General features: G+C 50.2%; 2 protein-coding genes across 2 annotated transcripts; one reads left to right on the forward strand and one right to left on the reverse strand.

Moving 5' to 3' along the window:
* The first annotated feature begins 6,022 nt into the window (after positions 1-6,022).
* On the forward strand, positions 6,023-16,829 carry BNIP3 (BCL2 interacting protein 3). The gene is made up of 6 exons (XM_065894401.1): positions 6,023-6,068; positions 13,246-13,396; positions 13,735-13,819; positions 14,986-15,095; positions 15,174-15,326; positions 16,768-16,829. Exons 1-6 carry the CDS (start codon positions 6,023-6,025, stop codon positions 16,811-16,813), a joined length of 591 nt encoding a protein of 196 aa, XP_065750473.1. The 3' UTR covers positions 16,814-16,829.
* An 8,446-nt stretch (positions 16,830-25,275) lies between these two features.
* On the reverse strand, positions 25,276-35,424 carry PPP2R2D (protein phosphatase 2 regulatory subunit Bdelta). Its single transcript, XM_065894938.1, has 5 exons — positions 35,265-35,424; positions 33,471-33,635; positions 30,792-30,961; positions 30,627-30,718; positions 25,276-25,555 (listed from the first exon to the last, which is right to left on the reverse strand). Exons 1-5 carry the CDS (start codon positions 35,422-35,424, stop codon positions 25,276-25,278), a joined length of 867 nt encoding a protein of 288 aa, XP_065751010.1.
* Positions 35,425-70,946: the final 35,522 nt, after the last annotated feature.

Genomic DNA, 70,946 nt, shown 5'->3' on the forward strand with positions numbered 1-70,946 from the left:
TCCTCTATCCAGAGCAGGGTGGGTGGCATCACCCCAACTCCTCCTCCCCGGGCAAGGACTGAACAGACACTTGGGGCCCAGGGGCCTGGGGAACGGAGCAGTGCCCCCAGGGCCCCTTGGAGTAAGTGGTCACGAGCTGAAAATGAAACCAGTTTGCATGGCATGTCCCCTCTTCTGCTTTGCTGCTTGGATGCAGGCGTGGTGCCCTGTGTGTGTGGGGAGGGGGGCGGGGGGAAGCAGGTGGGTGCTGTGCTGGGAGAGGGGACGGGGCCCTGAAGCCATTTGCAGGGATGACCAGGCGACCAGAGGATGGAGACGAAGGCAATGCGGGGCCGTGAGGGTGGAGGTGAGCCGGTCTGGGGTGGGGACGCTGAAACACAGACTGGAGAACCCGCCAGGACCGGCAGTGGTCACAGCTTGAGACAGAAATGGTCTTTCACTGTCTCAGCTGGAACTCCCTTCCCATGTGAGCTGGAGCATCTTCTCACACGCTCACTGGCCTTTTGGGTTTGTCGTTTGTGAGGTGCCCATTCTTGTCCACTTACCGGTGGGTCGTCTGTAGCTTGCTGGGATGTATTGGGCCATTTACAACTTCCCCACACGAATCCTTCAACTGGTCTGTGGATTGCAGGTGGCTCCTTCCCGTCGAGTCCCTTTATGTCCCCAAATTCCCTTTACTTTAGTAAACTGTACCCTCCTCTTATTTTTTTTTTTTAAAAAGAGCAGTAATCCTCCCATCCTCCTACCTGACTGGGTTGTTGTGAGGTCAGATGGCACCTTAAATGTCAAGGCTCAGAGCCTTGTGGGGTGCACAGTAAGGTGACAGGGGTTGTCATATCAATTTTTTCTTTTAAGGACATGCTGTATCTTTAAAATCATAAATAATGCCTTTTCAAATTTTCCTGCAAAATTAAACAATTTTCTTCGTATCTTGAACAATTCTTATCAAGTTTATTCTTAGATATTTTGTTTGTTGCTCTTATGAATGTTTTCCACTTTCAAACTGCTAATCTGGAAGGAAGTAGTTGATTTTTCTGTGCCAACCTTACTACACACATTTTATTGATTCTTATTTGTTCAAAGACTCTCTCCATTGGTTGTCTTCAACTTTCTAGGTAAACAACTTTATTATTCTTTGTTAATGCATTAATTTCATTAACAAATACTACCTGAACACCTGCCAAAAGTCAGGCCTGGTTCTAGGTGCTCATCGTACATTGGTGAACCCAAGAAACCAATGGAAGTTCCTGCCCTCATGGAACTTACACGGGGTGGGGATGACGGGGGGTCAACAGTGACCGTTTTGCATATTCCTTTTTGACATCTTAAAATGTTCATTTCTCAGGGCTTCCCTGGCAGTCCAGTGGTTGAGACTCCGTCCTTCCAATGCAAGGGGCGTGGGTTCGATTCCTGGTTGGGGAACTAAGATCCCACATGCCAGATTTTCATTTCTCCTTCCTGCCTTCCTGCATTGCCTCAGACCTCCAGACCAGAATGGTCACAGGTGCCCTGGCTCGTTACTGACTTCATGGAAATGCAGTAGCATTTCACTGTTAGTACGAGGCTTGCTGTAGGTTGCAGGTGAGTCCCTTCATCAGGAAGACTTCTTAGTTGAAGTAAAGGAAACCAGCTCCAGCTGATGTCAGTGGAAAAGGGATTTTTCTGAAGGAATATTGGAGGGTGCATAGAATTGCTGGAGAGGCCCAAGGACTAGCCATGAAAAATGGCGGGAACAAAGGGCAGCTACACAGCCAGCACAGCAGAAGTCAGACTGCACACCTGGTCCAGTTAGGAAACCGCTGGACAAAACAGAAACGCTTGTTCCGTTGCCAGGCGGCACCAGGCACTGGAGGCTGCCGCTACTACAGCTACTCCAGGCAGTGAAGACAGGAAGTGAAGGAAGTGAAGGGAAGAGGAAGTGAAGAGCTGCTCTTCCCCTACCCAGCTGGGAGGGAGGCTAAGGATGTGAGACCCAGTATTTTAAGTTCCTATAAATGAAAAGTTGGGAATTCAGGCACTGAGCAGGGCTTCAGGAGTTGAGCAGCCAACAAAAATTATTAAATGTCTTCTACACATTAATTAATTAACTGAGGGCTTCCACCCCCTTCCCAGCTCACCAATTTTGTTTTTGGTGTCTGTGTGTTGTCATGAATGCATACTGAATAATTATTTGCTTCTAAAATGATGATTATTCTTTTTTTTGCGGTACGCGGGCCTCTCACTGCTGTGGCCTCTCCCGTTGCGGAGCACAGGCTCCAGACACGCAGGCTCAGTGGCCATGGCTCACGGGCCCAGCCGCTCCGCGGCATGTGGGATCTTCCCGGACCGGGGCACGAACCCGTGTCCCCTGCATCGGCAGGCAGACTCTCAACCACTGCGCCACCAGGGAAGCCCTATTCTTGATCTTTGATCTGTCAGGTATTTCATAAGACGATCAAGATATTTTTTTTTCTTTAACCTTTTATTAAATATACTCTTACGCCGTCCTTACAGTCCCAGGAGAGACCCTCCTTGTTGTAATGTATTAGTCTTCTTTAGATCTCACTTTGCTATCATTCTACTCAGTATGTTTGCAGGTGTATTTCCTTTTTTTAAAAAATTATTTAATTAATTTGTTTCTGGCTGCGTTGGGTCTTCATTGCTGCCTATGGGCTTTCTCTAGTTGCGGCGAGCGGGGGCCACTCTTCGTTGTGGTGCATGGGCTTCTCATTGCAGTGACTTCTCTTGCTGTGGAGCACGGGCTCTAGGTGCGCGGGCTCAGTAGTTGTAGCTCGCGGGGCTCAGTAGTTGTGGCTCACGGGCTCTAGAGAGCAGGCTCAGTAGTTGTGGTGCACGGGCTTAGTTGCTCCGCGGCCTGTGGGATCTTCCTGGACCAGGGCTCGAACCTGTGACCCCTGCGTTGGTGGGCGGATTCTTAACCACTGCACCACCAGGGAAGTCCCAATACTGCTGTATTATTACTAAAGTGCGTGTTTTATTCTTATCTTCTTCGTGTTTACCTGAAATCCCTTTTCAGCCCCAGGAGGCGACCGTGGGCACCACATTTCATTCAGACTCGAGTCCCCCTTGGCTCCTCTTGGCTGGGACGGTTTCTCGGTGTTTCTGTAGTTTTGATGACTTGACGATTGGAGGAGCGGGGAGTTTGTAGAATGTCCCTCTGCTGGGCATCGTCTGAGGTTTGTCTGGTGGCTGAACTGGGGTGGTGTGTTTCTAGAAGGAAGACACGTCACGTCCTCTCAGGGGCGCGTACTCTCAACACGACGCGTTTCTGCCGATGTTGACCTTGACCACCTGGCCGAGGCCGTGTCTGTCAGGTGACTTCACTGTCCAGTGGCTCCTCCCCTGTCCACACTGTGCTCTTCGGGAGGAAGTCGCTCTGCACAGCCGACACTTAGGGGGAGTCGTGCTTCCCTCCTTGGGGCATGACATCTACGTCACTTACTCGGGATTTTTCTGTGTGGCAGGTTTGTCTCTTTTCCCTCGTTTACTTACTTATTCAATCATTTATCTACGTTAACATGGGCGTGGGAATGTCATTCTTTGGGTGATAACCCACTGCCATGTCATTGCTCACAGAGCTCCAGCTGGCCCCCGTGTCTTTTCAACACCCCCTCCTCACTATGGCTTCAGTGAATATTTTTAAATCAAAATAATATACACTCAGACAAAAAAAATCAAAATAATACAGGTCACAAAATGAAAAGTGGAGATCTCTTATCTCACGCCCGAGAAGCAGCCAGTTTTAACCACTTCTGCTTCCAGTTCTTCAGGTAATGACCAACATAGCTTTGAAAAATAGATGTGAATAACTCCTTGTTCAAGTTAGGACAGCATCTACCGACTTCCTCATGAAAAATAAGAGATTAGCTCATTTCCCTATCGATTTATCCCTAGTTTTGATATTGGAACTAAACATGTTTTCTATTTAGGTCTTTTTAAAAATAATATACCTAAGTATCTATTTCTGGTTCTATAAACTTTAGACAGCACCTCCTGGTGTCTGCTCCCCTAGGTGGCAGAACAGAGCCCCAACATTGCCCTTCCCCTCGGCCCCCTAGCCTCCCAACCTTGTCAGGGTGCGTGAGTGGGGAGACCTGCCCTGTCCACCTTCTGCTCCCCCTCTCCACCAGTGCCAGCACGAAAAGGGCTTCATCAGCAGGGTGGTCTCAAGCTGGGGCGCACCTGGGTACACAGGAAGACTTTTCAAGGAGGGAGAGGCAGGATAGTTTGAAATAAATTGTCCTAAACTTTTCCTAAAATTGACCTGCCTGTGAACAGTTTCTCCCCACCGCCTTCCACCATCACCTCCTCCTACTCGCATCCCTTCGATGCTGTGGAGCTTTGCTCTGGGCTGTGCAAACCATTATGTTTACAGCGATGCTGTCAAAAGTCTAGGCCTCAGGCCTCTCTCACATGGGGCTCTCCGAGTGCTGGAACTTGCTGGGAGTTGTAGAGGGCTCCACACGGGGAGGGAAAACCAGGTGGAGTGAGAAACATTTCCGTCTAAACACTTTCAGGTAATTGCCTACAGACACTTCAGAGGACTTGGAAAATCTGTAAGTTTCAGTGAGCTTAGCAGGTTGCAGGATGTGACAGTACCCAAAAATCCAGTATATTTCTATATGTTCAGTGAGCAACCAAATGAAATATACCCATATTAATCGCAATAACATAAAAATGTGAACACTTAGGGATACATCTGACAAAAGATGTGCAAGCCCTGTACACCGAAAACTATAAGACCTTGCTGAGAAAAATCAAAGAAGACCTAAATAACAGAGAAACACACGGTGTTCATGGGCTGGAAGGCTACATATGGGCAGCTTCCCGGGTGAGGGTGACCGAGGCGCTGGGAGAGGCACCAAGGCAGAGGTGCATTGTCCGGCGGGCTTTGCAGTTTGTCCTCTGCGGGGACGCTGCTTGCTGTTGTCCCCGGCTGTACCCACTAGCGCAGGGCTGGGACAGGGCGCCGTTTGGTAAATGCACGTTGACCAAGTGAGAATGAGGGTCCAGCTGAAAGGAAGGCCGGCGCTTCCACAACCAGAGGGAAAGCTGAGAAGACCAACGCCCCTCCCAAGAGCATCCTCATCCAGAAAGGAAACCAAGACCCCAAATGAGCACAGCGGCGGCTCCTACTCAGAGCTGCTGAGCGGCGAGCCCCACGTGCGCGTGTTTACAGAGACCCAGGGCGGGCGGGGGAGGGGGGCCCGCAGGAGGAGGGGCTCAGGTGGGCCCACGGAAGCGGGGGCCGTGGGGGGGGGCGGCCCACTAGAAGTGGTGCTTGGTTGGGGGACCGAACGTCGGTCATATTTGGCTTCCTCTGGCTGGTCCTGAGTGGGACACAGGGGCAGGAATCGGGGAAGCTGTCAGTCAGCGACCAAGTCCCGGCCGCTTGGGCTGATTGTTCCAGGGGCTGATGTGTGGTTTGCTGGACCAGCTGCTAGGGACACTGTCTGACTTCCTGCCGGTCCAATTTACAGCACGTGATCGCTGCACTGCAGGTGAGGGGCGGCCTAGCCGCCGGCCGCAGGGTGCAGGCCACAGCCCCGGGTCCCACTCTACACGCAGCCCCACTGTCAGCCCCGCGTCCCTTCCCCGGCCCTGTGTCTCAGGGGACGCAGTCAGGCCTCAGGCAGCGTCGCAGAAACGAGTCACCCCGCCGGGCCCCGCCTCCCGCCCGCCTGTCTCCAGGCGGTGCCGGCACGTCCCGCGCGCACCTGCTAGACGCCCGCGCCCCGCCCCCGTCCGGCTGCGCACGCGCGGACCCCTCCTCGCGTCCCGACCCGTGCACGCGTCGCACGCGCGGCACGCGCCCTCGCGCACGCGCAGGCCCCGCCCCACGGCCAGTGGGCGGTGCTGCCGCTTGTCCGCGGAGCTCCGGCCGCGAGCGTCAGTCATTCGGAGCTGCGGGCCGACCGCGCTCTAACTCCCGCGGCGTTCCCGCTCCCTCTCCCTCTCCCTCCTGGAGCGCCCGCCGACCCCAACCCCGACCCGCCGGCTGCAGCGCCTTCGCCCTGCCGCCATGTCGCAGAGCGAGACCCCCGGGCTGCAGGAGGAGAGCCTGCACGGTGAACGGGGGCCGGGGGCCGGCCTGGGTGTGGGGGACCTGCCGGGGAAAGGCGCCCGGCCTGCAGAGGAGGGGCCTGCGGAGGGACTCCCGTCTCCGGGTCGAGGCGACCGAGGCGCCGACGTCGCCCCAAGCCCGCGCGGTGCCTGGTCTTCCGAGGTGCAGCCCGGTGCTGGTTTCGGTGCCGGTGCGGCTACCGGCGAGCAGGCGCCCAGACTTGCGGTTGGACTCGTGGACTCGGGTTGTGAGCCGTCCGCGGCTCGGTCCGGAGTGGCTGGGGAGGACGGGGTCCCGGGATTCGGGGCGAGCCGCCGTGAGAGGAAGAACCCTGAAACGCTGGGCCGGGGGCGCGGCTGGCCTTTTCTTAGTTACGTTCGCTCGTCCGGGGGTCGTTCAGAGCCCGGCTCGGGGTTGACTTGCGCGGGGGAGCACGAGGCCCCGTGGCCGCGGTGCATACACCCCGCCCCCTCCCGGGAAGCCGGGGCCGGTGGCGGCCTTGACCCACCCGGCTCTGGCCCCGCGGGGCCGCCCCCGGGCCGCCGCCTCCGGCCCCGGTGAGGAGCCCGAGGCCCACGGGTTGGAGGAGGGGCCGGGCGCCGACCTTTATTCTCTGAAGCAACAGTTCAGGCGGCGGCGGGAGCTCGTAAATAAGTTTTGGAGAGGGCCGTTGAAGCCTTAGTGAATTTTAAAGTTTCGTTAAGATTTAAAAATCTTTATACTGTCTGGATTTGAGCTACTAGTTTCTCGTATTCCTCAAAACAAGATTTCACTAGGCAAGACTTGGTCTACTGCGTTGTATAATTTAAAACTACAACGGCAGCTTAAAAATCCTGCAATCGCTCCTTAAATTTCGACAGTGACTTTTCTTTGAAACAGATTAAGGGATTGAATCTTTGTCTTACAAAAGATCCAAGGAGTGTTTCCTAAACTGCCTTTTAAAGTCAGCTCTGTTATCAAACTACTTAGTTGCTAACACGGTCTGTTTTATTAGTGGGTCAGATTTGTCGGGAAGAGTTCGGAGTGTCCTGAGCGGCTCCATCTTCGGTCCTCGATTGGCAGACCAAACTGCTGAGTCATTGGCCATGCAGAGTGCCAGCTCGTGGGTTACAAGATTTTTCTGTTTTGTGTATTCTATAAAAAGACAGTTACACGCTGAGTGGAAAGTGTCGCGGATTCTCCGGGCTGCGCTCTCCGGGATACGTGCTGCGGGGCACTCGCTCCCCGGCCGCCCGGTGTGGGAGGAGTCACGTGGGGCCTCGGCCGCTCTGGGAAACTGAATCCGAGCAGGGATTGGTGGCTGGGGCGACACTTGTCCTCTGCTCTGTGTTGATTTGATTACCTCTTGTTTACCTCGGAAAGAACTGAGAGCCTTGGTAGCTGAGCCCGCAGACAATGGCAGACCTTTTCCCCTTTGCTTGTATCCTCGGACCAAATGTTTCCCCTGAGTTCACAGCGAAGTTGACGTTGCCTCTCGGCCCCCTGGTCCCTACTAGTTAAAGTTGTGAACCAGGAGCAAGATGTCGTATACGCCTTTCTTGTCCTCAGATAAACAACCCCTAATATGCAGGGAGAAGATGGAGTTTTGTGATACTGTGTCACAGCATCATGGGAGGGGGTGTGAACCTTACTTCCCAGAAGACCCACCCCCAACCCCTGCTGTGCTGGGGGGGGTCAATGCAGTAAGGTGCTCCTGGTTTACCCTGAGACGGCCCCTGCCCCTTCACGCACTGCTCTGTCTGCAGCCAGAGGGTTCCGCTGTCCCAGGCACCCAGCGCGGCTGAAGGTATATGAAGAGGAAGAGAATTCGCAGTTCTCGTGCCATGCAGTTTGGGAGGGAAGGGGTTTCAGGCATCTAGATCCTGGCCCAACCTCTACTTTTCACAGTGTTCACAGTGAGGCCCAGAGGTGAAGTGAGAAACAGGGCAGGCAGGCGCGTCGGCGACAGAAGACATAAGACAGAAGGATGGGTGCGATTTGCCAGCTCCTGTTAAGATCCAGGAACCTGAATGACTTACCTGCTTGACTTTATGTTCAAAATCACTTGTCAGTCAAGCCTCTCATTCCTGTCCCATCTAACCTGCGAAGCTTTTAAAAACAGTCATTTCTTAAATCCCACCTCTCCCAGGGAAGAAGCCCTCTGATGAGGGTGGTAGTTGCTCCGCCCCAGGGCTCTCCTCAGGGATTCCACCTTCTCCTTAATCCCATAGTCCCCTAGTAGTTTTCAGCCCCGGCTGCCCGACATCACCGTTACAGCTTTTTCAAAGTAAATGTACCAGGGTTCCATTGCAGCATTCCCAATAAGGATTTTCGGGCTGCTGGGTTAGACTTCTGGAGAATGGGGGGGAAAGCCGCACAGGTGGTCCTCCATAGCCAGGGCTGAGACCTGCTGCCCTGGACTAGGGATACTGTCTAGGGATACTGTCTGGATTTGAGCTACTGGGGCCTCTGCCAGCTGGGGCTGGAGGGGAGTGTTTGCCCCGGGATGTAGGAGGGCCTGGGGTCCCACAGTGGCGGCAGGAACTTTGAGAAGCCTCGTGCAGAATATTTAGGATCAACAGCGTGGGTGCTATATTAAAGTTACTTGAGAGAGTAAGGGTTCCTTCCACAGGTTGAAAAAGTACTGCTGTCTCTCTGTTTTCAAGCTGGGTAAATCAGAGACAGCTGGAATCTATTCCGCCACCCAACTAACCAAGCAGTGGCTCAGTGAACTACGGTTAACACTTCTGCATGTGTTCCTCGCTTGCACTCAGTTGACAGCAGTAGAGTTTAGCTGAATTAAATGGCACCTATGGCTTACCCAGTAAGTAGCTATGTGTTTGGGTAATTCCTGTAGCCTCTCTAGGGCTCTAAGGTATGATAACATGTTGAGTTACAAATCTCGGGGCCCACAGGTCATCAAAGTCAAAACCTGGCCTTTATCTTCTTTGGGACCAAGGATCGTGGAGGTCACAGGAGATTTAAAAAAAGAAAAAAGAAATGGGTTAACTCTAAGGCCTGTGGGTTTTCTTTCTGTGGTGATGTAATATTGGTAGCCTAGGCTCTCCGTCCATCTCATCTGCCTTGTGTTCCTGCCCTGTGTCTTGTTAGCGTAAATTACAGGCCTTTGTGGGCGGGGACAGGAATCGGGGAAGCTTGCCTGGATCAGCGGCTTCACCACCTGTTTTGTTTTTTTTCTGAGGCCTAATTACACCAATTATCTGATAGGTTATTTGGGATTCTGAGGAAGCCTTACAAGGTTACCCTTCAGCGACCTGAATCCCGTCTTTCTTGCTTACGAAGGTGAGTGACCTTAACCGCAGATGCGAGGAGATTAATGGCACACCTTGTCTTCAGTTTCCAGGAAGCTGCTTTCCCTACCCAGGTGCTGCAGGTTAATAATAAAGCTGTCGTCCTTTAGTAAATCATTTCTTAGAATACAGCTTTTGGACCCAGAGCTTTTGCTGTAGACACCCCAGAATGGGATTTTTTTCTGAAGGATGCTTGAGACTTTCTATGAGATGATTCTAAAAAGCGTATATATTTGTCTCCATGGAGTTTTGAGTTGGCCCTTGTGGTATAATATACATACACCTGAAACTGATAATGTTATATGTCCGTTATATCACAATTTGAAAAATATATTTCATCTTTGTCCCTGGTTCCTGACCCAGACAGAGCTCAGCTCTAAAAACCCTTGGAATTTCCCGAGAGATGTTGTTATTCATGAGGGGCCCCTTTGGTGAACGCTTGAGTCTGCTAATGAGGTAACTCACGAGGCCCTAGGTAGCCTCCGGGTGGGGATGGGAAAGCGCACTGGAGCACGAGGGTGGGAGCTCAGCACACACTCGCCACCGCCACCGGGAGGGGAGGGGCTGCGGACTGGGTTATAAAACACTTTGAAAAAGGCTGCTGAGCCCGCTGAGGTCCTGGGAGAGGGTATGGAAACTGTCCCCTTCCACTCCCGCCCCCCATACCCTGCCCCGTGCACCTGGCTGTTCCTGAGCTGTAATCCTTCTGAGACTGGGGAAGCGTAAACACTGAGTTCTCGTGAATTACTGAAGAGGGTGGGGTTGTTGGAACCCCTGAATTCTTGGTCTACCAGGCACGTGAGGCTGTCTGACGGGGGGACAGTCTTGTGGGACTGAGAGGTCTTCAACTTGTGGGATCTGACACTGACTCCAGGTAGTGTCAGGACGGAACTGTTGGACAGCCAGTTGGTACTGGAAATTGCTTATTGGTGTAGGCCTCCCCCCGCCCCAATTTCATGTCAGAAGTGGTGTCAGAGAAGACATTGCACCTCAAACTCCATTTATGTCGGACACCGTAAGTAAAAGTGATCTGGGCAGCCAGGCCCAGAACCTGACTGAGAACCTAGAAAAATGGAACTGTGCCCAGAGCAGGGCACCGTGGTCCTCTTCCATGCCGTGGGGGGCCAGAGCTGCTGGGCCGAGTGTCACCTCGCTCCTGGGAAGGAAGGAGGGCTAGTGAAGGAGTCGCACGGTAGAGCCTCTTACGGTTTGCTTCAGGGCTTTCCTAACCCCTGCACAGCCACCAGAGTAGGTGGGAATAGGGTCCCCAGTCAAGACGGGCTGTCTCAAGAATGGCGTGGCGTCCTTGTAGCTTCTGCTGACCTGCAGAGGCTGAGTGGCCCTGGCTTCTGTCCAGGGAGCCCTGGGCTCCCAGACAGACCCTGGCCTGCCTTGTGCGGGCCAGGCCAACATGAAGTAACTTGAGAGGCTGAAGTGAGAAGCATATCAGCACGTGAAAACTGCCGGTGATCATCTTGTTAGCAGCCAGGTGGGAGGCCGGACGTGGTATAAACTGTGTTACGTTTCATTCCTGGACCCTTGATTTGCTTTCTTCGGATGAATGTGACCTATTCTGCAGCCAAGCTGCTGTTGAGGGCAGGCCTGGGCTCTCGGGGAGGGGCTGACGTGTAGGGGTCTGGGCCCCGAGTGGGTGGTGCTATGTGGTGCCCCCGGGGCCCTGGTTTCAGCGCAGAGCGGCAGCTCTGGGTCATGGTTCCTGGAGGAGCCGTCCAGTGACTACCAGCCTCGGTCGGGGTTTCAGTCCGGTCTGCCATTGCGCTGCCCCTCCTGCACCCACCCCGGAGAGGCCTGGACCCACAACACACAGCAGAGGAACTGCCCTGGGCCCAGGAGACCTGTGCGCGTGGCCAGCTGGGAAGCAGGACGGGGCAGAGGGGACCGCAGAGGCAGTCTTACCAGTGAACGGAGCCTGGCGGTGGAGGAGTGAATTGAAAGCGAGAACTTTTATGTTCAGCAGAAGGCTTGAGTGGAAAGGCTGTCAAGTTACCTGCAACACATTCAAGTGAAGAAAGGCTTGTGGGGCTTCCCTGGTGGCGCAGTGGTTGAGAGTCCGCCTGCCGATGCAGGGGATACGGGTTCGTGCCCCGGTCTGGGAGGATCCCACATGCCGCGGAGCGGCTGGGCCCGTGAGCCATGGCCGCTGAGCCTGCGCGTCCTGAGCCTGTGCTCCGTAATGGGAGAGGCCACACAGTGAGAGGCCCGCGTACCGCAAAAAAAAAAAAAAAATAAAATAAAGGCTTGTGTCGGGAGTTCCCTGGCAGTCCAGTGGTTAGGACTCGACGCTTTCACCGGGGCCCTGGTTCAATCCCGCAAGTCTCGCGGCGTGGCCAAAAAAAGAAAAGCTTGTGTCTTGAATATCGAGCTAGATGGAGAAAGGTGGGCCGCTCAGTTGGAAAGAGGAGCAGATTTCAACAGCTGCTTCAACAAAGATGCTCTCCACATGGCCAGTAAGCAAGTGAGGAAATGTTCAACCTCAGTAGAAATCAGAGAAGCGCAGAATAAACCATATAACCTACCACCACACACCCACAGAATGGCTATATTTAAAGACGGATGCCAAGTGTGAGCCAACAAAAATGCTCACGTTGCTTCGGCTGTGTCGGAAAGCAGTGGTGTTGCAATACATTAAACGTACACCTAGAACTTTTCCACCCTGGAACCCTGCTCCTAGGTGTGGGTTCAGAAGTGAGAGCCTGTGGACACCGTGAAACGCTGGAAGCCAGCCTGGGTCCGCCGCACAGCGGCAACAGGATGGGGGTCCCCTCTGGTCCACGTCCCCAGGTGTTGCTTCCAGGCCCTGACCGCCTGCCTTGTCCGCACACCTGTGGGTGGCTCAGCCCCGCCGCACAGAACTTGTACTTTCACCCCTTCAGGACCTCTCTAGGGTTCACACCTGTCCTGTGGGGATTGCCAGAGTTGATCTCATCTTCCAGCTCTTCCACCTGTCAACGCCCAAAACACACACAGCCGAGTGCAACAGCACCGCCTCCCCTCCCCGTACCCACCTGGACCTCGGCTGTGCCCGGACTGGGGATGCCTCCCCTCACGGGTGCCGCTGGAGGGGCTCTCCCCGGTCACTCCGATTCTGGAGCCCAGCACGGCTGGTGCAGCAGGGCGCCCGCCGGGTCAGCTGCTGGCTGCCTTGGTGAATTCATCAAGTCGGCTCCCAAGTCGTGAGGCTGGAGAGAGTAAGCCAAGCTCCGAATGCCGGCTTGTAGGATCTGGGGTGGTAGCTGCTTTGTGCTACATTTAGTAAGCAGGCGACCTTGGCGCTGAGGAGTTCTTCTGTTTTGATGACACCTGGGTGTATACACGTCAGTTTTCAGTTCGAGTTAAAGAATGCCGAGTTTACTTGCTGTACAGACTTGGCTAGATGAGCACTTGGGATGGTTGCTTGCTCTGGTTGATCAGGTTTAGTTACCTTTGTTCCGTTCATCTGATGTAAGATACAGAGCAGTCATCGTAACGAATCCTGTGGGACCTCAGGGTCAGAACGGGGCGCTGGAATGTGTAAATAGGTCGTAAAGCTTTCCTTAGTGTGTAAATCCCTAAGGCTCTTGCTGACACCCTTTGCTTTCTAAGCGCTGAGTGCAGGAGAGTGTCCTGGTCACTGGGACCCCACTGACTGAGCAGGTAGTCTGGGAGTGGCAGCAGGCGCACTGCCTTGGCTCCCAAGGGCCCCTGGGGAGGCTCACTGTAACGCAGGTGCCAGAGATGGGCCTCAAGGGCGTTGCAGCGTGATTCAAGGCGACGGTTCCTTGCGAGTCCCCGGCACGTCTTGGGAATGGGGGCGCGAGCTGGTTATTTGTTAGGACCAGACTCCAGAGTGGGTGGAAAATTGCAACCATGTCCTTTTTTTATCCCCATCAGGCTCCTGGGTAGAATTACACTTTGGCAGTAATGGGAGCGGGAGCAGTGCTCCAGACTCTGTTTCTATTTATAATGGCGACATGGAAAAAATCCTGCTGGATGCCCAGCGTGAATCTGGACGGAGCAGCTCCAGGAGCTCTCACTGTGACAGGTGGGCATAAACGTGTGTATCCCAGCGCTGGCAGGCCAGGTAGGAGCAGGCACGGCTGCAAACGCCCGCCTGGCCTCAGTCCAGCCCTCCCGAGACAGCGGGCCCTTCGCCCTTAGGTGGGAGGGAGCGACTGGGGCCTGTGTTTGTGGCGCTGGGCCCCTGCTTCTGCTTGTTGACTGCGGGGCATCAGAGCTCAGCTGAGGAGGTGGAGGGACGCTTTGGCCCTGGCCTGGCCCCAGGTGCTGGCGGGAGCCTCCCGGCCCTGGAGGATGGCCCCTGCCTGTGGGGTTTTGCTTCTCCTGGTGGAAAGAAGGTTAACACATTGTGTTTTCCCCAAGCCCACCTCGCTCACAGACCCCACAAGATACTAACAGAGCTTCTGAGACAGACACACATAGTCTTGGAGAAAAGAACAGCTCCCAGGTAAGGTGTGCTCGTGCACCCATTTGCGATCTGTTTGTACGAAGTTCTGTGGAATGCAGCCCTCAGAAGCAGTGGCGGGGGTGGGGGGGCACGCCCCGCGCTTCACGCTGGACCGGAAGTGGCAGGGGCTTAGGTTGGGTAGGCTGTGCGGCCCGGGCGCCTCTGCCCTCACACGCCGCCGTCCAGGGAGACACTGGGAGTGGCCAGGGGGAGGGGAGCTGGGAGCCAGGCGGTGGGTCTGTCTGCTGGGCAGTGTGTGGGTGGGAGAGCGCCTGGGGCCCTATGTGCTGCTTCTCTGGTGGCCTCGGTTGGGCCGGGGCCAGTGCGGCCTTGCCAGGTCCTTTCTGGTCGTGATGCCTGGGGAGTGTATTTTAGGAACCCGTGGGTCCCCGACTCGCTGTGAAAGCTGTCAGGAACCGTGGGCTCGGTCAGTAACCACTTGGTCCCCCCAGCCCGTGCTGGTCTCCCCTCAAGGCCTCCCTCACCGAGGAAACCAGGAGTCCCTGGTGCTCAGGCCTCCTCAGGGGCGGCGCCCGGCCTGCCCCCAGACACGCGGGGTCCACTCCAGCTTTGGTGCGCCCAGGCATTTGGTTGGTTTTGATACCGTGTTTTAGAGTATTTCCAAAATTTGAACCCATTTTTTCCCTCCTGACTTTAAGGAGGAATTAGATGATCAGGTAGAGTTTTTCAAATGCAGAGAAGTAGGGAAGAACACCTAAAATCCAACTTTTAAAAGCTCTTTAATGAGTGTGCTATATACTTTAAAAATGTAGCTGCAATCAGGGGTCCACGTAAGTTTTTGGTTTTTTTCTCTCCCATTTAACGTGAAAGTGTGTCTTGCTTTCATTGCCGTGCAGTATCCTGCTTGCTTAGGCATCATCCCTGTTTTGGGCCATTTTCGATGGTTTCCGTTTTCATCTCTGGACGTCTGTCCTCATTTGGCATCGCTTCCTTGGGGCAGTGTCTGCAGCTCTTGGAGTCTGAGTCGGGCCTTCAGCCCGGCGATGTGTGTGGAGGAGGGAGGAGAGCCGGGGGGTGCAGCCCTCGCCTCCCGCCGTGGCTGGGCTGCGAGCTCCGCCTGCCGGTCCGATGCTTGGGTGGGAGGTGAGCGTCCCGCCGCGGGTGCGGCAGGCGCCATTTCGCTTTCACCATTCGCTCTGCCCCAGTCTGAGGAAGACTACATGGAGAGGAGGAAGGAAGTCGAAAGCATCTTGAAGAAAAACTCAGACTGGATTTGGGATTGGTCCAGCCGGCCGGAAAACGTGCCCCCGACCAAGTGAGTCTATTTGCACCGGGGGCCTGCCTTGGCCTGGCTGGCCCGGCACGCCTCCGCTGACCAGCACCTCTCCCCCAGGGAGTTCCTCCTCTTCAAGCGCCCGAAGCGCGCGCCCACGCTCAGCATGCGGAACACGAGCGTCATGAAGAAAGGGGGCATCTTCTCCGCGGAGTTTCTCAAAGTTTTTCTGCCGTCTCTTCTGCTGTCCCATCTGCTGGCCATCGGGTTGGGGTAAGTGACTGCCCGTGTGGACGGCACAGCGCGGGGTCCTTCTAGGTCTTAGAAGCACGGGCGACGTGGGTGTGTGAAACGGCCCGTCCCGGTCAAGAAACAGAGCCCAGGGCCGTGAGCCGGGGCGGCGCTGCCCCGAGCGTCCAGCGGCAGAGGCTGGTTTTGCGCGCAGGGGCGCTCGTCTGGCTGCTTGACCTGGACCGCTGCACGCAGGTGCGGATCAGCCTCACTCCTCGCGGGGTGGCTGCAGGGGGGCAGCGTCCGTAACTCGGGCTGCACGTGTCTGTTGGCGTCCACTCAGCAGTGAGAGAAGAGGGCGCCAGTTCTGACGACCGTGCGGAACACAGAGGGGCAGGCAGCCTGGGTCATGGAGACGCTGAGCCCAGACGGTGCTGAGGAGCCCGAAGCTGCCCTCGGGGGCTCATCCCCAGCCTCTGGCCAGGCGGGCGGGGGGGTCTCCCTGGCCCTGGTGTGGACGGACGGGCTTCTGTGGCTGCGGCTTCCTGGACGTCTGGATTCTCAAGATGGCCTCCTGACGGGGGCTGGTGCCACCGCAGGCTTCGTGAATGTGGCAGAGGAGACGCCAGCCCGCCTGCTCTGGGAGGCGAGAGCGGCGTTCCTCCCGCCCTCCCGAGCCCCAGCCCACAGTCCTGCCTGCCCGGGGAGAGGGCTCCCTGGCGGGGCCGGGCCCCCGGCCTCTCCCTCTTGGTTCTGTCTTGGCCTTCCCTCTCAGCCCAGTGCTTTTCAGAGTCGGACTCTGCCAGTCTCACGCGGGGAGGTGGATTTCTGGAGCTTCCTCCACAACTAGCAGTCAGATTCTGTGGGGGCCTCTGCCGGGTTGAGGTCAAGATGGATTTCTGCAGCCAGCCCCCAGCAGGGGTGTCTGCCCTTCTTACCAGCCTCCAAAGCGGTCAGGATAATAAAATTCACCCCGACCAGTTGCTGTAAGGAAGCTCCCCGTGCTGGGCTGCAGGTCTGAAGACGTCCTCCCCAGCCCCCTCTGCCCGGACAGCCCTCTGATGCCCATATGCCCCTCAGTTCTGGGCTCCTGGGGGCGTGGGCTTCACTGCTCAGCCAGGGCTCTTTGTGAGGTTGGTGCCGATAAACTTGGCGATATCACCTGTCCTGCAGGCGTGTGGTCAGTTCAGAAAACAGTGACGGGAGGACTGGCGTTTCAGGTTGGGTAGAATCCTCTCCTTTGTGCTTGTATTGAGTGTATCCACTGCATGGCTGTTAGAGCACAACTGGATTCTTCTAAATTAGAGGCTGAAATGTACACACACTGATGAAGAATAAAACCCAAGCTTTAACAGTGGGTATAAGAGAGCCAGTCCCCTTACGTAAATAAGCTGGGACCAGCGTCAGCTGCCCTGTCTCAGCTGTGCAAACTTGCCCGGGAGTTGCGAGACCACGTTAACTACCAATTCCCTTTTCTGTTAAGGATCTACATTGGAAGGCGCCTGACGACATCCACCAGCACGTTTTGATGAAGAATTGGTGTCCAGCTTTCTCACGTAGTGGGGATGTGTGTCCAGCTTTCTCACGTAGTGGGGATGTGTGTTGTCCACAGCTCAGCGTACAGAGGAGGCTGTCTTGGTCCTTGGGTGGCTGCACCACTTGTGTCATTTCTTCTGTAAATGCCACGTTCCTAACTCAGTAAAATAAAGACTAAGACCATGCTTTCCCATAATCATACTTATGGGATAAAGTAATAAGCCTGTCATTGATTAATATCTATTAATAATTTGGTGGTAACCTTCCTTCGGATATTATAAATATTTAAGTATCAATAATTTTAACGTATCCATGATGTATGTAGTACTTTAACACATTATCTGCAACCTTGATTGAGTTAAACACTGTATTTTGAAAGAACGAATACCGTTGACATGAAAAGGACTACATGAGGGTTTATCCCGAATAAACACTGTGGCCTTACAACCCTGTTGTAGACCGTATGTCAGTGGATGCATCCGTCTACTACAGACGCCCCTCAGCTCTCACTGTGCTGGTGGTTCTTCGTGACGTGACGTGTAGAATCCAGGCTGCAACACGGGTGGGACAGGTCGTCCCCACACCGGCACCTTGGGCAGCGCAGGGCCTCTCGCTGAGACTTACGACCGCCCTGGACGGCAACCACCGGACAGTCAGCGTCTCTTATCTCGGGACTGCTCGATTCCGTCTATTCGTGTTCCGTTTCTGTGTGCTCTTAGAGGTAGCTTCATTCTAAGCTATTCTGCGTCTACTTTAAAAGCCTGGAAATAGAAAAAAAATGAATCTTTGCCAAATACTTGGTTACGGTATTTACGTACGTCACACAAGCTTTTTCATTAAGCCAGGTGTATCCCCACTGCATGGTTTTTAAAGGCCGCCCTTTTGATATACTGTATAAATGCTGTTGTATTTGTTTCACTTTTCCACACTAAATTCGGTTGTGTTAAATAAATGTAACATTCTAATTTTTAAAATACTTGTTTCTATTTAAACAATTACTTTGGAGGTAGAGGCCTACAGCCCTTTCATTTGGAGACGGCTGATGGAATGGCATCAAGATTCTTTATGTAATTTATCCCTAAAACATTAAGCCTGCATCCCACTGACCCACTCTGGCCAAGGGGATGATTCCCTTTTAACAGCAAATGGTGGTGGTTCAAGTGTCACGAGCACCGGGCTGTACTCGGGACCTTCCAGCAAGGCCGAGCGTCCTCAGAGCCAGCACCCCTTGGAGAGCTCTGTGAATCCATCACTCAGGTGACCTGGCCCACGATGAAGGCCTCTGTGCATTGAGATATGCAAGGCATCCCCCAGGTCTGGGGAGTTCTGAGCTATTAAGTGTAATCTCTGCCCCCCACCCCCACCCCCACCCCCGGCCTCGCTCCCTTCCTTCTCTGGAGCACCAATTTTAATTTATGATTGATTCCAATAGCTGTCGTCTGATTTCTTCACTTTTTAAAATCTTAGTTCTCTCTCGTCTTCTAGCTGGATGATTACTCTATTCCTCTCCTCCAAGTTATGTATCCTTCCTTCCATCTCCGCCCTGTCACTGACGCTCCCCAGGGCACAGGCTGAGCTGCGTGATGGTGGCCGGAAGTGCCTGCTGCAGCCAATCACAAGGTTTTCCCCTCTCACTGCAACATTCCAGTGGACGTTTGATTCTTTTAAAATGTGTGACTATATATGTATTTTTGTTTTGACCTTTTGGGCAAGAGGATAGCAGAATGGCGACAGCCTTTCCACACACTCCTTATGTTAATGCAAGTAACCGCCATTCATTTTATTCACAGAATAGCAAGTTTACAGAATATTTAATATCCAGACAGTTTTGGATTAAAATAACAGATCCTGGGGGTCGAATCCATTCTCCCATAAACCAGAGCTCCTTGGAAAAGTGGGAATTCCAGGGCGGCATGAGGAACATTTGTGGTGCCAGGAGGTGAAGGACATGGAGCCAACCTGAGGGACCTGCAGTGGCTCAGAGTGGGTCAGCCTGGTAACAGGTTCCTGGTGGTGATGGGCTGTCACCAGACTGGAGCAGGATCCCCAAGTCCACACTGATGGAGACCAAGTAAGTGGGGGAAGGGACGGTTCTTCCCGACAGAATCTAATTAATAAACGGGATGAGGGAACGAGTGACCGTCAGGCAGACAGCTGCTGACGTGGGCCCGGTGTCACTGCCTCCCCAGGAAATTACCGCCAAGGGAACCTAGGGTACTGTGGATCTCCTGACCCCAACATCTCTCTGTGTTCTTGCCGAGATGTGTGACTGTAGGTTAGTCATGAGAAAATATCATGCCATCCCAAATTGGGGGAGGTTCTACAGAATAACTGTCTGAGGTCAAGGTCATGAGGAAATGAGGATCTGTTACAGATTGAAAGATACGGAGTGGGCTCCCCTGGTGGCGCAGTGGGTCAGAATCCGCCTGCCGCTGCAGGGGACACAGGTTCGAGCCCTGGTCCGGGAAGATCCCACATGCCGCGGAACAACTAAGCCCGTGCGCCACAACTACTGAAGCCCGCGCTCCTAGAGCCCGCGCTTCGCAACGAGAAGCCACCACAATGAGAAACCCGCGCGCAGCAACGAAGACCCAACACAGCCACCCCCCCCCCCCCAAAAAAAAAATTCCAAGATGCGGCAATGAAATGCATCGTGGATCCCGGGCGAGAAAAAGACAACTGGGAAAACAAACACGAAGGTCTGTGGATGAGCTACAAGTACTGTGGGGTGACTTCACCCGCTTTACGTGGTGTTAATTAAACCTGGGTGATGGGTGAAGGGCAGGCAGGAACTCTACAATTTTTGCAACTGATTTAAAATTATTTCCAAATAAAATGTTACAAAAGTAAGATAAATAGACAGTATCTTTTTACTCAGCATCCCTGAACCGGCAGGGAATGCCCACCCAGTCTGGCTCCTGCATCCTCGTGGTGCTGGATGTTTCCTCCCAACTGGGGGGGGAGATGGCCAGGACCACCGTGCAGTGGACAGAGCGAAATGCAGGTGTGGACACGTCGCTTACCTTGTGTGCAAAAACGGGGGGAGGGGAATATGTCATGTTCGTGTTTGAATAAGAAAAAGTGTGGCCCAAGACAAGACTAACAAGAGTTATCAATACCACCAGGCTCAGCGGAAGGGGCAACACTTCGCTATCATCCTTTTAAAGAGTTCTGAAATTTGTACAGGTGTTACCAGTTTAATAAAGTAAGAAAAAACATTTATCGAAAAGGAATAATAGTATTGGCAAGGATGTGGAGAAAAGAGAACCCTCACGCACCGTTGGTGGGAATGTAAATTGGTGCAGCCACTATGGAAAAGAGGATGGAGGTTCCTCAAAAAATTAAAAGTTGCGGGCTTCCCTGGTGGCGCAGTGGTTGAGAGTCCACCTGCCGATGCAGGGGACATGGCTTCGTGCCCCGGTCCGGGAAGATCCCACATGCCGCGGCAGCGGCTGGGCCCGTGAGCCATGGCCGCTGGGCCTGCGCGTCCGGAGCCTGTGCTCCGCGGTGGGAGAGGCCACAGCAGTGAGAGGCCCGAGTATCGCAAAAAAAAAAAAAAAAAAAAAAAAAAAATTAAAAGTTGAACTGGCATGTGATCCAGCAATTTCACTTCCGGGTATTTATCCAACGAATGAAAACACTACTTTGAAAAGATACATGCACACCAATGTTCATAGCAGCACTATTTACAATTGGCAGGATATGGAAACCACCCAGGTGTCCATTGGTGGGTGTGTGGATAAAGAAGATGTGGTACATATACAACAGAGCATCACTCAGCAATAAACAGAATGGAGTCTTGCCATTTCAGACAGTGTGAATGGACTTGAGAGTACCATGCTGTGAGTAAGTCCAAGACAAATGCCATATGATCTCACTTATATGTGGAATCTAGAAAAACAAAGCCAATCTTGTAGCTAGAGATTGGTGTTTGCCAGAGGCAGGTGTGAGTGTGTGTGTGCATTTATGTATGTGTATTTATGTGTGTGCTTATGTGTGTTTGTGGGGGGGGGAGGGAGAGAGAAGGAGGGTAAAAAGGTACAAACTTCCAGTTATGAAATAAGTCCTGGAGATGTACAGCACGGTGACTATAGTTAATAACGATCACATACTTGAAAGTTGCTAGGAGAGACCTTGAAAGTTCTCATCACAAGAAAAAAAACCTGTGTGGTGACAGAAGTTATCTAGACTCACTGTGGTGGTCACTTCACAACATATACAAATACTGAATCATTATGTTGTACACCTTAAACTCATATAGTTGTGTCAGTTACACCTCGAAAAAGAAAACCAAGAACAACCTAACAACATTTCTCATAAGAACTGTAGATTTACACTGCATTCAGATAATTAGATTTTAGAAAACAAATGTTTCCTGAAAGTTAGTTCTTGGAATAACAAATTAGCTTCCCATCCTTACGGAACACACATCTTTTTTTTTTTTTTAATTAATTTATTTATTTTATTTTTGGCTGTGTTGGGTCCTTGTTGCTGAGCATGGGCTTTCTTTTAGTTGCGGCGAGCAGGGGCTCCTTCGTTGCGGTGCACGGGCTTCTCATTGCGGTGGCTTCTCGTTGCAGAGCATGGGCTCTAGGTGCGCGGGCTTCAGTAGTTGTGGCGCGCGGGCTCAGTAGCTGTGCTCACGGGCTCTAGCGGGCTCAGTAGTTGTGGTACACGGACTCCGTAGTTGTGGCTCGTGGGCTCTAGAGTGCAGGCTCAGTAGCTGTGGCGCACGGACTTAGTTGCTCCGCGGCATGTGGGATCTTCCTGGACCAGGGCTCGAACCCATGACCCCTGCATTGGCAGGTGGATTCTTAACCACTGTGCCACCAGGGAAGTCCCTGGAACACACATCTTTTAAAGATGTCCCAAGATATACAAAGATAATTTACTACTAATAAACTCTGGGGCAAACAAGTGAATCATCTCAGGACACACAGTAAACCCCACAGGAACACGGAGCAGCCTGGTGAGGACCGGCCTCCACAAGCAGCACCACGGGAGCCGGGGTCCCGCCCGGAGCCCGGGCTTCGGCCAAGGTCCCGTGTCCTGCCTGGGGGGCCAGGGACCCTGCAGATGTGCTCAGGACGCAGACTCACCCGAGGTTCCGGTTGCTGGCATCACCGTCCGGAGGGTGAGCAGGGAAATGGGACCAGCAAGTCCTCTCAGTCACTCACCGGGCACTGACAGGGTCGCTGGGCCCCAGCCCCAGGCCTCACTCTTCAGATGTGGGGCAGCTGAGGGAAGCCTTCCCGGGACGGGCTCTGCGGGTCCTGGGGGGGCGCAGAGGCGGGGGTCAGGCTGGGCTGCGGCTGTCGCCTTGGATGCTTCAGGACCCCCCAACCCCCCAGCCGGGACTCCTGTGATCTCAGCTGCCCGTTGCCCATCCCCCGTCCCACCGCCGTGACTCTGCCCCTCGCGGGAATCAGCTGGTGGCGTGAAGGGAGGGGCTGCCGGTCGAGAGGGGTGACAGCTGAGCAGACAGCCTGAGGTCTCCAGTTCCCCCTTCCGCGTGATGTCAGGGCCGCCACGGTTCCTAAGAGATCAAGGTGGCGCTCCGTCCCCCGGCTCACCAGCTCTCCACCAAGGGCTCGGGTGGGACACGGACCCCGGTGACGCCGCGCTGTGGCGTGTCTGTCCGGCGAGCACCGCTGGGTTGGTTCTGGGGAGCCCGTGCCGGGTGCCTGCCCCGCGGCCCACCCGGTACAGGAGGGCTGTCGCCAGCCCCGTGGGCCGCACCGGTCAAGCCCCACCCGACCCCCCGCTGTCCCCGCCCTAACCACACCCCCGTGGAGAAGCCCTGGCGGGGTGGGCCCCGTGTGGCATCCCCTCCCTCCCTCTCTGGTCCCCCCAGCGCCTGTGGAAGCTTCTCCCGGCACAGCACCCAGGGGGCAGTTCCTGATGGGAGGACTGTCCCCCGCCGCCCCATCATGACCCCGGGGCGGCACCGGGTCTCAGACCGGGACTTGGCGCGCGGAGCGCCGTCCTCCCCACGAGGGGCGCGGCGCGGCCCGCCCCGGCTGGGTCTGCGCACCCGCCTCTGCCCGCGGGCAACAGACACGCTCAGAAGAAAAAGCCTCAGCGCCGATCCTGGGCCCCCTTCGACAGAAGCGTGCAGACAGTTCCTCCTCAGACGGCCGCGCAGCACCAGAGCCCTGGGCTCGGCCCGCGGGGCCTGGGCCCCACCGCGCTGACCAGGGGACAGTCTGGGCCGGCTCCCAGCTGTGAGGCCATGGCTACTCAGCTCCACGGGGGAGGGAGTTTGCTGCTCGTCCTGCGAACGCCCACGACTGGGGGACGGTTTAAAATCAGACTCTGAGTCCTGTCCTGTACTGGCTTCTAGAACCGCCCCTGTTCTTTAAAAAGTGCACGTCTAAATCCACACACGAGTAAAGCGTATTCATCCAACCCAGGCCATCAACCGAGACAGCGTTAAAGCTTCAGGACAAGCAGGAGCACAGAATTCTAAGGAACGATGAAAACTCACAGGATTACCTTTCAGGAACAGACAGAATTTCTCTAGCTTTCTCCAGCTTTAAACGGGAGAAAAGGGGTAAGCTTTGTAAGAACAAGAAAAACAACAGATATTTTTTAAACAAGGAATATAAAAGAAATAAATGTCAAGTCTGAAACCCATAGGATTTTTACCTCATCAGGAGGGGAAAAAGGCTTACATGGAATCAGAAGTGTCTAGCGGAAAAGAACACGGAAGAAATTGCTAGACACCTCTTAAATTACACGTTTCTCAAGAGCATCTCTGAGAAGCGTGTGCCTGACTCGGGGGAGAAGAACCCACAGACACAGGGACCCCCGCCCGGCCGGTGGCAGCCACCACGCATGTGCCTTTTGCCCGGGGCCGTCTGAGAGGCAGATGGCTGGTTTCCTGTTTGGTAGGAAATACGTCTTAAAGATGGAAAAACGTCATAAAAAAATCTGGTAAAACATCTGAAATTTATTAAACTTTTTGGTCAAAATAGTTGAACAAGTAAATACAGCCCCATCTTACTAGAACTGCTTTACCTTAAGGGCCAGGGTTGACTGATACTTGGACAATTCTGTTCCACATCTCAGGTTTGTGAACTGCGTCAACCAATATGCAGTAATAGAATTACCTTGAAATTAAAATAAACGGACTTGTTGATTCTCTATTTCCGACATAATGTGAGCTAACGTGGCATCCCGTTAACATTAATTCAGGGGAGTGAGTTGACAAGACATTTGTTCTTGCACCTCCATATCACCAGTAACCAAAATACACCTTAATTTCAAGAGCAGCACGTGAGCCCCAGCTGTCCCGTCCCCTGGAGGACTGGGTCTGAGCCTCCTGTGTGAAATTTCACGGCAGCAAGCTCCAATCACTTAGTGTTGTTACCTCTGTATTTTTTTGTCTTGGGAAATCTTGATTTCTGTTATCAACTTACTTTTAAAGTAAACCACCAAGGTACTGGTGGCATTACATAATAATTAAAATTGTTTAATTTCTGCTGGCTTGAAATGCAGTGAAATTCGTCATGCATATAATTCCAGCAGTTTTTAGAAGCCTGTTACCCTCTTCCCACGAAGTACTGTTACGAAGGTTTAAAAAGCACGTAAGTGTCCAACTGCAGTGAATTTGAGGCACACTTTAAACCACGTGTTACTTTTTCAGCAGCGATTCTGTTACTACTCCTTGGGATTTTCTTTCTCAGAGGCAGCTGCAGGTAAGGCTCTTTCCAGACCTTACCTGGTGTGTCAGATGTACCATTTCTACAGAAACAAAAAAGTTATGGAAGTTTGTGGATACATACGTTCAGAGTTTGAAGTACTGCACACGTTCCACCATTCTGTTAACGAAGGACAAAAGATTTTAAAGTTGAATTCTGCATCATTTCATTATATGTAATTAAATCAAATAAAGACGATACCGATTTTGGACTTAAAAACACTTTTTAGAGTGTGTTGCTTTTATTAGGCGGTTACACCAGAGGCGCGATGGGAGTAAAGCGGCCTGAGCCCGCTCGACCGAATCTCCACGCCGGCCAAGGCCCCGCCTGGGCTGAGAGAGGCTGAGGGAAGGCGGGCAGCAGCCACGCACGTGGAGGCCCCAGGATGACAGCAGAGGAGGAGGAGAGCTCGACAGGAGCAGACACTGAATCTGACAGCTTTCCTCTTGGATGTTAACTTTTGGTCTATAAATTGGAAGGAAGGCTCAGACTTCAATAAATATGTTTATTTTAGCAATGGCCTCTTCTGAGTCCTGTCCATCACTCTGCTTCGAGCGGGCTTCTCACCTGAGCAGCGACACCCAGGGCTCACCTTGCTGAAGCAGAAGCCCGCGGGCACCTGCGCGGCCAGCCCGTGCAGTCTGGGCAGAGGCAGGAGGGCGACCCTGCTCTTCACGGAGAGGATGTCGCCTGTCCTCTGGCACCAAACGAGCAGGCGCGATTCTGCACGAGATGCAGGTCCCGCTGCCTCCTTAGTTGGCCTTGTCCTGGAATATGTACAAGTTATTGGTGGCAGCCACGGCAATGATGTTCTCCACTGGGTGCCAGGCTGTGTGCAGAATCTTCTTGCTGAAGTCCAGGCTGTCCACGCTCACCTCGTCCTTCTTTCTCTTCCCACCTGCACACACTCTGCGAGGCTTCAAGCTGGCGCGAGGCTTGCTGTTCTCCCTGGAAGCTTCCAGCGTAACATCCCTCCATGTAGTCCTATCGAACATTCTGAAGAAGTTGTTGTAGGACCCAGTCATGATTGCACTGCTCAAAACAAGGACAGGAAGACTTCTAAGTGACCACCTCCAACCCCCAGCCCGGCCCGGCCCTGGACGCATGGATAGAGCTGCTTACCTCTCCTACCCCCAATTCTACACAGCAGGGTCATTTTTACAAATAAAAAATGAAAAATCATAATGGTCAGGAGAGAGACGCAGTGAGAATTTCTTCCTAAACTTCGTATACATAATCCTATCAGTAAAAATAAATACAACGGAAAAAAGTAATGGATTTACACTTTTAATTACATTAATGTGTTTTCAAACAAGGTAAAAACCCCAACACAGTCACTGCCCCAGGCTCGGGTAACGGTCTGACCTCCTGCACTTTGCCCCGATTCGGCAGGGCTCCGCACGTGCTCGAGAGACATTCGTGAGATCTGTTACCATCTTTGCTCACGACTGACCAGACAAGGTTTTAAAGTTCATTTTAATCTTAAAAGCGTTTTTCTCATGAAGGAACAGGTATATAAATAGTTAGGAGGGGCCTCAGACACGGGGTCAGCGTGCAAGACAGCCGGGGCCTTCTTTCCCGACACTCCAGATGCTGCAGCAGCGCCCGTGGCCTTTTCCCTTCCGGGCTGGTTCTGACGCCTTTCCGCGTCTCCACTGAAGCACACAGCACCGTGACGCGCTTCTCGCACACTGGTGAAAACTTCGGGTCTCTACACAGCTAAGAGGAGAGTGGCTGGTTGCCGGCAAATGCTTCTACGTGCGTCCAGCCCCTGCCTCAGCGGGCCCGTCGGGCGCGGTAAGACCAGACTGCCCTGCGGCCTCCTCCTTGGCACCCTGGGCTCCCGGGCCATCCCCGCATCATCAGGGGCGGATCTTGAGGCCCCGCGAGGCACGTGCTGCCTCATTCACACGGCGTAGGGCTGACCCCGACTGTGCAAACCCTTCGGTGTCTGATTAGCCTCATCTAAAACCTCGCACCGCACAAAAAGATAAGCTCTCCTGGCTTATCTCACCTGTACTGTTGAAGCCTGGAATGCACACACCTCGGGGACGGAGGGCCGTGTGGCGGTGGACGCAGCAGGGCCGTGCAGTGGGGCCCAGGAGGGCCGCCAGCAACTGCCACTTGCCCACTTTAATTTCCACACAGAACACGATGCTCACAAAAGGATAAGCAACAAACGTGCTGATCTGAAGCTTACATTTGTTATTAAACTTAACCGCAGGGACTTCCCTGGTGGCGCAGTGGTTGGGAGTCCACCTGCCAAGGCAGGGGACACGGGTTCGAGCCCTGGTCCAGGAAGATCCCACACGCCGTGGAGCAACTAAGCCCGTGCACAACTACTGAAGCCCGCGCTCTAGAGCCCGCAAGCCTGCGCCTCAGAGCCCGTGCGCCACAACTACTGAAGCCCGCGTGCCTAGAGCCCGTGCTCTGCAACAAGAGAAGCCACCGCAATGAGAAGCCCATGCACCGCAAGGAAGAGTAGCCCCTGCTCGCTGCAACTAGAAAGCCCGTGTGCAGTGACAAAGACCCAACACAGCCAAAAATAAATAAATAAATAATATATAAAAACTTAACTGCAGTGACTATTCCGAACAGAGACCAATGAAAGAATTTTTTCGGGAAGGAGTATTTTATCATCAATGTTGATTAGAGGTGCTGGTGCGCGACAGAAATGAAAGCGGACCAACCTTCACGCCGTCTATTACGATTATTACTATTACTCAGCAGTCCTGACGGCACCTGCATGGGCGTGGATGTCCCCCCGGCCCGCTGCTCCACACGGTGGGAATGAGAGCCTTCCCCAGCACCTGGCCAGGTGCTGCCTAGGCGGGAACACCGCCAAACACAGGAGTAAGTGGACTTGCAACTTAACGGTGATGTCTGTGTTTGCTACAAACCTGGAGCACGATGAAGTGGGGCAAAACTTAACTTCTGGGCAGCGCCGTCCCAGGCGGAGTGACTGGGATGGTGGCAAAAACCTGGCTCTGCCCCCGCCCCCAACTCCACACAAGCTTCCAGGCAGGAAGGCAGGGCATGTTGGCAGGAGTGAGGGAACAGGTAGGCGCCACCAGAAAGCTTCAGGATGTGCCAGAGATGGGTAATTTAAACGTATTTTGCAATATCTCGGATCTACCGCGAAGCATAAAGAACCGTGCAGGGAACATTCCTATACACGGTTGTCCTTTGAACAGTTGCACGGTCTTAAAAACAAAACCGTCTTGCATGCTCTAGACATCAGATGAGTCACTTGTGTGATGGCGTACAGGTCTGCGCAGCTGTAACCCGGGCTTTCGCTGTGTCTGGTCCACACCACGAACAGAGGATGATTCCTCGTCCGTCCGCCCGCCCAGGGAGGAACCCCGACATGGCTCAGCTGCCTCCAGGGCACGTCTTGGAACGTGTTTTCTTTCTTGTCTGTATATTCGAGAGGTGCCCAGCCCACCCGGCCACTGCCAGGGAGCCTCAGAAGAAGGGCAGTGGCAGTGGTCATGCCCACTGGCCTCCACCTCCACCCCAACATTTCCGTCACTCTGATGGATGTGAAGGGACGTCCCTGTTGCTTTGATCTGCTGATTACTAATGAGGATGTGTTGTTATTCATTCCCCCCGTTTCTGTTAATTCCCATTCATGAGTAGTTAGGACTTTCTCACTGACTTACGATTCTTCACGTATTCTGGATATTCATCTCTGTTAATTTTACGTGCTTTTGTGGGTTTTATTTCCATTGTTTTATTATGATACAAAGAAGCTTAAAGTCAATGTAGTTGGATCTCTTTGTCTGGGTTTGGGGCCTTGTTTAAGGCACATTCCTGCATGATCATTTATCTCTGGACACAATTTCAGGAAGCGAGTCAGAAGGGATCACGACACACCGCATCAGAGCGCCTTCCGGCTTCCACTGCCGGGCCGAGAGGTCTGCTCGCGGTCTGAACACCCTTTCTCCGAAGGCAATGGGTCTTTCCTCCCCTGGCTGCTTTTAAGATCTTTTCTCTGTTTTTGGTGCCCTGTAACTGCATTATGACCTGGATGTGGATTTCTGTGCTTCTTGAGTCTGCGTATTCGTTCAGTCTTGCATCAGTTATAGAGAATTCCTGGCCGTTAACACTTTAACTGCTACTTCTCCACAATCCTCCAATTTGGACACTTCTCTCCACTTAGGTTACGTTGGACCTTATCTGACCCTCCGTGTTCTCCAACCTTCCATGTTTTTTCTGTCTCTTTGGCTCTCTGAGCTGCATCCTGGATAATCTCTCCTGATCTTTCTTCTTAAAATATTTCTCATCTTCAGTTCACTAATTCAAGATCTTTTCAGCTTCACGGGGTCTGCTAAATTCACACAGTGATTTTTCAACTACCACAGTTTTCATTTCTAGAAGTCCTGCACGATGCTTTTGCAGACGTCCTGGGTGGTTTTTAATGGCCTTGTGCTTCCATGTTCAGGTTCCGGTTCCGTCCTTTAACCTGTGAGTATTTCCACATTCTCATTTTATATCCTGTGGCATATGATTTCAGTACCGGATCTCTCAGAGGTCACAGTTCTGTGGTTGTTTCTGCTGGCTTGCTCACACTGGCTTTCCTTCATGTGTTTGGTGCTTTTCACCTGTGAGCTCCTGTTTAAGTGATTTTAATCTGGGGAAATCCTGAGCCCTGGGAAAGACAAATCCGCCACGGGTGCCAGGCACCCCTACGTGTTTTCAGTGGGTTTGCCAAGAATGCGTTTCTTCAGCGCTCTCTACCTGGGCCACATCTCAGGGCTGCAGCCTTGTTTACCACTCTCAGCTTGACCCCCAAGCTGAGTGTGTGCTGGTGTGAGGCCAACCCCGCTCCGTGAGCGGCCTCTGCCCGGGCCCCCTGTGTCACCGCCCCCCACCCCCAAGGTACTGTGACCAAGCTCGTGCTGCTCTGCTGTGCTGTGAGGAGTGAAGTCCTCTCCTCTGGCCCAGGGGCCCCGCGTCTGCAGCAGGAGACACTAACAGGTGGCACGTCAGCCTGTGAACGGTGCGGATGCCCGGGGCTGCCTGTCTGCTGGGACTTACCCTCAGTGAGCTTCTCCAGGTCAGTACAAATACAAACACACGTCCCTGGCGGGGAGGGAGGCTTACGGTCACAAAGGTCAGGGGACTTCATCCACTCCAATCCAAGGTCTCAGACAGATACATTTCCCTTGGGATGCATCTGAACGTAGATGGATGCCTTTTCCATAACCCCGAGGGTCCCAGTTTCAACTGCCAACCCTGTGTGGGTCCAGGGCCACAGCTCTTGTACCCTCCTGGGCTGCAGGTCCCTGGTTCCAGCTGGTGCCCTGAGGCCAGCGAGGGCGCCCTCCTAGTTCCTGCTTCCTCTTCACTCCTGGCCTTACCGGTTGTGAGCTCAACTATACCCACAAAGAGATTTGTGGTGTGACATCTGATGTTTCTAGGTGTTTGTGCCAAAGGGTTTCTCAGAATGTCCGTCAGTCCCTCTCTGAAAGTGGCGAGGTCCTCTGCTCACTGACACCCTTGACAAGCAGCACACGGCAGAATCCATCACAGACGATGCAAGCTCATCTCCTTCCATCATGCGAGGTGCAACATTTCGTAGAATATGAAACAGACCTCTCGGCAGCACTAGTACTGCTGTCACCTCTAAGACACGCACAAAAAGGTGGCGGAGGCCTCAAACCGCCTCATCACGAGGTAGACCACGGAGTCACACCAGCCACCCCCACTCTGTCCAAGCACAGCAGCGACTCTGAGGTCTCGTCCTCCACTTGTCCCCAAAGGCAAACTGGAACGTGGCCATCCCACACACGCCACAGTGACTAACCTCCCCACCGCCTTCCTTTCACTCATCTTGGAACTGACAACAAAAAAAGAAATTATCATCCACTAAGCGTTTTTAAAATAGCCAACATGAACCTTGTACTACGCTTGCTGTTTAAACACAAGGTGGAGTCATAAGCAAGGTGAGAAGTGTGCCCAGACATCCCACGTTTCCACCTTGCTAGGGCCACCTCACAGATGGCCTGGAAAACCAAGCCCATTGGGACTCCTCCTGGCAGCCTGGCCCACCTCTGAGGACGTCAGCGTGCTTCGGGCCTGGTCATGACGCAGGTCTCACCTGTCGGAGCCGTTCCAGCAGCACTCAAACTTGTCAAAGATGCAGTCGTTTTCGTACAGGGAACACAGCTTGCTTCGAAGGTACTCGTGGACCTTAATGAAAGTACAGGAAGGTCAGAGGGACGGTTGCGTGCAAGACGTGGCAGGGTCCATGCCGCGGCCTCACCTGGTGGGTCTCGACAGGCCGGCTCTCCATGTTGAGGTCCCACACCTTCACCGACAGGTAGTCTCGGGTCATCATGTACCGACCGCTGTGGCTGAATTTCACGTCGGACACAGAAGAGATTATTTCTGAGAAGAAGGACCTACTGCTGGGGTCTTCCGGCTCTTCAAAAACTGGAAAACAAATGTTTTCAGCTTCTGTTTAAAAACCAGAGAACAAATCATTTTAAAGTCCAGGCGAGACTCGGGCCCTCCCCCGACACCGCTGCGGCCTCCCATCTCCCTGAAGCACAGGCCCCAGGCTCACCCAGGCCCTGGCTCGCAGCCCAGAACGCTGCTCGGGCACTCTGAGTGCATCCTGGTGAGGCCTCTGCATTAACCTGATGCTTCCCTGCAGATCCTCGGAATGCCAGTCCCTAGCAAACCACGTCCCATCCTGTCCCTGGCACAGAGAGACACAAAGGGCGCTACAGCAGATGCCGACATGGTGCCCCGAGCGCCCTGGGGCTGACGAGCCTGCGAGTGCACTCAGGGCCCGGCCCTTAGTCGCGAACGCCTGGGTCAGATTTTAACACCGGAACAGTCCCACCTGCCAAAGCCTGTCAGAAAAGGGGTTTTCCTTCACTATTCAATAGTCGAGACTTACGCTAACAAAACCAAACTACTAGTTTCAGAAAGATTCTACAGGCTTCCATGGCAGACCTCTCTTTCCCTGACACTTCTGCTTTCTCAGCAGTAACTCGAGTGCCCCCTCACTCGCCCCCTGCCCATGCACCAGACCCCAGAGCCCCCAGTGCACTGTCGAGCCTGTGGCTTGGTGAACTTTGGGTGAGGATTTCTGTACTTCCTCTCATTTGCAGCGGCTTGTGATTTTCTTTGTTTTTGTTTTTTGTTTTTTTCTCTTTTTTTGCGGTACGCGGGCCTCTCACTGTTGTGGCCTCTCCCGTTGCGGAGCACAGGCTCTGGATGCGCAGGCTCAGCGGCCATGGCTCACGGGCCCAGCCGCTCTGCGGCTTGTGGGATCCTCCCAGATCGGGGCACGAACCCGTGTCCCTTGCATCGGCAGGCGGACTCTCAACCAATGCGCCACCAGGGAAGCCCTGATTTTCTTTTTTTTAACGTAGGAACCTATGTTTGTTGAGTCTGCATTTGAAGTTGATTATAAGCAAGCTGGTGGCAATACTCTGAGCATTTACTCAAATAAGTAACTTTGCTGACAAATAAAACTACTCTTGGAATCTAAAATTGTTACTCACGAGTGTTCTCCTGAAAACACAGGCCAAACATTAGAAAAGACTCATTTTTCATTGCAGGAATTCTACTAAAGTACAAAGTTCTTTTAAAACACACTATAGGGGCTTCCCTGGTGGTGCAGTGGTTGAGAATCTGCCTGCCAATGCAGGGGACATGGGTTTGAGCCCTGGTCCAGGAAGATCCCACATGCTGCGGAGCAACTAGGCCTGTGCGCCACAATTGCTGAACCTGTGCTCTAGAGCCCACGTGCTGCAACAACTGAAGTCCACGGGCCTAGAGCCCGTGCTCCGCAACAGGAGAAGCCACCGCCGTGAGGCCTGCACACACAACGGAGAGTGGCCCCTGCTCGCCGCAACTAAGGAAGGCCTGCAAGCAGCAACGAAGACCCAACACAGCCAAAAATAAATAATTAAAATAAATAAATTTATTTAAAAAACTCCAAAAAACAAAAAAACACACTATAGTGGACTTCCCTGGCAGGCCAGTGGTTAAGACTCTGTGCTTCCACTGCAAGGGGCACGGGTTCGATCCCGGACTGGGGAAGATCCCACATACCACGCAGTGTGGCCAAAAGGAAAAAAAAAAAAGAAAACCACAAACCCCAAAAACCAAAAATTAAAACCGAAAGAAAACCCCCCTCCCCCTATACTTTAGCCTCAAAAAGAGACAGAATGAGGCAAAAAGGCTCCTAAGAACCAGTCATCAAGGACACTTCCCATCAGGCTCTGTTGGAGCTGCCCCACTTTACGACAGGAGACACTCTGGACAGACTGACCGATACACTGAGTTAGCTGCAGGACCAAGTGTCCAGAACACGAAAACCCATGGCGCTCCAGGCTGGGATGGCGTCACTGCTCAGTCCTTGGGAACGTGTCGGCAAAGTTCTCAGGACACACTCTGTATGTCTTGTGACACACAGACTTCTGGTTTTCTACAAAGTAGGGCCTGTTGGTTATGGCTAAAAATAAAAACAAAACCAAAGCTCTCCTCACCTAGAAGGACTTCAAGACTCAGTGGATTAAAGACTAGACCTTCACCTCAGGGAACTGCCTTCAAGTTCAGCGAAGCTCTGTGGGAACAGAGCCCATTCCGAGAGCCGAGAAAGGTCACAGGTGGGCTGCGTCTCCAGACTCAGCAGAGGTCCTAGTGCACAGAGGTGGAGGCGACAAGGGGCTCTCACTGGGCCCACCCAGGGAGGCGGACGCCGCATGGAAGTGCTGGCAGGAGTGACCTGCGGGCTCCACCGCGGCGCCACAAAAGCAGGGCCTCTCGCTCCGCACCCTGCCAGCAGCGCCGCGAGGACCAAGGCCGGCCTACGCTCGCGCAGGCACATGCGTAACAAAAAGCACCTCTGAGTCTTCGGAGGTGGCTCGGCGCCCAGACAACACAGGCTCTAGACGGGACGTTTATATACACGCCCGGCACTTACACTTGGAGTGTCGGTCGCACAGGGCGGAGGAGCGCATGTCGCACAGTCTGATGGTCCCCTTGCTGCTGCTGTAGACGAGCACGTTACACTGGTGCGGGTGGAACTCGGCCGCCGTGATCACCTCCGTCAGCTCTTCCATGTTGGCAGGCTTGATGTCCACGATGTCTGAAGTGCACAGTTAAGGCAGGGCGCTCGCAGGCATGAGATAACCCGCGTGACGAGGTTTAAGAGATTAGGTGTGGAGGAGGCGATCACACGTACTTTATGCCGGACGAGCACACCAGTTAAGAGGATCTACGTTAATGCACTAATCGGACTCCAGTAACGTGCCTGACAGGGGCCACGGCCATGCAGATACGAGGGCTGCTTTCATCTCGCTGCTACTGCTAGCATTCTAGGAAGGGACTTTCAAAGCAACATAACACACGTTCAAAGACCAGGAGGCAAGCAAGTGCCCATCTGCACAAAAGTCCCGTAGTAACATCCACAAAAATGACACAGACACACGAGTATCGCCAGGTTCCAAAAGACTCTGCTTTGCTGAGTATCTGACACCAAGGGCTTGCTCTAAGTAGCCAGAACAACGTCACATGGTAGGTTGCCAAATACAGAAATCACTCAACTGGAGAAACAAGGAAGTATACAATTTGGCTTTGGGCCAAGATAGGACAGCAGGAACAGATCACAACTAAGGAAGCGAAAAAACTTGGTGACACTACAGCTCAAGTCTCCGGACACCAGACACTGTGGGCAGGGACCCTGGAGGGACTGGAGCCCTACAGTGCCCAGCACGCCGTCGTGGCTGTCTCCAGGCCACCGTGCAGAGCAGGGACCAGGCTGAGCCCGCTGACCGCCTGGAGTCCGGGGAAGCACACGAGGCACACAGGGCCGAGTGCCGGAGAAGAGTGGCCAACAGGCTATGCCTAGGTTGCTGACCTGAGAACAGGTCAGCAAAGGCCTGTGAGGACACTGCCCAGCTGGGGAAGGAGCCACGCCCAGAGATGAGAGAACGGCACCCCAGCTCATGCGAGAGCTCGCCAAAGAGCAAAGCTGGGCTGAAAGTGAAGTGGGAGGGGAGGAGCCACGAGGGCACCAACTAACTGGGCCCTGTGAGTGGATCCAAGGTGTTTTTAAAGTGCTAACAGATAGGGGCTGCCCTGGTGGCGCAGTGGTTAAGAATCCGCCTGCCAACGCAGGGGACGTCCCACAGGTTTGAGCCCTGGTCCAGGAAGATCCCACACGCCGTGGTGCAACTAAGCCCGTGCGCCATGACTACCGAGTCTGCGCTCCAGAGCCCACGAGCCACAGCTACTGAAGCCCGCATGCCTTGAGCCCGTGCTCCGTAACGAGAAGGCACCGCACCGCAACGAAGAGTAGCCCCCGCTTGCCCCAACTAGAGAAAGCCCCTGTGCAGCAACGGAGACCCAACGCAGCAAAAAATAAAAAAACAAACAAACGAAAAAAACATTATATATATATGTATATATATAAAAGTGCTAACAGCAGAAAGCACATGCCTGTTTCTGTGCTGTATGATCTCAGTTGCAATGAAGGGCATTTGAAGCACGACGGTGGGACAAAATCTTTAAGAAAACCATGAAAGATACGACTGCATAAATGAACCCTTCATGAATTAGAGTCCTCACAAATCATTGAGAGAAAATGTGAGCTTCTGACAGGAGAAAAAAAATGACAAAGGACAGACTCTGAGACAAAGGGGTGTAATGAAGATGAGATGACCTATCCAAGAACGATCGTATAAAAATGCTGCGATATCCACCTGATGAAGGATACTAAAACTTCTGTCTGTGATTTCTAAATGCCATAGATTAATTCTCAGGTCATCTGCAGAAAGATATGTTTCATGATCACTATTTACTGAAATGGAATTTATATGATATGTGTGAGCATTTGCAAAAATTCGTCGTGGACTTGCTTCTACCATAAGGTCCATGGGCTTCAATATTGGGACCTAAAAATGGAAGGAAATAGGAATTCAAAACAAAGATCCCAGCAGCATAAAATCAGAACACTTACAGTAGGTAACAAAAAGGAACAAATGTGTACGCACAGTTAAGTAACAGCATGTACAGACAATACCCCAAATAAGCAATAGCTTCTGGCTGCCCGGTAAGCAGATGGCCCCCGACACTGATGCCTGATGTGGGGCCTGAGTCGAGCCCCGCTTCCTCCTCTGGCCTCGCAGCCGCGGCCTCCAGAGTGAGAGCAGGCGCATCTCCTCGACCCCCACGCCCCCTGCGCCCTGCAACAGGGCTGGGCGGGGGGAGCGTGCCTCTCCTGACCTGGTGCCGCGACGCGGTACGTCCAGCCTGCAGACGGCAGCGGAGCTGCTCACTTAGATGGCAGAGGCATGTTGGGTAAGTACGTTATACTTCAGTAAAAGGTTTTTAAAAAAAGGCACAGAAACCCCGACTGTGATGAGTGCTGTGGCCAGGAAGGCTCCCAGGGAAGGGGACGTCCACACAGAAAGGGAAAGGGAGGAGAGGTCAGCCGGGCGAAGGACGAGAGGGAGGAGCCGGCACAAGAGTGGCCAAAGCCAAAGGCACAGTCGTGGGTGACGGTGTAACACGTGCGAAAAAAAGGAAAAAGGCCCAGCATCACTGACGTCTAGTGGGGAGGAAAACAGAAGCTTTAAAATCAAAATAGAAAACTAAAGTGTGCTATTTTTTAAATTAAAAACCCAAGGAGTGTACCTAGAAAGGGTAGGAGAGAATCTCTTAGTTGAGTTTTCTCCAGCCAAAATGCTGTAAAAATGAACTTGGGGAAACATGTATAAAAATACTCCCCTCATTTTAAACCAGCCAAGTGCAGAGCACACGCTTCCCTCCTCTTGTGCAGGAGCTGCTGGTTCCACAAGGGACAGGACAGACCTGTCATGCCCTCTAACAAGTCTCTAATTAATCAAAACACGAAACAACGGTAATATGGATGACAGAAAGAGCCCCTTTCTGGCACCCAAATAATTTAAGAGGAGAACAAAATTTCTGTTCCCCTTTCAAAATTTTGTTTTCCTCTTAAAGTTCAAAGGAGTCCATGAACTCACAAAGGTAAATCCACATACAGTGACCTGGCCTGCGATCTTTCCCCCGCCGCAGCCCACCCTGCAACTGTGATGACCTCACACCTGTCACATGCTTCGCCATGGCCCTGGACGAGACCAGCTTGGTTAGGCTAATTGTAGAACAGCAGCCTTGACCAGAGTGAAGACTGGGCCTCAGAAGCCCTTACAGACTTCCCACAGCTGGGACGGATGTGAGCATCACGGTGGAGAAGCAGGCCTGGCTGGGAGGCAGGGGGCTCCCTGGAGAGGGGGAACGTGCCGGGCCGGGTGCAGGGGAGAGGCGGCCGAGACAGGGGATTCAGGTGCACCCACAGGGCACCCCAGGCCTCATCCTTCCAGCGCACTTAGTTTCCAAGGAGCAGTTTACATGGTGGTAACTGTAAAACTAGTGTTACTGTCACCAACAGTGATTTGCCTACAAACTGTCACTAATTCACGGGTGGGAAAGCAGCAGCATGGCACAGAGAAACCACCATTTGGATCAGAACATCTTGGTTCAAAGTAGGGTTTAGATTTGAGCAAATTACACAGCTTTCTTGGCCTCAACTCCCTGGAAACAGGGCAATACCACTGACCTACGAGTTCCCACCCCACCCTCCTCCTTGGCAGTGCTTACCTGTCACACCCACTGTGCTCCTGTCGGGAGCACCCCTGCACGCTGGGCTGCGACTCCGTGCTGCGCGCCTGCTGCCCCAGCACCTGCGTGCGCGGGGCCAGCAGAGCACGGGGAAAGAGACCGAAACCCACCACACGCACCCTGGCCGGGGCCCTGCGGGGCGTGGGATGGGGAGCTTCCTGCAATTCCGTGCCCTCTGTAGCTCCTCAGCTACCAATACAATGTGTCCACCCACTAGGTCTTCACCTGATAGATCGCACTTCCACAAAGATTTTAAACCTCTTTGAAAATCCAACCAACTGGCCAACAGCTTTCTAATGAACCAGGCAGTCGGTTCAGGGAGCGCCTCTAAGTCACCGCTGGTCTCTGCTGTGGCCCAGCCCATCGGCAGCACCCTGGGGTCTTAACCAGGGCGCATCTGGGCAGGATTCAAGCTTGTTTAATCTCCTTCTCATACTCCATTTAATTAAAGGCACCACCCCAGGACACTAGATTTTAAGTTGTACTCAATTTCACAGATGTTAAAATGTGAAAAAAATCGAGGTATTAGAATTGATAAAACACAGTCATTTCATACCGTACCTAGGGGCACCAAAGAGGGAGTGAAGAATTTATTTAAAAAAAAGAAAAAGAAGAAGTAATGCTGCTCATGGATTGATAGGCAAAGAATTCTGGTCAGAATCTGCCTTAGCTAACTCAGAGGAAATCCAGTGAAGGCCATCCTGCTGGTCCACAGGTCATCTCTCAATCTGCAACCCACGCTGCTTCCTCCAGGGAAGTGTGCTGAGTTCCATCTGCTCCAACCCCACCAATGTGCTACTCTGAACCTTCAGAGTGAAAGGCAGTGGATGTATTTAGAAAGATTTGTTATGGAATTAAACCAGAGTCTTTTCTTTAGTAGTAGTATATTTTCTGAAGATGTGTGACTTTTTTGTTTTCGTGAGAACACAAGGACTCCCATTTTAACAAGTATACATGAAAATGATTACAAATAACTTTCAAGATCAAGAAGACAGATCCCACAGTATTTCTATTTAACAGTATTCTCTAAACAGCTGACTTAAGCATCATTACTGATTAATTTATGACAAGTATCGGCTAGTTGAAAGAAAATGTGACGTATACCCGTAGTGCCGTGATTCTAAGTGGATCTCGAAGTCGTCCATCTTCATCTTTTAAGTTATAGCCTTCTGCTCTTTTATCCCGTTCACTTATTTTCCATAATTTAATAGTTTTATCTGAAAATAAAAACCTCATTCTCCATATTAAAAGAAAAACCAGATATCATGCACCACTATTAGTTGAGTATCATACAAGAAAACTCTGTGCTTCTACGCTGGTTTAGAAGCTAGGAGTATCTGAACATTAGTACTTCCAGTTGTATATGAACATTTTGTTTCCTACAATAAGTAAAGATGTAGAAACGTCTACAGAGTTGAGAAATGTAATACTGCCAGTGTGTGTGTATTTGCGTACTTTGAGTTTTCAACCTGAGTTTTCTTCCTGCCTACCTAACGCTTTACCCTCTCCGAAAGTTTAAAGCAGAGATAACCTCCAGAAGGGCTAAAATCAAAAAGAATCTACGCACAGAAAATTAAAAACCCAGCCTTAACTCAAAGGGACGCATAAGGAGAAAAGCTCTTACCGTTTGTAGAGAGCAGAAAACGAGCAGCTCCCTGTTGTGGTAGCCACCTAATCTTATTAATTTTTTCTTCAATTTCTAGACTCTTCAAATAGTCAAACTCTGGTTCGTGACTTTGAAAGGTACTGTAAACGTTATATTCCCCCCTGGAATGAGGGCGGCTTTTATTCTGCAAGGAAACATGAAGCCATTTTAATGAACAAAGCACAGTGCAGAGAAACTTCAGTTCTCCCAATGTGAATATCAAATGACCACACACATTTTTAAAAGTTAATAAAAATCCTGGGTCAAAAAAATGTCGAACAGATGATGCTCAGAATTACTTTACTTGGAAGAAACAAATAAGGGAGCCGACTCCGCAGCTTCCTCTTGCACTTCCGGGCATCCGCTCTAGGGCAGGGTGTGGAGTCGAGCTTCCCTGCCAGTACGCTGGCTCTGGCCCGCCTCTGCGCTACCGGGGCAGCTCCGAGAGAGGCTGAAGGGGCCCACAGAGGCGGCAGCGGTTGCCATCTGGCCCCGTGGAGAGTCAGGTGGGCCGGCCCAAGCCCTCCAGCGCTGAGTCACAGGGACGCACACTTCCCCGTCACCTGGGACAGCCAGCCAGCACACAGCTGCGCCGCCAGGGAAGGGGACTGCCAATCGGCAGAGTCACAAATGAGCAGTTACGGCAAAGGAGCCACGGAGGGCAAATCCTGCAGCACGTGTAAGCGAAGCAAGCTGCGCAAACACACCCACAGTGAGATCCCTCTTCTGCAAAATTTTAACACACACAAAACAATTCTACACACTGCAGTAAAAACAAAAGAACAAGCTATGGCCAACTCGGAGGAGGTAGAGGGATAATAAAATAGGATGTGGAAGTAACATGGAAAGATAGAATGGGGGAGGGGCACAGTGTGTGCTTCATCTACATGCCCAGGGTTTCCTTTTCTAAAGGAATAAAAGCCTGAGTGGTGGGTTCATAAGTATATTTATATTAATCCCTGAAATCTTCTGCATGTCCAAAATGACATTTTCTATGAAATAGTTAAATATTTCATAATTAAAACTCAAGGAGACCAGTATTTTAATTCTTGTTCTATAACCAGTATCTAAAATCTTACATTTTTAACACATTAGTGTGTGTGTCAAATAAACTGAACTGAACAAATAACCTTCACGTCTAGATAGATACCCCTTTACGTTTCTGAAGCAAGATCACGTATTATGAGAAAACTCCCCCCAAACTCCCTCCATCTCTCTACCGAGCTGCCCTGGTAAGTAAGTACTGCGCGCCCCTTGCGATCAAGCGATCCTCAGCAGGACCATGGAAATCCCTACCCCGTGTCCCACGGGTGTGCTAGACTAGAGGCTTATGCTATCCACACTACTCTCCTGCTTCGTGGCCCTCACGCTCTCTATGAAAAAGCCTAATACACCAACGGGTACTTCTAACTTTCAAGTGAACAAACCGAGACTGAAATATTTAAAAGGGAAAATCTGTGGAATCGGTCAGTCCCATGCTTCAGACATGAGTGCCATCACAGCGCTGCCCATCCTTCCCGGGCCACTCTCTCCGGGAACAGCGCCCTGCCTCTAACGCTGCCACTAACTGCCCTGATCTCTGCCCTCAACTCCTGAAACCCAAGGCCCCTGCTAATCCCCCGGCCTTGTCCTCCACCGGAGACCTCGCATCAGCGCCCGAGGGCCTGTCCAGGGAGAGGGAGGGACTCTGAGGAAGGCTGGCAGGGCACAGCGACTGGACTCTCAGCAGGAGAGTGGGGCGGGAGCTGCCGAGACTGCTGGTCCAGCTGCGGGGAGCATGGGGACGACGAGGAGGCGGGCCTCGCTTTGTCTGGGAACATGCTGATTCCCAGTTACAGTTCTGATGTTACTGGACGGACCATGCAGAGGGACGGCATTCTGCAGAGGGGTGGGCGCCGCGGAGCCACGTCCACAGACTCTGCTCGCCCCAGACTGACATGCTAGGGTCCCTTGGACAGAGGGCTCCACCACTAACATGGAAAAAAAGTTCGAAAATCACGTTGCCACCTAGTTTCCGAGGGCTCCCTCTCGACTGAACGTCCTGCACCTTCCCCAGCCAAGCAGGGTGCTGCTCTACCCTCCAGGAACCCTCTACGCTTTGCTGATTCTAAAACACATATTTTGACGCCTCTGACAGCTTACTGCAGTTTCTACTCGAGAGCGGCCGCGGTTTAACAGGCAGCAGCCTCACCCCAGTGGCGCTGCAGTATCATCAACTGTCCCTCCGACGATGGCCGAGGACAGTCTTACCCACACTGGAAACACTCAAGTCCACCATGAGGATTACACAGCAACCACTAAAATACCTGACAGGCAGATGGGATACAAAACCTCTTTTTACATTAACCGAAATACGAAGAGAAAGATGCGGAAAAAAGTTGCCCAGGACTTACGAAGTTACCGTTGGTCGGGCTTATCAGATTTAAACAATTTCAGGGACCCGCCACTGTACAAAACTGTAGCAACACTGACTTAATACGTCTTCACCGAACACAACATAACTTCTCAAAACTACAATACTTAACACATTTTATAGCAAGATGCTTGAGTGTTATAATCTTTCATATTTGAAGCTAGCATATTTCTAGGTTTAAACAATGACCCCCCCAAACAAGAAAAAACTTCATTTTCTATAAGGACATCATTCAAATGGCAGACTTTACGGAGCTAAAAGTGAACTCTTAAAGTTAAGATAGCTATGGCTAAGTAATCTGTTAAATAATCCTTCTGCTAAAAGTATTATTCAAACACCGCCACCAACTTTTATTTGTTGAAAAGTTCTTTGTAAGTAGCACTGTGATGGTCCACCTCCAAGATTATAATTATAATCTAATTATAAACTTATCAAATTGTGAAGATTTAGAAAGATTCATGATGATATATATGATATTCACAAAAGAATTCGCACCATCCCAAACCAGAAAAAATACAATTAAAAAATTTTTAATCAACATTGGAGCTGTAACAGGTATATTTTAACCAGGAGATGTTGTGGGCCCAGGGCTTGCCCCCTACAGACGCCACCAAGTGCCCCTCTGCAGTGCAGGGCTGGCACTCCCCGCCACAAGGAAGGCAGCAAGGGTCCACCCGCCTTGACACCAGAGTTGTTTTACCACAAGAAGTTAGAGGGCAGAATTTGGAGATGGAAAGCAACTGCACGCCTACCAGCTAGGAAGCAGGCAGGAGGGGCGCTCTGTCGGGAAAAGGCAAGGCGGGCACCTCACGGAACCCACGGGTCTGGCTGTGCCGAGGCTCCCGCCTGGGGCACCCGCACAGCAGAGCCTCATCCCGCCTTACTGGGCACCTGGCGAGGCCTGCTCGCCAGAAACGAGAGACGACAGGGGCTGGCAAGGCCTGGCGATAGCTCCCATTCTCCTCTTACGTGTAACTGACAAAGTAGCGCTCCTCTCCCCTTTTCCCCCAGACGGGAAGGACCTAATAGCCAGTGTTCGTGAGTGAGGCTCATCTGTGGCTCCTCCAAGGCCCGCGTTCGGAGGCCCCAGCCCTCGAGGGTGCAGCCAGTGCTGCGGGGCACTCAGAGTGCCTGCACCAGCCAGCGGACCCCGGGGCTGGAGGCCAGCACCTCCATGGCCGGTGAAGGGGTTTCATTTGCTCCGGGATGAGAGCAGACAGATCAGAACCCCAGCAGCCTACACCCTTCACTTGGTCCGGCCGCCACCTGTGACAACTTGGGGCGGGGAAAGGACTCTCCGCCCGCCCTACAGATGAGGGCACTGGGGGCTTAACTGGGACTTGGGGGCTGTACGTCCATGAGTGGAAACACGGGTCTTCTCGTTCGCCCCGAGATAATTTCTGAAAGAAGATGCTAAATGGTGAATGTGATATAGTGGAATCAAATGAAATTAGACACTGGGAAAATAACTGTGCTCCCTTCCTTACAAGTGATGTGAGAAGTGCTGGATGATCCCACTTGGTTCGTGGATTGTACATTACTGACCTCTTGTTCCCGCTGGAAAATAACCACTCTGCCGCCCTTGTCTCCTGTTGCAAGAAGGTCTCCAGAGTGACTAAACTCCACAGTTGAGATGACATCAGCTGTCAAACAACAGAAGCAATTTACCAGTTTATGATTCTGAAAGGGGTTGTAATAAATATTTAAAAAATCAATAAAAAGGATCAAAAGAAAGGTACACACATATAAAATTTCCTCCAAGGATAAAGCAACATTTTCGTGGGAAACTTATAATTACCAAGCAGCCACTTCTTGGTTCTGGCGCCCAGAGCCCATGTGGATTTATGGGTCACTGATCCAATGCCTGGTCCCTGGCACACCAGCATTTACCTCGACTGGGTTGTCTTGATATAAGATATAGGGTAGAAATTTAGGAAATTAATTTTGAGAAAAAACAAAAACAGATGAAAGTTGGCTCTAGAAGACTGCTGCCTAACCTTATAATGCATGCCTGAGTGACCTTTAAAAATAAACCCGCTTCTTGCATTACATTAACACGGTGACTGGCTGGCTTCTGTACGAAATAACATTACAGACAGTACCTAGCTTACTGTCTGGGTAAAGTCACTGCCATTGATAACGAGGACATCGTCACCTAGTGAGACACTGCTGGTCAGACACCGAGATTTCTACACCATCAACACCAAGATCTGGACACCAGCTCACAAGGGGTAAAGGCCACAAGGCACAAAAACGAAGTCAAGCCTAGAAAAGTCGCAGGTGTCCTAAGGTTAATACTTCAGGTAGAGGAAACGGATCTGGATTTATGACACAGACTACTGAATCAGAAAGAATATCCCAGGCTGGGCTTTAGGGGAAAACCACTTTCTCCATAGTTCAGATTTGCTGAGCACTAAGAATCAGACAAAGGTACGGGCCTGCTCTCCCAAGGGGCTGCTGTGAGCTTGTTTTCTGACTACAACTGGACGCTTCACCTTAGCTGCCGCAGAAAATCTCCTCTCTGGCTGCTCCGAGGAAGGGATGGACCACTACCGCCCCGTCCCCGCTGCCGGGGCCCCAGCTCAAAGGGCATATCCTTCCTACCAGCAACTGAAAATGACCTCTCTGGGGTGCCAGGGCCCCAGCATCATCGAGGTCGTTAAGTGTTTACGCACAAATAGCACTAAACAGCTGTTATAAACGACCTACCTACTAATGAGAAATGGACCGCAAAGTTGAAACTACTTGAAGAATGCTTCCGAAAAGTGGTCATAATATACTGCAATTCTTAAAGGTCTGCACATACATTTATTTGTTAATATACGATATCCTTCCTGCAAAATAAGTTCTTACTGCATTGGTATGGTTTATTGACATTTAAGAGCACACCGAATTCTACCGCCTGGGATTCTTTTTTTTTCCCCCTTAAATCTTCAGTAAGCCTTGGGGAAAGGATTAGGCTTCTTGTTAGAAGTGTCACTTTTTAAATTAAATTACCTGAAATAACCTAATTTGCTTAAATGAAACTAAAATATTCTGTATTGGACACAATATAATTAATGGTATTCTAGCTCTGTCAGTGATTTTCCTTCACTCATTCATTCATTCATTTATGGCTGCGTTAGGTCTTCGTTGCTGCACGCGGGCTTTCTCCAGCTGTGGCGAGCAGGGGCTACTCCGTTGCGCGGGCTTCTCATTGCGGTGGTTTCTCTTCTCGCAGAGCACGGACTCCAGGCACGTAGGCTTCAGTAGTTGTGGCTCGTGGGCTCTGGAGCACAGGCTCAGTAGTTGTGGCGCACGGGCTTAGCTGCTCCGCGGCATGTGGGATCTTCCTGGACCAGTGCTCAAACCCATGTCCCCTGCATTGGCAGGAGGATTCTTAACTACGGCGTCACCAGGAAGTCCCTGTCAGTGATTTTCAAACTTCATTAAAATGGAGTGAATCTTTTAAGAAAAACTGCATGACTGCCAGTGGTGAGAAATCATTTTCATTAGGCTACGTAAGTAAGTACGAACCTAAAATTAGAAATACCCTCTGCAGAATTTAGAAGAGCTCTAAAATCAAAATAAACAGACAAACTAAATACTACAATTGCACAACCAATAAAATTTAAATCACCAGCATGAATTTGATGGGCATTACTGATGCCACAGCGTAAACGTGGTCCTGACTGAGGGCACCCAGTTGGGCATTTCAAAAGCACCACGGGCTGTGCAGTGACTCACTTCCGCCACTCGCTCTGCCCCAGCGGCCCCCGTGGCTCCGTGCCTGGTAAGAGTGCAGTGCCTTCGCGATGGCACAAAGAGCGGCGATGTCGCCCTTTGCTGCCGGGTGGCTGCCTGGAGGATGCGAAAACCATGGAGAAGGCCCAGCAGCCCCTGAGGAGCATCTGAGACCTGCAGTCAAGCGTGGGGGCAGGGCACAGGGGCCCCCCATAGGGGGGTAGGTTTAGGTGGCCCCCAAGGCATCAGGAGGAGACGGGAAAGGCGTCCTCTGCCAGGCCGCCAGCGTGAGCGGGCTTCCCTAGGTGCTGTGGACGATGCTGGGGGCGTCTACGTGTGCATCCACGGCCTGGGGCAGGCTCCCTGCCAGATCCTGGGCACCGAGATGGCAGGAAGTCTATCTGCTCTGCTGAACTGCTCACAGACCTGCCTCTCTGCTCCACAGTGGCTCCACTTAAACAAGAACCAAGAGCTCAGGGTCGAAAGACCTGTGAGAGAAAACGTCACAACAAAGAAGGCACAGGGAGGGAAGAGGGACAGTGCACCAACAAAAGATCAAAGAAACGACAACTACCCCCGCAGGGAGCTAATCCCTAAGGAGAGCGATGAGGTCAGAATGTGGGCCTAGCGCTTGCTGAGGTGCCAGGTGCTCCTCGAGGAACGCACTCGCCTGGACTCACCCAGGGAGCCTCACCACCGCCTGCGGGGCAGGCGCTGGGCACGTTATCTGCATCCCACAGTGCAGGGCGCCAGCACATCCAGCGGGGCCCTTAGAAGACAGCAGCGCCCCGAGAAAGGAAGAACAAGGGAGTGCTCCTGGAGACGCAAGGGGTAATAATAGTAATGTAAAAACTCAAGACCTCTTCCAAAGGGAAAAACAAAATGACAAAGAAGTGGACAACAGGAAAGAAAAGATAATGAGAGGATAGGTTTAGGTGGCCCATCACCCAGTTACCAAGTTCCAGAAAGATGACAGAAAAAAGGAAGGGAAAAATCATCAAAGGAGTAAGACGAGCGTTCCCTTAAACAGCAGCAAGTACATTCCCAGGCTGACAGGGCACAAGGCGGGCCCAGCACAATGAATGAACAGACTCGGCCCAAGGCCCATCTCTCTGAAATGTAAAACACCAAGGATAAAAGGGAGATTCCAAAATTCTCCAGAGGAAACAAACAGGTCACACACAAGAGGCATCAGATGGCATCCCACAGGAGGCAGGAGAATGGTGAATAGAAGACCATCTACCCTCAAATTCTGAGAAGAAAAAATTTTCAACCTACAATTCTAAACCTAGCCAAATTTTCAAACAAGTTTGAGGGAGGAGTAGAGGTGTTTTCAAACAAGCAAAGAGCAAAAACAACGAAATCCCTTTATCAGGAAACCACTGGAAGATGCAATGTGGCAAAATGAGAATAAACCAAGAGGAAGGAAGACGGGGATCGGACATCTCAACAATGGTGAAGAGGGTCCCAAGACTGGAGCCACGTGGCCAGCAGGCCTGGAGAGGACAGTCCAGCCTGAAGGAGACTGCAGCCAGGAGAGGGCATCTGGGGAAAGGAAAGAAGGGCTCGGGATTATCTGCTGGGTTTGGGTAAAGTCACGGTTAGGTATCTGACAGATTTGCTGAGTGACTGTTTTTTAAAAAAGCACTAAAGACAGAGGACTAAGCATATGAAAAAATTAAGCAATCATTAGCTCTAGACAAAATGAAAAGTTGTATGAAAACGAAAATGTACACTTTAGTTCCGTGATGAACAATATTTACAAAGTCAGCACAATACTGATGTAACCAAGACTCGCAAGAGAATTCTCTTAAAGCCTCTCTTTAGGGGAGGAGGGGAGTATGTGTGGGTGGAAGGTGATGTTAGCAAAAAAGCTAATAAATCATCAGTTACCATTAACAGGAAGTCAGTACTTACTGTTCAAACTCACAGATCAAAAGCTAGCGGTGTCTGACATTTCGCAGAGGCTGCTAAGGATGCTGGCAGGGGGCAGTTGGTAAGGAAAGAGGCACTGGATGTCAGATACCATTTTTACTGCGACACAGGGAGGCAGGGACAAGAAGTGGGGAGGGGGCGGACTCGAAGGGGAAATGTGGTCACTGGGGTTTTTAAAGGACAGAGGATATAAAGTCATGTCCGTGTGCCATGGGCATGACGTGGCAGCGGGGGCAGAAGCGAGAACAGGGTTACAGGACGAGCAGGCAGGGACAGAGATGCAGGGCGCGAGCGGGGGTGGGGGGTGGGGGTGGGGCTGCCAGAAGGAGCAGGGACACCTGCATCTGGGGAGGAGGTCACGGTGCACACGGCACACACGTGGCAGGCTGTGAACCTGAGCTTGGGACAATGAGAGCGCGTCCGACTATCTCTTTTTTCTATGAGGTATGAGAGGAGATGCACCTGCTCAGAGTCAGAGGGAGAGGTACAGGCAACCTGGGAGAACATATGAAGGAGGTCTTCTCAGAAAGTCAGGAGTGACCGCACTAGGGAAACGCAGGTCTGTCTCACAGCATCAGTGCCCATGTGAGATTTGAGGGCGGTTTTCTAAAGCCAGCAAACGTCCTGAATGACTACTATAAGCCGGTGCTGCACACGCACTGGGGACACAACGAACAAGGCCAAGTCCCTGCCCTCCTGGGATGGACACTTCCGTGAATGAATAATAACCAGCACAGCTCCCGCAGCCGCGTGTTTCCACCCTGCCCGGTGACTCGGGTGTAGGCTGAGAGTAGGCAGATGCTCGGTTCAACTAGGTTTGGGGTTTTGCCAGGAGTATGAACCCAGGGGCTGAGAGAGGCAAGAGGTTAAGAGCGAGCCAGAAGTAACACAGCATTAGACCCTGGAACCCGGCTGAGGGGAGGGAGCAGAGCAGGGAGAAGGGTGAGGGACAGGGACGGACAGTACTGAGGAAGGTGCAGTGGGGGCAGGAGCCCAGCTGAGCTGGAAGCATGGGAGGGAGGCAGAAACCCCAGGGAGAAGCACCTTAAACTAAGATTTCAGAGGTGGTACAGCTGGTGACGACCAGGACGCACAGGTTATGGACTAGCTCAGACGGGGCAGCACCGAGGAGATCTAGAACCATGCTACCGGATCCCGGAGCGCAGAACCACAGACAGATCACTTACACGTACAAAGCCACAGAAATGAAGGAAGACAGGCAGCTGTGGTGGCAGATTCTGGGGGGGAGTATACAGGTGTTTGTTATATTATTCTTGTACTTTTCCAAGTTTTTAAGCTTTTCAAAACAAAAACATATAGATGTGAGTATTTCATTTCCTCTACTTTCATCAGTCTCACTGCCACTGTCTTATGTCCAAAGTGACCATAATCTCTTGCTGAATTACTGTGACAGCCTCCTAAGCGCCCCCCCCCCACCTTGCCCCTTCGAGTCCAATCTCCATAAGGTAGATGGAGGGATGTGTTTAAAGGAATAAGTCACATTACCACCCTGCTTAAAACCCTATCAATACTCAACTTTCACAATCAAAATGAACCCACAACAACAATCAGACGGGAGATGCAGTTTCCAGCAGTTTGTTTCATTTTCTCCCTCCCCTTCTCCTCTAGTTCAAGATGTGCAGGGCTACTTAAACACCACCTCCCAGCCTGTGATCACAGTGTGTTCCCGATAAGGAACAGCGCTCTGCTGACCTACACAGCCATCAGCAGGATTAATGTCTGCATGTCCCTCATGAGACCACTGCCTCCCTTCCTCACCACTAGGAACTGCATTAGGGTCAGTCCCAGGAAGTGGTCACTATTAAAATCAGTCATCTACTCCCCACTAAGGTATCATCAAAACTAATCCTAGGCCAATAAAATAGGGAATGGCGTTCAACCTCTTCAGCCGCCAGGGAAAGAAGGCAAGTAAAAACCACACTGAGACACCACTACACGCCCAGGGAAATGGCTGAAATTAAAGACTGTTCCAAGTGTTTGCAAGGATAGGGAACAACAGGAACTCTCACACCCCACTTGTGGGAGTGAAAACTGGCGATGTCCACAAGAGCTAAACGTCCACACATCCCAGGACCCCACAATCTCACTCTAGATGCACAGCCACCAGAAACACATACGTGTACCATTAAAGCACTTACAAGAATGTTCACAGCAGCATGTTTGCAAGAGAAACGACTCAAATGTCCATCACAGTAGAAAGGATGCATAAATTATGGAATGTTCACATGGTGGAGGACCACAGAGCAGTGGAACGAACAAACAACCGCTGCACACAACAATACGGATTAGTTTCATGAAGAAAATACTAAGGAGTACTCACACCACGATCCTATTTATATTACGTTCAGAAACGGGGATGGAATCCATGATGTCAGCAGCTGGGGTGGAACAGGGCTGCGGGTGGGGTTAGGTGCTTTCTTGATCTGGGTCATTTCCAAGGACGTTTGCATTTGTGAACTCCGCTGTGCACTGCACACTGGCCGTCTCCCCCGTGTCCTGTTTACTTCTATCCATCTTCTCTGCATTTGGCCCTGTGCTTCCCCAGCCTGACTCGAGAGTCCACCCTCCCCAAACCTCTCTCTGACTACAGCCTCACCCTCTCCTTGGAACGCTCCCTCCATCTTCTTGCTCTGAGACATGTCGATCCCTGAGCTCCCCCAAAGCCCTCTCTGGTGGCGGCTGTTTGCTCCCCAACGCCCGCTCACAGATTTTCGTCTGATGCTCCCAGACCACTGATCCCTCCTACTTCACAACACCCCCTTCACACCTCTTCCTCCCACACTTCCAGCACCTCAGCCACCCACACCTCACTTTCTGTTAATAATTCTGTGTTATTTCTCTGAAAAACAGAAATGCCCAGAAGAGATCGTCCACACACACCCACAAACAAATACAGCACCTGCGGGGACTGACCCCCCCTTCCCTGTGGCAGCGGGAGGAGCCGCTGCTTCTAGCTGGGACCAACCAAAGCAGGAGGCCCTATGCTACTTGGCCTCCTCGAGGACTACGCTCCTCTGTCAATCATCCCTCTTCTCCCCTCTAACAGACTGCTCCCATTTTCAAACAGGGGCGCTGCAATCTCTCATCTTAAGGAAACAAGTGGCCCCACCCCTCTTCTGGCCTCTGCCGCACCTTGGTCCTCCTAGAGCAGAGCCGGCTGGCTCACTGCACTCACTGCCTTCCACTCTCTCCTGAGCCCCCTCTAAGGACTGTCTGCTCCCACCACTTGGCAAGTGCACCTATTTCAACCCATCCAGCTCCTCTGCCACCATCACCAAACCAGTCAACTTTCCCCGTGCATGAACGTGTAAGACGTGAACCGAGGGTGTGGCCATTTATCTCATGCTCCCTTGCACCTGTCAGAGTGGCATGCAGCCACATATTATATGACTTCATTTAAATGAAATGTGCAGAACAGGCAAATCCATAGAAACAGAAAGTAGGTTAGTGGTTGCCAGGAGGTGGGGGAGAAAAGATTGAGAAGGGACTGCTCGTGAGTTGCTTTTGGGCGTGATGAAAATGTTCTAAAATTAGCTCGTGGCGATGGCTGCACAACGCTGCGAACATACTAAAAGCACTGAACCGCGCACTTTGAAAGGACGAGTCTCACGCTACGTGAATTATATCTCAGTAAAGCTGTTTTTTGAAAGTACGCCATAAAATGATTGGATCAAGTCATTAAAAGGGTCTTCACGACTTGTAACATTTCTCGGTTATATTCTAAAAGTAGACTACGTTATTTCAAGGTTTTCTAAACAAAACCCTGCTATGAATTTTTCAACAAAACACTATTTTTAATCCCCCTTCCATTTAAACCTAAAGATCCCTTGCTTTTGGTTTTGTTCTTTTTTTTGGTTACTTCTTGCAAAGCATGTGCATAAGGAGACAAAGGCAGCAGAAGGATATGGTGAATCTTTTATTGTTGTTTATCAGGAAAATTCGTGTTTACATCATTCCCTAACTAGATGTCTTACCTAATGAAGTTCAGCAGACTTCAAAACTTAGGAAACCACATTTAACCTGTTATTAAAATTAAAGCCCACTGGAAAATTAATCACTCTTTTCAAGGAAAATCCAATTCATACAGAATATTCCATTCTATTCCCCCACCACATGTTAAAAATTAGAAAGTTTTAACCCAAAAGGCTATCTGACTGTCCATTTTAACCTTTCTCCCACACTTGAATTACAGCCAGGAGATTTTATGCTTAATTTCATACTAGTAATTCTTTCGGCGAATTAGAACTGTGTGGTCCACGGCAGAAGCCTGACCCAAAGCACGCCAAAGCCCTCTCTAACTATGAAGGACAGGGCACTGTCTCTGTAACACAATCATCAACGTACTTGCTAGGCTCTTTTGAAAATTAAAAAGCAGCATCTTGCCCTAAAATGATTCCAGCTCACCTCTGCACACTGCATCTGGAGCAATTTTTATTTTTAAGCACAAATGTGATCGCTATTTTCCCACTAAGACACATCACGTGAATCCCCACTGCCCTTAGGAGAAAGATCAGAATCCTCATTCTCTTCTCCCCTTTCCTTTCTATGGTCTGATCACCCAGGCCTCTCTCAGTTTCCTGAACTGGTCATAATTCTTCCTGTTTCAAGCTCTCTTCCACGTTCTACTTTGCCTGGACCACGTCTCCCATCCCTCAACCCAGTCCATGCCCACCCATCCTTCACTTTAGAGCTCAAAGGGCCACTGCCCAGGGAACCCCTTTGACTCCTTCTGGAGCCCTCATCACAATGGCAATTAACTAGTTAACTGCTTCCATCCTAGGACCCTGTCTGTTGAAGACTAGTGCTTTGCTCAGGGTACCTTCCACACCATGGATGGATGCACAAGAAGCTAGAATGAGGAGGTCAAAGTTCATTTATTGCCTCGGGTCACTAACCATTCTCAGCAGTTTCTTCTTTCAGCCCCTCTCCCCTGCTGCATATCTAGACGGGTAACAACACACAGCCCCTCACTGGATTTCAGACTCAGTCAAACTAGCAAGAAGACAGTGACTAGTATTTTTGTCATCTACAGTAAAAAGGTCATTACCTTGAGGAACTGGTACCAAAAGAAGAATAACCTGTGTCTAAATTTGAACCTAGTCCATCACATTAGAAAAACAAGGCTGCTAATGTTCTCCTTAAATGCCAACTTCTGTAAGCATCTGTTAGTAACACACACAGCCTTGAGATTCTTCCTTATAACTAAGTACAAAGTTAAGTATATTTAAACACACATGAAAGAACTCACAGATATCTAAGTTAGAGAAACCCTAAAATAGGCAAGATTATCAAGTAAGTGAGAACTTTACCAGGTGAATGATAAAACAAGTCAGAGTTTACCAAACTTTAAGCAATTATCCACCCCAACTTTGTGATTTTTTACTATAGAAAAAACTTATAACAAGCTATTTTTGACCAGTAATTTCACTCCATGCATATAAATAATCCAATTTCCACCTTTTCAGGAATACATTTATTGTTTAAGGGTAAAAATTTTAACAGTACATTCAATGACCAAAAGCCAAATAAAAAATGAGGTTAGAAACGTATTATTTCTATTTCAAAAAATCCATATCTAATTCTGCCATAAAATGGAATGAAATTCTGATACATTCAAGAGAATGAGAAGACAAGCTACAGACTGGGAGAAAACATTTGCAAAAGACACATCTGATAAAGAACTGGTACCCAAATATACAAAAGAACTCTTAAAACTCAACAATAAGAAAACAACCCAATTACAAAATGGGCAAAAGACCTTAACAGACACCTCACCAAATAAGATATACACATGGCAAACAAGCATATGAAAAGATCCTCCACAGCATATGTCATCAGGAAAATGTAAAGCAACACACAATACCGCTACACACCTATTAGAATGGTCAAAATCCAAAACCACTGACAACACCAAGCGCTAGAGAGGGTGCGGAGCGGCAGGAACTCCCTTACATCGTTGGTGGGAACGCAGAGCAGAGCACTGCAGCCACTTCAGGAGACAGCTTGACGGCTTCTAACAAAAATAAACATCCTCTTACCATACGGTCCACCCAGCAACTTTGTTCCTTGGTATTTACCCAAAGGAGTGGAAAACGTACATCCACACACAAACCTGCACACAAATGTTTGTAGCAGCTTTATTCGTAACTGCCAAAACCTCAACAACCAAGATGTCCTTCTGTAGGTGAACGGGTTAATAAACTGTGGTCCATCCAGACAACTGAATATTATTCAGCGTACAAAGAAACGAGCCACCAAGCCATGAAAGACAGGGAAGAACTTTAAATGCTTATTACAAAGTGAAAGAAGCCAATCTGAAAAGGCTGCCTACGGTATGACTCAAACTCTATGACATTCTGGGAAAGGCAGAACTATGGAGACAGTAAAAAAAACAATCAGTGGTTGCTGGCGTGGGGTGGGGGGCCGGTGGAGGAAGGGAGGGATGAACAGGCTGAGCAAAGAGAAGTTTGAGGGCAGGGAAGCGACTCTATGAGACTATACTGATGGAGACGTGTCACCACACATTTGTGCAAACCCACAGAATGCACAACGTCAAGAGTGAACCCCGAGGTCAGCTGTGGACTATGGGTGATGATGATGTGCCAACCTTGGCTCTTTGACTGCAACACGTGTAACATGCTGTTACGGCAGGGGGTGCTGACCATGGGGGAGGTTGAAGGGGGAGGGTGGTATATAGGCAATTGTTGTACCTTCCTCTTAATTTCGCTGTGAACCTAAAATAGCTCCAGAACAATAAAATCTTTAAAAAATTCTGATACATGCTACAACTTGGGTAGATCTTCAAAACATTATCTGTAGTGAAATAAACAAGATACAGATGGACAAATATTGTATAATTCCAGTTTTATATGCAGTTCCTGGAATAGGAAAATACAGAGACAGAAACCAGAATAGAGATTACCAGGGGCTGCAGGGAGGAGAGAAGAGGGAGTTGTTATGTAACAGGTATAGAGTTTTCGTTGAAGATGATGAAGAAGTTTTGGGTAGAGGTAGTGGTGGTCACACAATATTGTGAATGTAATTAATGCCACTGAATTGTACACATAGGAATAATTAAAATGATCAACATTAAGCTATGTATAGTTTATCGCAATTAAAAAAAATTCACAAACCTTAAAAAAAAAGCCAAATCCACGTTACCCTGAGTGATATTTTTTTCTCTGTAGGTCAAATGAAACAAGGAGATGCAACCTCAGGAGCCAAGTCTGAAAGGTGAGAGCACCTGTTCTCCCTAAACCCAGCCTGCCCTCTGCCGGCCACCACCAGGCCTGCACAGCCAGCAACCCCAAAGGTAAATTTTTCTTTTTGGCCGTGCCACACACAGCTTGTGGGATTTTAGTTTCCCAACCAGGGATTGAACCTGGGCCCTTCCCTGGGCCCTCAGCAGTGAGAGTGCAGAGTCCTAACCACTAGACCACTAGGGAATTCCCCCAAAGGTAAACTTCCAATGGATTCCAATGGATTTCTAAAGCAACAATTCACACAATTATATTATCTTACTTAGGCACACATTTTACCCTGAACAGTACTTTAAAAGGCACACAGAAAGTCCTAAGTGGATAATTCCAATCAATTTCTCCTTTTCCTGCTGAATTCTACTGTGCTTTAATGGACATTAAGTAAACTGAGAATGGTCAAAATAAAGACTTTTTGCATTCTCTCATTTTCAGATTGATATCACTACTACGTACCTGAACATAACCAGGGCTTGATGGCAGAAAAAAATTAATGATCACTGTGGCTAATACTACTTCAAGAACTATCTCTGATATTTCAGATGACTTCAACAACTGACAGATACATGCTTTTTGTTATCATAACGAAAGTCAAAATCTAAGAAATGTTGACCTCTAACATTCAATTAGATCCTTAAGGTCTAACAAAAGCAAGACAACTGGAGAAAAAGCAGCAGCAGTACATCTATTTCGATAAAAATTCAGAAGCAGGGAATTTATAGGCCAACTTTATGGTAGAAGTTGCCACTGGTGAAGGAAGGAGAGAAAAGTACAGGAAATGGAACTGGGGAGTTAAAAAAAGAGAGAGAGAACTTCAACTGTAACTTTTACATCTTAAATCTGAAACAAATATGACCAAATGTTGAGAACATGGGTGTTTCAATTAGCATATAATATTATATATATTTAAATAAATAAATATACCTTACATTTATATGTAACTGTATAATAATTATTGATATTATGTTAATAATATGTATATTACTACTTATTTTAAAGGAAAACTATAAAGTTTATCAAAATGTGAGGTGGCAGGGACTTCCCTGGTGGCACAGTGGTTAAGACTCTGCGCTCCCAATGCAGGGGGCCAGGGTTTGATCCCTGGTCAGGGAACTATATCCCACATGCATGCTGCAACTAAAAGTTCACATGCCACAACTAAGGAGCCTGTCTGCCGCAACTAAGGAGCTGGCAAGCTGCAACTAAGGAGCCCATGAGCCGCAACTAAGACCCAGAAGACCAAAAAAAGAAAAAAGAAAAAAAAAAGCTACAGAGAAGAAAACAGATACTGTTAAGAAAAAAAAGTGAGGTGGCAAATGGTTGTCTCAAGATTTAAAATATTTCTCCTAGGGACTTCCCTAGCAGTCCAGTGGTTAAGACTCTGCGCTTCCACCACAGGGGGCATGGGTTCTATCCCCAGTAGGGGAACTAAGATCCCACATGCTGCACAGCGCGGCCAAAACGTAAATAATAAAAAAAAATATTTCTCCTATATGTAAGGTATATCCAAAAAAAAAAAAGAAATTATGACATTTCTTTAAAACATGTAGATACACAGGACACTGCAAATGGCCGAAACCAAGCCACAAGCAGCCCCCATGAGATGGATAGTTAGGTCCATTTACAAACGCACTGATGTACCAGGCACTGAAGGCCCCCCTTTCAACAATCATCATCAGCTGGGCTGTCATTTTGCTTTGCTTTACATCTAGTTACAAATACTAGAGCTTCAGTAATATATATTCTTATGGATATCTATTTTGTCGTCACAGATACCTGGAGCAGAACAATTAAAACTCAGAAAAATGGGGTTGATACAAACTACATAAAACAGATAAGCAAAAGGATTTACTGTACAGCACAGGGAACTATAGTCAGTGTCTTGTATCTTATAGTATAGTAATAATCTATAATAGAAAATAATCTGGAAAAAATATACATATAACTGACTCACTTTGCTGTACACCTGAAAGTAACACAATATTGTAAATCAACTATACTCCAAAAAACCCCTAAGAAACAAAAAACCTTACAAAAAATGTTTAGGGTGTTTTCAAGTGGCAGCCTAAACAGCAGGTGTTCATAAGTAGCAGGAAGGGAACCCTTCCTCCACTGTTATAAAGCTAGTCTTTCCCTTTTCTTAACTGGTCTTTTTCTTTTTATCATCACAAAAACAATGCTGCCTTGGTGTGGAACATTAAATAATACAGAAGCATGTAGAATAAAAGCCAAAGTCCCTCTGATGCAAATCTGACCCCTCACTACCCCCGGGTCCCCACTGATGTTAGCCATCCTGCATCTTCCAGACTTTTACAACCCCACTCAGATTTACACGCGATCACTGTTCTGTGAATTGCTTTTTTTCACCTAATACGTCACAAACTTCTCTCCGGCAGGCACAGACCCCTTTAAACCACAATATGGGTGCACCACAATGCATTTAATCACTTCACTACTTCTGGGCATTTTTTCCCTGATATTTTATTGCTGCAATGCACAACTCTGTAAATACACCTTCACGAAATGCGGGCACAGGACTTCCCTAGTGGCGCAGTGGTTAAGAATCCGCCTGCCAATGCAGGGGACATGGGTTCAAGCCCTGGCCCGGGAACATCCCACATGCCACCGAGCAACTAAGCCCGTGTGCCATGACTATTGAGCCTGCGCTCTAGAGCCCACGAGCCACAACTACCGAGGCTGCGTGCCACAACTACTGAAGCTGGCGCGCCTACAGTCCGTGCTCCGCAACGAAGAGCAGCCCCTGCTTGCCACAACCAGAGAAAGCCTGTGCGCAGCAACGAAGACCCAATGCAGCCAAAAAAATAAATTAAAAAAAAAAAAAAAAAGCTAGCATATTCCTGTAAGTGGAATGAATCATAGGCTCCCAACCCTTGCTTAAGGTTTTATAGATACATGTGAAATTGCCCTCCAGAAAAATGAGTGTAGAGATACTTCTTCCAGAAATGTAAAGCAAAAATAAAACCTCACCACTGCTTTAATTAAAATATCTTTGTGGGCTTCCCTGGTGGTGCAGTGGTTAAGAATCCACCTGCCAATGCAGGGGACACAGGTTCGAGCCCCGGCCCGGGAAGATCCCACATGCCGCGAGCAACTAGGTGTGCGCCACAACTACTGAGCCCACGAGCCACAACTACTGAAGCCCACGTGCCTGGAGCTCGTGCTCCGCAACAGGAGAAGCCACCGCAATGAGAAGCCCACGCACTGCAATGAAGAGCAGCCCCCGTGCAGCAACAAAGACCCAACGCAGCCAAAAATAAATAAAATAAATTAAAAAAGAAGTCTTTGCCCATTAATGCCCTTTCTTTGATGATTTACATGAACTCTCTTACCCCTTTTAAAAAATGAATGACACGTTTACAGATATGGTTAAAAATGAGGACTCATCGTTTGTTCCTTTTTTACACCCAAATTTTCCACATCATTATCAGGGAACTTAATACCTTTGGGGCAGGTATCATGACTCACTAAGAATTCACAATTTATTAAAATACTTCCTATGTGCCAGCACTGTGCTACGTCTAGCACAAGATATAGAATTCATCCACCCGCATTTTAGTTGTGACCTTCTTATCTCTGGAGATCTAGATAAAATGGGCTAAAGTCTGCTCCCCAGTCTGTGTAAGTCTAACAGCCTTACCAAGCTCTCTGTGAACTTTCCAAGCTCTTCTGTGCTCACAGTCACTCTCTGAGCTCCGGCTCTCAATATTTAGTCCAGCCTATGAATCACTCCTGTTGTCCCGCACTGCTCCTCTTCCACACCACTACTGACCCAACAAAGACCTCAGCTTTTTCTTAGTTCCCGACAGCGGCAACAGCAACAAAAAAACCCGCCTACAGAAGACACACATACAGGGGACATAACTGAAAAATTAAAACTCAAGGTTAATAAAAAATATTCAGAGATTAGTACTTATAATGTATTAAAAAGCTTTTAAAATTCATTTCTAAAAGCCTCAGTAGAAAAATGGACAAGAGATACAATCCGACAATTCACGGAAGAAATAGAAATAGTTGACAAAAACAATCTCAATTGCCTAAGTGTAAGGAAATGCAAACTACACCATTAAAATAGCTAAAATTAAAAAGTTTGATATTCCCAGCATGAGTGGAGAAGGAAAAGTCTGGGGAAGGTGTAAGTCAGCACCGTCTTTTGGAGGACAATTTGACAGCCAAAAAAGGTAATGTTGGAGGCCTTTGAGTGTGTCTGTTTCTAGGACTCTAGCCACAGGAATGCCTGCCCCAGGCAGATGGATGGACAAGTCTCTTTACTGCAGCATCTTTAGTAATAGCAAAACTTGGAACCCACCAACAGAGGACTTGTTAAATAAATGAGTAGTCTGTACAACTATATACTCTGTAGCCATCAAAAAGGATCAAATCGAGCTATGCAAGAAGGCAGCATCATTAAAAATACCGACGTATGGGCTCTGGACCCAGAACACCTGGGCTGAAATCCTGACCTCAGCACCCACTAGCTCTGTGTCCTTGGGCAAGTGACTACATCTTCTGAGATTCAATGTGCTCATTTGTAAACACAAGCAACAGTAGCACTGACATCTCCAGGGGCTATGTTCAGGGTCAAACAGGCTCAAGTGTGTGCACAGCTCAGCAGAAAGCCCGGGTCACTGTACGATCTCAAATTACACACTGCTGATGCAAACAAGCAAGCAAACAACATTTATAATAGGATTCACACTTTGTAAGGGATTGAAAAAGTGCTGCTTACACGCAAACTAAATTTTAAAACAAAAGTACATAGATAGATGAATAGGAAATGGTCTAAAAAACATACACACATTGTTAAGGGTCATTACCTCTGGGGAGGAATGAAGAAGAACATTTGCTTTTACTCTTTTTACATCTGCATCACTTGAGTTACTTTAAATAATGAATGCTCTGCTTTTGTATTCTGAGACAAAAACAGCAAAATCCAGTAAAGATGAGAGGGGACAGTTAATCTTAAAATCTGCCCTGTTCTGTTATTCCCATTGCTAGTAGCTAGCTTTAAAGCAGTAGTTCTCAAAGTGTGGTCTGTGGACCCCTGCGGGTACCCAAGAACCTCTTCAAGGACCACAAGGTCAAAACTGTTTTCACAATAATACGCGTTGCCATTTTCACTGTGTTGTCATCTGCATGAAAGAGCAAAAGCAATGTGGCTGAAACTGCTGGTGTCCAGCACACATCACTCAGCAGCGTGGAATCGCACCGGCAGTCCTGCTGTTCACACCACGCAAGGGCAGGAAGAAAAGAAAGGAAAAAAGCCAGTTTTACTGAGGAATATCCTTGATGAACCATCAAATGAATTAATTTTACTCAATCCCAACCCATCAGTATGAGTCTTTTCTCTTTTTTTAAGTTTATTTATTTTTGGCTGCGTTGGGTCTTCTTTGCGGTGTGTGGGTTTCTCACTGCGGTGGCTTCTCTTGTTGCAGAGCATGGGCTCTAGGCGCGCAGGCTTTAGTAGTTGTGGCTTGTGGGCTCTAGAGCGCAGGCTCAGTAGCTATGACGCACTGGCTTAACTGCTCTGCGGCATGTGGGATCTTCCCAGACCAGGGCTTGAACCCGTGTCCCCTGCACTGGCAGGCGGATTCTTAACCACTGCGCCACCAGGGAAGCCCCCAGGATGAGTCTTTTCAATATGCTTTGTGGTAAGGTGGGCGCTAGGCACACAGCAGGTTTGCTGTACCCCCGAGTGCAGTGACTGTCTCGAGGAAAAGCATGTGCACGGTTGTCAGTGCTGCAGGTTGAACCAGCCATTTTCATGGAATGCCACTTTTATCTGAAAGAACAACTGACCAACTGTGGTTGTTTAGGTTTTGACATCGGGCAGAAATTTTCTTAAAAATAAGCAAAGTGAGCCACTCACTACACAGAAAACAACTGACGGTATTTGTTGCCAATGATAAAATCCAAGCTTTCAAGAGAAATCAGAATTTTGGAAAACTTGTTTCTACTATTAATTTGACAGCTTCCCACTTTAAGACTCTTCTAATGAGATCAGTGGTGATTTTCTTGATCTTGTACAAGGAATGTATCAAGATTTAGAAGATCTGAACAACTTAACAATATGTCCCATACGTCCCAATATGTATTTCTAAATGACCAAGGTGTGATGCTACCAAATTACCCACATGAGCAAGGGATACAGTCAAAGTACAAGACAGAACTATGGACTTTAATGTTAACAGGGGGTAAACAATTCATTGATATGGTCTCAGGCTCCAAATTGTAACTAGAAGAAACCACCACGTGTGCAGTTCTGTTGTAGTATTAAAGTGGAATACCTACAATTACATGAAAAGGCTATTAAATCACCCCTCCCTGTTCTAACTACATGTAAGTATGAGGCCAAATTTTCTTCATATATTTCAATAAAACAATTGTAACAGATTGAATGTAGAAGCAGATCTGGGAATCCACCTGTCTCCTATTAAGCCCTACACTTAAAACACTTGCAAAGTATAAAACAATGGCACTCAATCTTTTTTGGTTTTGGTAAAGCTGTTTTTCATTAAAAATGTTATGATAACATGTAATAGATTTATTATTAAAGTGAAATAAGAAACAGTTTCAGTTGTCCTAATTTCCAATACAGTAAATATTGATAGACATAACCCTCATGAACAAAAAGCTCTCTGGTCCTCAAAAATTATTAAGAGCATAAAAGCAAGAGGTTTTGGAACCAAAAGGCTTTGAGAACCGGCTTAGCACAGGGCAGGCAAACTACCACGTGAAATCAAAATCTGGCCCTTGCTGATCTGTAAATAGTGGTACTGGCCACCGTCACACCCTTATGTTCCTGGGGTCTCTGGCTGCTTTCCTGCTGCGAAGGCACAGCTGAGTTGAGTAGATGAGACAGGACTGGCCTGCAAAGTCCGAAATATTTACTATTGGGCCCTCTAAAAAGAATCCGAAACCCTCTGATTTAGTGTAAGCTCACATTGCCAGCCTTTGTTGTTGCAGTAGCTGAGCAGCTGCATTCCTGTCTCCACTCGTACCCGTCACCACCCATTTCCCAAAGGCCAGAGTGACCTTCCGTGAAGTTGACGTCACTCCTCTAGTGAGAACCTTGAACGTTTATGATCACATTTACTTGGAAACACACTTCAAGGCGCTCAGCACCGTATCCGAGGCTTTTACTCATCGCTCTGGTCCCTGCCAGCCCCCGTCTCGGGCCTTCCCCTTCTCTGCCAGACAAACGCACCAAGTACTCTGGTTTCCCAGAATGCACCACGCTCTCTGCAATCTCCACTCCAAGCCCCCTCAGTCTGGAACACTCTTCTCCCTTTCCTTCCTTCCTCTTCCTACACCCTGATTTCCTTCCCTTCACTCCCCACCCAAGTCTTGTGGACTGGGCACTGAATCACATTCCCTCCACGTACCCTGCTCTCACGATGGTGCCAGGACCCAACCGCTTGCCAGTCGCTGTCTAAACACATGGTTGCGTGAGGCAGAAACTGGGTTTCTCCACTGCAACATTCAGCACGAGCAGACCTTCAGATGCTGTTGCCAACTTTCTAGATGAACCAAGCTGAAAGCCAGCCCCCATAACACCCTTCGTTTTCTTAAGGTGGCTCCCTGGAGCAACACAGAGTAAGTTACTCTCCTAGGCAAGAGGATCTCTTAAGACATCAACATTTTGCTATCATTAAAGAGAACACAAACAACAACTGTCGTCAAGGATGTGGAGAAAACGGAACCCTCCTCCACTCTTGGTGGGAATGTAAACTGGTGCAGCCACTGTGGAAAACAGTGTGGCAGTTTCTCAAAAAACTAAAAATGGAGTTATCACATGATCCAGCAATTCCACTCCTGGGTATATATTCGATAAAAAACAAAAACACTAAAATTTGAAAAGATACATGACCCCAATGTCCATGGCAGCACCATTTACAATAGCCAAGATATGGAAACAACCTAAGTGTCCATCGACAGATGAATGGATAGAGAAGATGTGGCACATCTACACAATGGAATACTACTCAGCCATAAAGGAGAATGAAATAATGCCATTTGCAACAACACGGAGGGACCCGGAGGGCGTTATGCTAAGTGAAGTCAAAGACAAACCCTGTATGATATCACTTATATGTTCAATCTAAAAAACACAACAAACTAGTGAATATGACAAAAAAGAAGCAGACTAACAGATATAGAGAACAAACTTGTGGTTATGGGGTGGGGGGTATATAGGGGTTGGGAAATGGGAGGTACAAACTATTGGGTATAAGATAGGCTCAAGGATGTACTGTACAACATGGGGAATAGAGCCAATATTTTGTAATAACTGTAAATGGAAAGTAACCTTTAAAAACTGTATGAAAAATTAAAAAAAAAGATACCAACATTTTAACAGTTATCAGTTACTGTGAGCCGGTTTGTCAAAGCTTTTCCTGCATTACCTGGAATCTTTCTAAGAACCTGTAAAGGTCACAGGAAATAGCACCGTTTTACAGCTGAGGAACAGAAGGTAAGTAACTGTCACGTTAACATGAAGCTAGTAAGAGGGCTGAAGTGGAATTTGTACCAAAATCTTTCAATATCTTGATTCACATCAAGTTGAAGAGCAAGCCTAACCCATATGATAAAACTAGAGAACAAGCAGGATACAGGCAATGCTAAACACCATGACATGCTAAGTGACAGGAAAGGATGTTAAGAGTGGCTGAGCATGTTTCATAAAGAAAGTGGAATCTGAGATGGATTTAGATGGATGACTAGGTGTGAGAGGAGGAGAGGAAACTAAAAGAATATAGAAATCCCTCACCTTTTTTTTTTGGCCACCCCGCATGGCTTGCGGGATTTTAGTTCCCCGAACAGGGATCGAACCCGGGCCCCGGGCAATGAAAGCCTGGCATCCTAACCACTGGACTACCACAGAGAATTCCTGAGAAATCCCCCATTTTTTGAAAGCTCGCTGTACATCACTTCGCTTTTACCAAAGACCTACAGCTTGCTAACTGAAAGAAATCTGAAGATTTCACTTTTGGGGAAAAAAAAAAAGGGGCAAAATAAGCCTTCAGCATTTGTTTCGCAGGAAATGATTATACAGGTAGTGCACCCTGAGCAGTGAGAGGGGCCCCACCAAGCTCCTTCTCCAGGAGCTACACTGAGCATCTCAGCACCAAGCTGTCAGAGCTTTGAACTGTGTCTGAGCGTCTGGGCTTTACCTTGACTCCTTCTGTGCCTGTGTCATAAGGTAATTGACACCTATGGCTAAGGTAATCATTGCTTCTCCCTTTACACCATTTCGGCTTACGAAAGGTTTTGTAGGAATGCTCTGCTTCCAGACAGGACAGCAGGGGAAAGCTGTACTCTACGTTGGGAAAGAAATGCGAGCCGAGATCACGGCGTGGGAAGATCACGGAATAATGATGGGAAAACCAAGAGGTCAGGCCCTATGGAAGGGATCTGGGGTGAGCGGAGAGATCGCGGGAGGTCGGGAAAAACTAAGACACTGCTACTTTCACGTTTAAATATAGCTACAACTAAACCCAAACACCTTAAAATACACGAAAATTAGTGAACAGCTGTACCTAACACTTCAACAACACCTTACAGGTTCAAAAGCACAGCACTGTTTTATCTCAACAAAAATCTTATGATGTGATTTCTAGATAAGCAAGTTGAGGTTTAGAAAGGGCCTTCAAGCTTGATAAACAGCAGACATGAACTGAACCCAGAACTTCTCATCAAATCAACAGATTTTTAAAATCAAGGAATAAAACAATCAAGGAGTATGATTTGATACTACCATAAACCTGCACCTGATTATCTAACTAAGATCAGGCCAGCTTCTTGAATGCACAGCCTGATTTCAGAGACACTACAATGTAGCTGTGCTCAGTAGGTACACTGAATGCATTAATCTTAAAAAAACCATACACATCTGACTTCTTTAAGGCAGACTCTCCACAGGAGAAAACTATCACAGTACTCTAGAAATAATGACTATGACTGAGAAGTTTTTTTTTTTTTTTTTGCGGTACGCAGGCCTCTCACTGTTCTGGCCTCTCCCGTTGCGGAGCACAGGCTCCGGACATGCAGGCTCAGCGGCCATGGCTCACGGGCCCAGCCGCTCCGCGGCATGTGGGATCTTCCTGGACCGGGGCACGAACCCGTGTCCCCTGCATCGGCAGGCGGACTCTCAACCACTGCGCCACCAGGGAAGCCCGACTGAAAAGTTTTGCATTCACAAATATGGTATTTCATTGATTCTAAGAAGCACATTTTCTTTCATTTTCACATCTTTGAAATCACATGTATCTTATATTCAATGAAACACAATAACTTCCTGCTACTGACGCCCAAGTGCTCTTAATTTTTGTTACCCTTCGCCAATTTAAATGTTTCTTTCTTTCATAACATCTATGTAAACCCTTTCAGAAAGGCTGGCCATACCAGATTACCCAGAAACCTACATTATTTACACAACTTCCCAGACTCAAGCTTGAATTAAGCAAATGAACCTTTAGTTTTGTTAAGCATTATGTCTTTAGAAAAAGATTAATGTCTAATTCAAAGCAATAGATTAGATCGTGGATGAAGAAACCGGTTAAAATAAAATCATCAAATAGAAAGTCTAGACACTTAAACCTACACACTCTGAGATGAAAAGAACCAGCTGCTCTCAAGCTATGCAAAAAACTATGTCAATCCAGGCAGTAGTTCATGACAAGCCCTTCCCTCCTCTAACCCGTTCCCCCTGTTCCTCCAGAAAATCAGAAGAGCAATGAATGTACAAAAGCAGCAGACACAGAGCTTCCCTGCAAGAGGCCAGCTGAGGTCCTGTGAGAGTAGCTCGGCAGGCAAGGCTACCGTATCACTCACTTGACATTCAGATGTTCCCCCTGCTTACTGTCTCTGTAGTATCTATTCTTAAAATACTTTGAGGATGCCCGTTCTGAAAGCCTTGTTACTAATCTTAGACCATTTTGATAGGCACTCCCTTTAAAGACAGCTCATTTTCATTTGCTTTCAGAGGTCGTTTCCTCTAATTCTTGGTAGTGAGACCTCTCTTGAGCTTTGGAAGGACAGAGCAATCCCACGGCTGGGGAGCCGCACCCCGCAGTGGGCCTTCAACAGTACTGGCCACAAACGGTCACTGATGCAGCACACCATGCATGGGCCCTGGAGCCCAGCTTCCAGCGCTGGCTTGGCCACTCTGCTGACCAAGTCATCTGTCCTCTGGGCCTTGGCTTCCACATCTAAAACTGGGAAGAACAAGAGTTCCTCCTTTGCAGGGTTGTGTGAAGACTGAATTAATGGGCACAAGTAACTTGAAGCAACCTCGGGAACATAATAAGGCTTAACCATCTTTACCTCCAGGCTGGGTCTCCTACAAGGCTGTGGGGCGAGGAAGGGGCACCTAGCCCTCAAGCTTTAAGTAGAGCTCACACTGCTGAAGACAGACCAGTGAAGGACTGTAATATCATGTGCCAACACCTGCAAAAGATGTTCATGCAGTGAGTGTTGCCCAAGAAAAGGGAGTGGGGCTGGGTGATGGCGACTAAACATCACGCGTGAAAAATCTGTATAAATATTTAACAACTTCCAAAGAGCAGTCATTGCTTAGAGCATAAGTATTTGGAGGTACAGGCTAACAACTACTTTCTCACTTCCTTCTGGAAGCCTCCCCCTGGTTTTACTATTTTGACTCTTTGTTCATCTAGGCATAAAAGCTCACCTATTCCACCTTCAGGGGCGATGCCTACCACCCTGGCCAGCTTGTCATAGGGGAAGGAGAGGGGGCAAGTCACCAGGGACTGTCACTCACACATCTTGTCACTAGCAGAACAATTGCTAGTTTCCTCTTGAGCCCACCTGTATCCCTATTTGCAGGAAGATGGGAAATCCCTGAGAGCACGATGGGCTGACCTGACCCACAAGCAAAACCCTGTTGTTTCTAAGAAAAAAAAAAAAATATATATATATATATACTCTAAGACATATTTTATAAAAAAAAAAGCCATCATCAAATTTTACACATTACAATACTTTCTTCAGGTGTCCCCCCCAAACTCTATTAGCTTTAAAAACAAAAAGGAAATCAAAAGCCTCTCTCCACTATATGCACTCCCCAACCTTCCTTCAAAGTCAGGGGAGACCGCACTTGCCCCTGCGCCCCTCGCGTCCACACTCAGGCAAGGAGAGACCCACCTCAGTCACGTTCTGATCACACACAGCAGCGGAAAGCAGAAAGACGGCACAAAATTTAGGGTTACCAGAGAACTCTGCCAAGCGGAGCCTGGAACAGAACAAAACCTTAAAGAGCGAAACACCTCACCACCCACAAATCTGCACAAGTAAATTTACTATACCTCTAGTCCTACAGTCCAAGTATCGACGTCCAGTGACCTCCCTTCAATTACATCTCCCGTTAATTATCTCTTATCGACACTTCTTCACCAAGGTTGAGTCTGGGCACAAGCTTCACCACCAGCTTCTTTATTCTCGTTGCTGAACAGTCGCTAGCTGTTAACAATTACTTTTTTCTTCTCTCTCATGGACTTTTATGGAAATAGTACAATTCAAACAGGTAGTATCACGACTACTTGACAAAATAACGAATGTTATAAATGTGTTAACCCTGATAGAGGATTAAGTATGAAGTAAGAGAGCTGTGAATACACACGATCAAAAAAACATGTGGGGCTTCCCTGGTGGCACAGTGGTTGAGAGTCCGCCTGCCGATGCAGGGGACGCGGGTTCGTGCCCCGGTCCGGGAAGATCCCACATGCCGCGGAGCGGCTGGGCCCATGAGCCATGGCCGCTGAGTCTGCGCGTCCAGAGCCTGTGCTCCGCAACGGGAGAGGCCACAGCACTGAGAGGCCCGCATACAGCAAAACAAACAAACAAAATGTGGTAATTACCACAAAGCGATCTTACAAAATAGGTAACTCAAAATACCAAACTTTTAGATGTAGTCAAAATTTTACTTAAAGTAGGGATGTAAAATTGCAAAAAGTTCCAGTTTGATTCAGAGAACAAAATATTTCCGTCAAGACTTTTAAAAGTAAAGAATAGCATTTTCGAAGTGTAACATCACACTTAAAATACACCATTTTAGTTAGACTTACATTTTAATTCATTCGGCTTATCAACTAAACCTTCTTATAAAAAGGGAAAGAAACTAGAAGTTAAGACAGGCATTAAGCCCTCCCACCTTCCCACCCGTGAGTAAATGGGTTTTGCTTTATCCCTGATAGGAATTTTGAGTAAGCTGACCGGTCACCCACTTGGCACTGCAAAGTGAAAAAAAAAACGTACCTTATGTGAACGTAAAGAAAAATCTCAATCTCAAATCAGATACATCTTCACAAATTCCTGAAGCACCGTTTTACCTGCTTACTGATCTGGGCACTGCTTGTCTCCAGATGTCAGAGGATCTCCAGATGTCACTCTGCCAGGGGGAGGTGCAGAGCAAAGGAGGACGGAGCCAAGGGTCACGGGAGTGGGCACGGTGGAGGAAAGGCGCAGGACACCTGACCAGAGGCTGCTAGTTACTTGGGGCAAAGGTGTAGCTCACGCAAACACAAAAACTTTTAAAGAGAGGATTAAAGGCTCACCATGTTGAGTAAGACGGCTGAACAACAGCGAGGGTCACTGCCTGACTTTACACTCCCGAGCCGCTGCACCGCGCGCACGGGCACGAGTCTAGGCGTTCTTCCTTCAGGACGACACGCGGCGCCGTGGGAAGCGCCCCCGCCCCCCGCAACGCCGCTCCCCTGCGACCATCGTTACGGAAAAGACCAACCAAGCTCAACACCGCAAAGTTCAAAGGTGCAATCTGCAGCAGGAACTTTAAAACACGCCGCCGGAGAAGGAGAAAGAGCTGATAAGAAAACTGAAAAACTTCGGAACCTTAGAAAGCAATCTAAAGCACCACGGGGTCCGACCCTGTTTTTAAAGAAGAAACTGAGGCCGGACAGGATGCCCCCATCGCACAGGTGACTGGACAGAGGCCCCGACCTGACCCAGGCCGGAGCGATTCCCCACCCGACTCCTGCCAGTCTGCAGTTACCCCAAGCTTATGTTTCTCGAGTCCCCGGCTTCTGCAGTTATTTCCGGAGCTCGAGCAAACGCAGGAGGCAGCCACTTGCAGCGCAAAGAACCCCAAATCCACTCGGGAGACCCGACATCTGCGCGCTCCGCGACCTTGGGCCCCTGACGTAACCCCCGGGGCCGCCTCCCCTAGGGACCGGGCCGGCGTCGCCTCCCCGGCGGACCGGACCTCCGATCGCGCGTCCGCCCCGCGCCCCGGCCAGGAGCGGCCCAGCCGGGCCCCGGGGCGCCCAGGTGCACGGCCTTACCTTCCGCCACGTCCTCGTCCACGGCCCCCTTGACCTGCGAGAAACACCACTGCAAGTCGTTGCCGCCCGCAGGGCAGCCGCCGCCTCCGGCTCCTGCGGATACACCGGGCGCGTCAGGCTCGCGCCCCTAGCCCCTAGCCCCTCGCCCGCTCCCGGCCCCGCCCCGCGCGGGCCCTCACCTGCCATGGCCGGTCGGCCGGCGCGCGGCCGGGCGCTGCCGGGAGCCGAGGCGGCGGCGGACGTACGAGGCGGCCGCCGCGCTGCTGCCGCCCAAGCACCTCAGCCCGGCCGCCGCCGCCGCCGCCGCCGCCGTATTTTTTTTCCCTTTTCAAAATGGCGCCCAATGCCCGTCGTCCCGCTCGATGACGTCATCCCCTGCCGCCTCCGACGGCCGGGGGCGGGGGCGGGGCCTCCGGGAGTCTCCGAGCGGGGCGGGGCGGAGCGGGGCGGGGCGGGGCGGGGCGGGACGCACGGCCGCGGGGGCGTGGGTCCTCCCGGTGCGCCGACTGCGTCTGCGCGACCTGCGCCGCGCCCCGCCCCCTGGGAACGGGGCTTCAGGGCCGCCGGGGACGCCCCGGCCGGCGGGCGGCTGTGAGCCCGGAGCTTGGTGCTCCTCTGAAGATCAGCCGCGGGTCTGTTGCCGGCCGGCCGTCCCTCTGGGGAGTTTTGGAGGCCGCGAGGCCGAACCGGGCCCGTTCCTAGAGTCTTCGGCCAATGAGAGCGCGAGCCTTCGGCGGAGCAGCCAATGGAGAGCGCGCTCAGTGGCCGGTGGGCGGAGCTTCCGGGCCGGGCCGCACCTGGAGCGCCCCGCACCTGGAGCGCCCCGCACCTGAGAGCATCATGCCGGCCCACCGACCCAGGCCGCACTGCAAATCACTCTCCTCGGACACAGCTGGAGTCCCGGTAATCAGTGTACACCTTTGACGGCAGCCCTGCACAGAGCTCACGTTGTCTACCAGGATTTCTTGAGCCCCCATCAGTGTACAATCTTAGGGAAACGGTGTTGCGGTACAGCGTGCCCATCGTTCGTTCCTTCATTCCTGGGTGTGTTTTCTGTGGCCTACGGAGGGATTATTCATTTGTGGGATTTATGTGTCCGAAATCATAACTCCTTTCAGTGATATTGTGAAGTTGGTAGTTACCATGTGGCATCTCTAGAAGATGATCATTCCAAGTCAGGAACATTTGTCCACTTAACAAATATTATTTTTTTTTTTTTTTATGCGTTACGCGGGCCTCTCACTGTTGTGGCCTCTCCCGTTGCGGAGGACAGGCTCCAGACGCGCAGGCTCAGCGGCCATGGCTCACGGGCCCAGCCGCTCCGCGGCATGTGGGATCTTCCCAGACCGGGGCACGAACCCGTGTCCCCTGCATCGGCAGGCGGACTCTCAACCACTGCGCCACCAGGGAAGCCCCAAATATTATTTTTTGATCAGCTCGTGCTATGTGCCACACTGTTCACGGCCCTGGAGATGCGGGGGTAAACAGAGCAAATGCCTACCCTCAGGGAGCTTACATCTCAGTTTAGGGATCCAGAAAATAGCAGGAGTGGGCTTCCCTGGTGGCGCAGTGGTTAAGAATCCTCCTGCCAATGCAGGGGACATGGGTTCGAGCCCTGGCCCGGGAAGATCCCACATGCCACGGAGCAACTAAGCCCTTGTGCCACAACTACTGAGCCTGCACTCTAGAATCTGAGAGCCACAACTACTGAGCCCGTGTGCCACAACTACTGAAGCCTGTGCGCCTAGAACCCGTGCTCTGCAACAAGAGAAGCCACGACAATGAGAAGCCCACACACCACAACGAAGAGTAGCCCCCGCTCACCGCAACTAGAGAAAGCCCGCACATTAACAAAGACCCAACACAGCCAAAAATAAATAAATAAATTTATATATAAAATAAAAGAAAATAGAAGGAGTAAAGCAAAATAGGTAGTAAGTCAGATGAAGTTGGATAGAAAAATAAAGCAAGGAAGGAGGGCAAGGGAGTGCATCTAGGTTGCAGTTTTAAACAGGGTGACTGGAGAAGACCTCGAGGAGGTGAGGCAGCCACGCGGACATCGGGAGGAGGCTGTGCCGGGAAGCAGGATGGAGTCCAGGCAAGATAGGAAGCTATGGGGCCATGAGCAGGGAAGGGTCACGGCTGACTTGGCCTTGAACGGGGCCACTGTGGCTGCTCTGCTGAGGATGCACTGTAGGGAGCCAAGGTCGTCCAGGCAGAGGGATGACGGTCAAGTGGTCATGGATGTGGTGGTCCTGGGGAGAGGGCTTGAGAACCGGTCAGGCTTCAGAGGTAGGCATTTTGAAGGCGGAGCGCCCCGGGGGCTGACTGTGAAGTGGATGCGGTGTGAGAAAGAAGGGACTTGGGGATGACTGCATCCGTGGTCTGAGCACCCGGTCCAAGGGAGTTTCCTGGCGCCGAGATGGGAACA

Source organism: Phocoena phocoena, chromosome 16 (genome assembly GCF_963924675.1).
Source record: "Phocoena phocoena chromosome 16, mPhoPho1.1, whole genome shotgun sequence".
NCBI lineage: Eukaryota > Metazoa > Chordata > Mammalia > Artiodactyla > Phocoenidae > Phocoena > Phocoena phocoena.

Excerpts from the sequence above, each read along its gene's own strand:
- BNIP3 (XM_065894401.1), top strand. The coding sequence starts at position 6,023 with ATGTCGCAGAGCGAGACCCCCGGGCTGCAGGAGGAGAGCCTGCACG. Across the intron at positions 13,820-14,985 it reads GAGAAAAGAACAGCTCCCAG|TCTGAGGAAGACTACATGGA; the intron begins GTAAGGTGTGCT and ends GCTCTGCCCCAG. Across the intron at positions 15,096-15,173 it reads GAAAACGTGCCCCCGACCAA|GGAGTTCCTCCTCTTCAAGC; the intron begins GTGAGTCTATTT and ends CCTCTCCCCCAG.
- PPP2R2D (XM_065894938.1), bottom strand. The coding sequence starts at position 35,424 with ATGGACCTTATGGTAGAAGCAAGTCCACGACGAATTTTTGCAAATGCT. Across the intron at positions 30,719-30,791 it reads GGCCTGTCGAGACCCACCAG|GTCCACGAGTACCTTCGAAG; the intron begins GTGAGGCCGCGG and ends ACTTTCATTAAG. Across the intron at positions 25,556-30,626 it reads TGCTGGAACGGCTCCGACAG|TGCAATCATGACTGGGTCCT; the intron begins GTGAGACCTGCG and ends TGTTTTGAGCAG.